This window comes from Macrotis lagotis, chromosome X (genome assembly GCF_037893015.1).
Source record: "Macrotis lagotis isolate mMagLag1 chromosome X, bilby.v1.9.chrom.fasta, whole genome shotgun sequence".
NCBI classification, from domain to species: Eukaryota; Metazoa; Chordata; class Mammalia; order Peramelemorphia; family Peramelidae; genus Macrotis; species Macrotis lagotis.
In genome coordinates, this window is record NC_133666.1 from 6,792,714 (window position 1) to 6,864,802 (window position 72,089).

General features: G+C 41.5%; 1 protein-coding gene across 1 annotated transcript; it reads right to left on the minus strand.

Annotated features, from left to right (window-relative positions):
- Nucleotides 1-19,285: 19,285 nt before the first annotated feature.
- On the minus strand, nt 19,286-47,521 carry EDA2R (ectodysplasin A2 receptor). The gene is made up of 8 exons (XM_074199433.1): nt 47,439-47,521; nt 32,800-32,915; nt 30,920-31,098; nt 29,895-29,980; nt 28,839-29,003; nt 20,396-20,521; nt 19,583-20,004; nt 19,286-19,461 (listed from the first exon to the last, which is right to left on the minus strand). Exons 2-8 carry the CDS (start codon nt 32,884-32,886, stop codon nt 19,426-19,428), a joined length of 1,101 nt encoding a protein of 366 aa, XP_074055534.1. The 5' UTR covers nt 32,887-32,915; nt 47,439-47,521; the 3' UTR covers nt 19,286-19,425.
- Between the last annotated feature and the right edge of the window lie 24,568 nt (nt 47,522-72,089).

Consider the following 72,089-nt stretch of genomic DNA (forward strand, 5'->3'; position numbering starts at 1 on the left):
GAAATGGTTTATTCACAGGCCCAAAGATGTCAGTCAGGGGTGTCAAACTCAAATAGAAATGACAGCCACTAATCCATATACTAGCATCCCTGTTGTAAAATGTAATGCTATCTGGGTGGTATTGTATTTTTTCTTTGTTTTGTGAAATACTTCACATTAACATTTTATTCTGGTTCTTATCTAAGCACAAAGTGGTACAGATGACGTGGGTCTGGGTCTGGGTCGTATGTTTGACACTTCTGATGTAATCTATATACCAGGGTCTCTGCTGTAAAATGTAATGTTATCTAGGTTGTATTGTGTTTTTTTATTTATTTTGTGAAATACTTCCCAGAGACATTTTATTCTAGTTCTGATCTAAGCAGAGAGTGGTGCAGATGACATGGGTGTGGGCGATGGGGGTGTTTGAAACCTCTAATGTAAATAACTGAGCTAGAGGCTGGGTTCTGGAATTGTAGAAACCACCTCCATTTCCTTACACATGGGGGGAGGGGAGGGCCTAAATGACTTGTCCTGAGTCACCTTGCTAATAAATGTCAGAGCTTAAATTTGAACCCAGGTCTCACCCAAGTCAACTTTCTGTTGACTGTGTAAGTCAAGCTCTTTTCAATTGGCTCAGAGGTCTTTCTTTCTACTCACACCACACTGTTCCCAATTATCCTCATTTTGCATGTAGAAAAATGAAGTTCTGGGTTTGTGATTTCCTTAGAGGGCTGTAGTGGAAGGCAGTTTCTTGGAGGAAAAGAGAGCAGTATTTGATCTTTTCGGATAATACCAAAAGGAGGAGGTTCTAACAATGCCTGCTTTGTAAAAGACTTGATGAGCTATTTGCAATAGGCCTGGGAGAGAAGTAGAACAAGCCATTTCTTCCCATTTTACAGATGCAGAAACTGAGAATTCCAGAGGCTGACTGGTCCATGACATCAGAGATGGAATCTGAGTAGACATCAACTACTGCAGCTTTGGCATTATCCATCAATTGACAGTCATTTTATTAAACAAGCCCTTGCCATGTGCCAGGGACCTTGCTGGGGGGGGGGGGGGGGGCGGCGAAGGATGGGCAGAAGTGGGGACGCATGGAGGAAGATGTGAGAATGGGCAGTACAAAGATCAAAATGCCTTCAAGGAACTAGCATCCTATCAGAGACAACAGATATAGATAGATATAGATATAGATAGATACATGTACATTCACACTTATAAACATACACATACACATATGCACATGCATATATATATGTATATGGGGGAGGGGGAGACTGGGCAACAAATGTTCCAACCATGGGCATGCTCAGATTTGCTCTTCCTTTTAGGATTATAAAGAGTACTTTCAGTTGGCTAAAGATCTGAAAAGACTAATGATTCATAGAATGCTGAACTGTATATTATTAAACTAAACTACGTAGCTGGGCAGTGTTGTGGTTAGAGCACAGGGTGCAGAGCTCAAATTTAGTCTCAGGCATTTTCTAGCTATATGAACCCAGGCAAGTCACTTCTTCACCTTTGCCTGCCTCTGTTTCTTTATCTGTAAAATAGGAATAACAGTAGTTCAAGATAATATTTGAAAAGCCTTTTACAAATCTTAAGGTGCTAAATAAATGTTAGGTATTACTCCTACTGCTATTATTATTATTACTATTATTTATCATTATGATTATAATAATGGTGACTGGGGAACATTTAGTTGCTCTAATCCCTTTGTATAAGAGGCTATAATGAAAGATTTCTGCTCCATGATATGGAATATGTGTTGCCATTCTGGAACTAGTTCTGTTCTGCTAACCACATGGTGAAAAGATGAGCCATTGACTGGCTGCAAAATAAGAATAGCATTAATAATAATAATAATAAAACTACTGTATAGAGTACTTTAAGGTTTGCAAAAGTTAAAAAATGAAGCTGACTCCTTTTATTCTTACAAAAACCTTGTGAAGTAGGTGTTATGTAATTAACCTCATTTTCTAAATGAGGCATGAATGACTTACTCAGGGTCACACTATTGATAAGTATCTGAGGTCATTTCTGACATGGCAAAAGAACTGCTCTCCTATATATTTTATAAATCAGAATGGCCTAATGGAAAGAAGTCTCCTGACTTGGGATCAGAAGACCCCTATCTTTGCTCCTTATATGTTACTTGGACAAATCCTCTCCTATAATCTTGTCTTCAGTTTATTTATCTAAAACATGCAGACGTTGGAATCCATTATCTCTAATGCCCCTCTAAGTTCTACATATGTGATCTTTTAGATCCTTGAGAGGAAACTCTGATTTCCATCAAGAAAGACTTGAATTTGAAACCTGTTACTGTTGGGTAAGTCACTTAACATTTTTTTCAGGTTCAGCTTCCTAATCTATAAAATGGGAAGGATAATAGAATCTTGCTTCCAGAATTGTGATGAAGGTCCCGAACTTTATTTAACTTAAAGATTTAAGCGAGTATTGTTAGTATGTCAAATGCTTTTGTAAAATCATGGCAAATTCTTCTCTCTAGCATTCCTCCCCAATCTTGATGAAGTTAGGTGGCTCATCGTGTCGACCATCGAAAGATGTCTCTGTGTCTTACGATTCTAATCTTGAGTTTTTCCCAGAAGAGAGGTCAAATTCCGGTCTGGAATATGCAGCCCCCATTCCTTTCCCCTTTGGGAAAATTAGGAAGATATTCCTGTGACACCTTGCTTATTTTCCACTGTCTTTCAAAGATCAATAACATCAGCTTGGCTATTCCATCTACTGAATCTTTCAATGCCTGAGAATGTCATGTACTGGGACCAGGTGATAAACTCATCAAGAATGGCCAAATTTTCTTTTCCTAGCACCTAACTCCTCTTTGATATAAACTCTCAGTTAATTCTCTTTTTTCTCCTTTTTGGTCTAAAGATCATTCTCCTTGGAAGAGAAATTTGAAGCCAAATGAAAGGTGAAGAGTTGGCTATCATTGGCCAAGCCATCCTCTGTACAGGTCCTAGTCTTTATTTCTCCAGGCAGAGCTAAAATCCCATAACTGTTGTTCAGTCATTTTTCAGTCATGTCTGACTCTTTATGACTTCATATGGGATTCTCTTGGCAGAGATATTGGAGTTGTTTGCCATTTCCTTCTTTGTCTCAATTTACAGATGAGGAAACTGAGTCAGACAGAGTTAGATGACTTGTCCATGATCATTCAGCTAGATAGTGTCTGAGATCAGATTTGAATTCACAAAGATGCATCTTTCTGACTCTAACTGCCCCTTGCCCACAAAAACAAAAGCAAAAAACCCCACCAAATAAACCAAATTCCTTTTTCTTGACCTAAGTTATTTTTCCCCAGCATAAACTCATTCTGAGTGCTAGCACTCTGAGCACACTATTATTTCAGACTTCTGTCATACTTTTGTATTCTTCTATCATTGCCTACCCTTGCTTGTATCTTCTGCAGAAATCTTCTAAAAATCAACAACTAAAGAATTCCTTGTTGCTTCCTATTAGATTTTTTCCAGATTCTGTCTGGAATATCACCCTGAGAACTTCCTCTCCCTCCTGAAAGGACATCTCCTACAGACTTTCAGGTCACAAGAGCCTATCTATTTTTTCTTTGGTCCTTTGAAATCTACCCTCCCAAAATATATGATTCACTTCAAGCAATGCCTGGCTCTCCTCTCCCCTAACACAAATTCTAAGAAGTAGTCACTTGTCTCCAAGGTTTCAGTAATTTTCACCCCAGAAGTAATTTTCTCACTGTTGGTGGCAATAAGAACAGACATTCCCCATGTTGGTGTCCAATCTTTTTAAAGGATTGAATTATGATGAAGTCAAGAAATTATGAATTGCTCAGCTTCTGGGAGAGAGAGAGAGAGAGAGAGAGAGAGAGAGAGAGAGAGAGAGAGAGAGAGAGAGAGAGAGAGAGAGAGAACTCCAAATGAGGTCTGGATAACTAAAGGTTCTATCACTACTATAGACCTCTGGTCCATGCTTGGGAACTATTTCCCAAACTCCTCATCTATGACTTTATTTTGTCTAGGTAGTCTGTAGTATACTCTAATGATAATATCACTTCTGCTTTTTGCCTCTTTTGTCCAAATGTTCTCCAACATCCCTCCCATTTCTGGTTCCTGGATTTCTTCACATGATTTCTTCATATACAGTCCTTCCCCTACCTTTTTAATCTATCCTGTTTCTTTTGAAAAAGGGACATTTTCCCCTTCCCAAGCCATGCAAGAACCTAGTCAAAATTCTGGCTTTGCCACTAACTTTCTTTGTGACCTTAAACAAGCTCCTTAGCCACTCAATCCCTTTGACTAAGGGAGTTCATTCAAATGATCTGCCATATTCCCTCTGTCTCTAACCTTTTGATCTAGGATTGCAACAAATATCAGTGACATGGATGTCTTCTTGTAATTAGGATCTCTAATTTTCACAAATATTATTAAGTGAGATAATATTTATAAAACATTTAGCCCACTCAGAGCACTTGATAAATGCTTGTATCTTTTCCAGGTCATTTGACATGCTAGCCATACTTCCTGATGATGATGGTGATGATGATGATAATGATATTTGTCCTTCGTTCTTGAAGAAGACTTTGACATCAGGGAATATTGCCATGACATGCATGTGAATTGTATTTGAATGGGGGGGTGTGTGCAAAGTCACCAGCCTCAGTTTCTCCTCCTGAGTACTCTGGGTCCAGTGGCTAGATATAAATCAAGACAACTGGACATGACCCTAGACGGGAAGCAATCAGGGTTAGGTGACTTGCTGCCTCTCAGAGGTCATGAGTTAGGCTTAGCACATGATACTATAATGCTCTTAACTTTAATTCCACTAAACTACATCCAGGACCCATGGAAAGATTGATCTTAGAGCAGAATATGGAGTGGGTTCAGGTACCTTCTCTAGCTCACTTTGGCAATATTACATTCAGGAGTAGTGGGATCTGACTTTAGCTGAGCTGGCAGTGTATGACAGTTATGGGGATTGAAGTGAAGTGGGGGGTAGGATGGGAAGGAAAAAAGGAAAGACAGCAGGTGGAGAAGAAACAGAATCTAGGGCTGAGCTCAAGTGTACTCTACCTTCCCCAGGTGCCCTCAGCCAACCCCAGCTCTTGGAATTGGACTTAAGTCTCCTGACTTTCTTAGATATGTTATTTGATCAAAGATGACTGTCAAAAAAGGAGTGATAAGGGAGTGAAAAATAAGCCTAGTTTCCTTACAGGTTAAATGTTAGTTTCTAACATCTAGCATTCTAACACGAAATCCTAGAGAATATGTAGTCTAATGTTCCCATCCCATTTTGACAGAGGGAAGAAACTAAGGTATAGAGAAGGAAAGTGAGAAATCCCTGAGAGAGCCAGAATGGAGATTTTCTAACTCCCAACTGCTCCCCCCCCCCCACCGCCCCAGCTAGTCCTTTTTCCTTTCATCAGTTGAAGGGTACAATCTTACTATTTCCTCTTTACGAAAGGAAGACTACATAAGAGGCCCAGCTGGTCACTTCTTAGCTAAAGTCTACCAACTGTGTTCAACCTTACCCCAGTGGGGGACAAATGACCCAGGGAAAATTGGGGTCCAGTTAAAGCTACTCATCAATTGTCTTAGCTCACTAGGGATTAGGTCAGAGAATGGGAGGACCAAGGACTAGTTCTGGAAAGTAACTACTTTATGCTTCTATTTATGAAGTTTTATGTGTTATTTCTGTATGTTTTCAAAGTTTTCCTGTAGCTACAATTTATTACTCCAGACCTTGTACAGAAAACAAATGGAAGAGCAGCATGCATCAGAGAACAGTTTATCGTCTAATCCTCTAAATGGAATGGTTGCTAGGGGACCATTCCCCATAGATTAGGACTAACATGAAATACAGCTTCACAAGGCAAGAAACTGAATTTAAAAGGGAAATGATTCCCTTCTGGTTGTATCAGTCTCTAGGTTCATAGGAGTTTCAGGGTGGCTATGGCCAAATATGACTGTCTCTGTCCAAGGCTGGAGAGATAAGAGATAAGAGATAGCTAGAGACAGGAGACTCAGAGAGACCTTTAAGCTTGTAGGAGTCATCTGCTCCAATCCACTTATTTTTCAGATGAGAAAACTTAACGCCAGAAATAAAAAGTGTCTTAGCCAAGGTCATAGATCTAGTTAGCAGAGTCCTAAGCAAACAGGGCTCCATTTCACAGAGTGGGGACTTGACTAATTTCTTTTTTTAAATTTATTTTTATTAAAGATATTATTTGAGTTTTACAATTTCCCCCCCAATCTTGCTTCCTCCCCCCACCCCCCCACCCCATGGAAAGCACTCTGGACTTGACTAATTTCTGACTGAACAGTTACGTTGGTGCTGCTACCCTAAAAATATCTGTCCACTCTAAGTTTCTTGCCTTGCTTTAAGCTATCTAAAAAGAGGTTCACTGTCAATTAAGTAGCTAGGGAATGTTGTATATATTTTGGTCCTCAGTCCAGTGGTTTCCTCAAAAGGTATTCAGTGCTCATGGACTAGATTTCCTCAAAGCCACAATATCCCTAGAGCACATTCACCAAGAATTGCTTGCTTACAAATTGCTTTTAGGTTTTTGCAAGGCCAATGAGGTTAAGTGACTTGCCCACATAGGCCACATAGCTAGGTCTTTATTAAGTGTCTGAGGCCAGATTTGAACTCAGGTACTCCTGACTCCAGGGCCGGTGTTCTATCCACTGCACCACCTAGCTGCCGTTGCTTACAAATTTTAATTGTATTCCCCATTCCCATCACCCCAAGCTAGTTCAATCTGTGGCACCTGGGTATTATCTTCAATTCACCAGTAATCTTGGAGCATGAAAATAGATTATCACTCTGAAATATTAAAATTGTGGAAATAGTGGCTCTACTATCACCACTCATTTGGGAAATCTCCTGATTTTCTCATTGACCAGTCTTATTCATAAGGCATAGAAGATGATCTCTTTAGAGGTCACATTCTTTTTACATAATCTCATGATTTATCAAAAACATGGTATAGGGGCTGTCATAGAGGAACAATATAAAGAAATTGTTTTGCTTCACTGTTATCTTCTTAGCTATTCCCAACTAATCTTGCCGCTCAGGAGAGGAGAGGAGAAGGAGTTATTAAATGTCTGGAACCCCTTCTTCAGATGTTGGTGCTCTAGTTCAGCTAGAAACCAGGAAATGCTGTAAGACAATTTGTTCTCTTTCATGTCACTGTGAGTACCTTCGGAAGCCTGGCTTTGCTCTTGTCCTCTAGTGCTGGCTAGACTAGTTCCTGTACCCTCCCACCCCACCCCCAGGACATGGTCTGTCTTGGCTGTTATCAAATAGCAGTAGACTGCTCAGCAGCAGGACAACAGCTGCAAGCAGCATGTGACCGTGGGGCACCTGACCCATCTAGAGGTCCCAGCCTTAGGGTCCTTTCTTTCCTGGCCATTTTCAGGGACTGGAATGGTGGGACACAAGTCGCACCCCAGGGTGCAAAGCTGCAAATTGTCAAGATGGGGAAGGGAAGAGTTGTGTATCCACATGCCGAACCTCTCATCAGCCTCTCACAGAACTCCATCCTAGTCTCAGTCTTTTACTCAAGTGGTCCTGCTATTGGCAAACTATCCAGTTTTCCTATGGTTTTCCTTGGAGCAGTTCAAATTTGCATTGGGATGAAGCAATCCTTGCTAAAATTTGAAGAACATATATCCTTGTCACTAATAACCAAAAGAAAACAGAAATCCCTTCTTGAAGGGATCACGGGGGAAAAAACCACAGAATCCTGAGAATCTTGGAGTTGGAAAACATGGTAAGGGTATTAGAGTTAGAGTGGGAAGGTTCAGGTTTGGGTTCGGGTTTCCAGCAGGAATTTCATTTTTGACATTCCTTCATCACTGAAAACCTCTCTTGATTCACCACCTTATAAGGCAGCATACTCTAATGTTGGACAGCTCTAATTCCCTTAATGCACATTGATGAAATGCCTACTGTATACAAAGTACTCTCTCTGCTGGCCATTATTTGGAATAAAAGTTGATCCCTGCTTTAATGGAGTTTCCAATCCAATTGTTTGAAAGTTCTTGGCTATACTTACTCAAATGGATATTGAGCTACATATCCTTGATAAGCAGGTTCTTTTGCTGGTGAAAATCAAATATTCCCTAAGTCTTTCCCTCCTGGATTGGTGAACTTATTTGTCTTACTAGAATAACTGCAGTGAAGGATTCCCCCAAGGGCTAGAAGAAGGTTTTACTCTGGATTTAAAAACACGCACACACATATAACACACATATGATTTTATGTACATATATGTACTCAATACACACATGCTACCTATACAAATATTTGTATATATGCATAGTCATGTATGTGTGTGTTGTTCAATCATTTAGTTGTGTTGGACTCTTGGTGACCCCATTTGGGGTTTTCTTGGCAAAGATACTAGAGTGGTTTGCCATTTCCTTCTTCAATATCTTTGTGTACATAGGTATAATATAAACATGTTTGTACATACAGGTGTACACACACACACACACACATACACATCTAGCTATCTATCTACATTGTAACACTTAAGCTGCCCAGTTTTTGCATATATATATATGTTCACAAACATACATACATATACACATATATTGTAATGTGTGTGTTTGTGTAATAGCTATGTGTGGATCAGTCTGAGTCATTGTATTAGTATTGGTAAGTCACATTAAAAAGTCATCATCATTCTTTGATTGATGGGCAAAAGAAGCTAGCCAGTCTGTATTATTCAAAGCATAGGATCATAGATTTTCATCTGGGGAGACTTTATAGGCCACTGAGGCCAGTCTTTCATTTAAAAGTTGAGGAATTTGAGGTTTAGCCCTGGTCTTTTCATTTATTTGACCAACTAGCCTTTTTGTAGTACCTACTCTATTCCAGACCCTGTGTTCATAACTAAAGGTGTATAACATAATACAAGTCTCTGCCTTCAAAGAGCTCATTATTCAATGGAGGGGGGTGGGGGAGGTCAACAAATATTTAGAAAAATAAATGCAATATACATGCAAAATCTATAGAAATAAATTTTTGGATCAAGGTTCTAAGAAGTGGAAGAATAGGGAAGTTTTCCTGTAGGAAGGAGGTAGCTTTTGAGCTGAGCTTTGAAGGAAACTGGAAAATTTGATGATGTTTGTCCTTTGTTTTTCAAAGAAGATCATGATACTGGGGAGGTAATGCCATGACAAGCAAATGAATTGGATTTGGGGGCAGTGGGGCTATACTAAGTCACCAGTTTCACTTTCTCCTCCAGAGCCATCTGGGTTCAGTGGCCAGATATGGATCAGATGACTGGAGATGGTTCTGGATGCGATTTAATCAGAGTTAAATGACTTGCCCAAAGTCACACAGCTAGTGTGCAGTGCCATTGGAAGCAGAAGTGTCTGAGGCTCAGTTAGAACCCCCATCTTCCTGAGTCTAAAACCAATGCTCTATTCACTGTGCCACCTAGCTGCCCCTAGCAAATCTATGTGGTAGTTGTAAGGCAGAAAAGCATTTGAGGAGTGAAGCAACACCTGAGCAAAGATTTGAAGATGGGAGGTGGAACATAGGGTATGGTGACTAGAAAGGCCAGTTTGGCTAGAACATAGGTGAAGTAAGCTTGGAAAGACCAACAGGAGCCAATGTGACAGGCCTGGAATGCCAACCAGAAAGGTATATATTTTATTGTAGATATAAGAGGGAAACACTAGAACTTCTTGAGCAAGGGAGTCACAGATTTGATCAGTAACTTCTCTAGAATGGACTCATACCAATGCCTAGGGAATGAGATGAAAGAACTGCATTTTGTATTCTTTCCAGAAAGTAGAGAAAAGTTCTTGCACTCTTCCCTTTAGCAGCCTAGGTGACACAGTGGGGCAGTCAGGAAGAACTAAGTTTAAATTCTTAAACTCTTCACGAACTTACTAACTGCATGACCCTGAGTGAGTTGCTTAACCTATGTCTACCTCAGTTTCCTCAAGCATAAAATAAGGATGTTTGTAGGCATCCAATGAGATCATGTTTGTAAAGTGCCTAGGACTATATCTGACGCACAGTAGACATTTAATAATGTGTGTTTCCTTGCTCCCCCCATCATGTCCAGTTAGCTTACTTCTCACTACTCAAAAGTAATGGTCTGACTCATTGGTCATTGAGTCAGAAAGAGCTTTAAGGAATCAGGTTGGCTGATTTAGATGAGGAAACTGGTTCCCAGGGCTTGACGGCTTGACCAAAGTCACACAAGTTAGTGGGACATTAGCCAATATTAGAACCCAGGGTTTCTGGTTTCAGTGAAAGAATAGAGGAGACAAAGTCTCCAGCCCCACTTGAGCCATTAAGAATCAATAGCACATGAACAACAAGTACAAGGACAAAGCAAAGATTTGGCAGAGAACAGAGAGAATGAGAAGCGTCATTGGAAACAGAAGAACAGAGGCGATTCTGTTGGTTCCACCTCCCTCTTCAAAGACTGGATTTGGAAGTTTTAAAAAATCAATTTGTTCTTTTCCCAACTTTCTCTCCCCATACCAGTCCAATACAGATATTATAATATACCATTGCTCACTTCTTATGCTCATTCTCTAACTAAGCATTTCCTGGATCCTGATGTTTGCCTCAAACATAAGGAGATCAGAGGTTGACTATAAATACATAGAATCAAACTTGTGCCTGAAATGTTGGAAACTTGCATAACAAGGGAATCCAAACTTTTGTAATTATATTAAAACGGCCTTTGTTGGTTATGTGCTTCATGATGGCTAAAAAGGAAAAATAAATTCTTTCTTACATGTGTCTGAAAATCTCTCCAGAAACAGGAGTAAAAAAGAGAGGTGACTAGAATTAGAGATTATATCCAAAAGATTATGTCCTAATCCACTCTATCTTTTCCACCACCCCTCCCATATCTATGGAGGAGTCAGAGAAAATATGAGCAAGAATTTAGCTTTGTCCCAATCTAGCAAAGGGGGCAGAAGCAAACACATTTCTGAACATTGACTGACCAACTTGGCCCCTCTCCCACAGTGACTCTAACCAGTGTTAGAAGGGTGTGCATTGCAGAACCCCGGGCCCATTAGAGCCCTCAAGACAATGCCAGCTGGGGGTGGCTAGGTGGCACAGTGGGTAGAGCACCAGCCCTGGAGTCAGGAGTACCTGAGTTCCAATCTGACCTCAGACACTTAATAATGACCTAGCTGTGTGGCCTTGGGCAAGCCTTTTAACCCCATTGCCTTGCAAAAAAAAAAAAACCAACCTAAAAAAAAGACAATGCCAGTTGAGACTATCTTTCCACCTTTTCAAGTTGGAGCAACCTGGTGAAAATTGAGGATTTATAAACAGGTCTCTCTTGAACAATCACTATGCTCATACCTTGTCAAACACCAACCTAAATTATTTCTAGTCTGCTTCATCTGTTCCTGCTGATCTGTGCTATTAAAAGGACCAGGAGACAATCTCACTTAATTGAGCTGGCTCCACTACAAATTGCTAACAACCTCACTTGGGGGGTCTTCCCTGCACAGCAGGCACATATGTTTTCTTTTCCCAAAATTTTCTTTCTGGACCGCTCAATGTAAAGACTGGTCCCAATCCTTCTCTCCTGAAACTTCCTCTCTCAAGTTTCCTGTAGAATCTGCCTCCTTCCCCTGCCACTCCTTCTCAGCTGAGGACCACATCTTATAACATAAGAACTCAGAAAATAGAGTGCATTTATCATGGGAGCATCCTGTTCTTTTATTCTTTATATCCCATACATAACCTTCCACATAGTATCTCCTCCATTAGACCATGAGCAGTACTTGAGAGCAGGAATAAGTTGACTTTTCTTTTTGTATTGCCACCATCTCTTGCACATGGCAAAGGCACGTCACCCATTCATGAATTCATTCTTTTACCACCTAATTTGCCTGCATATATGCAAGTGCCTTCACTTGATTGTGAGATTCTGAAGGGTGCAGATAGTTTAGCTTTTGTCCTCGTATACTGAGCAATATCGCGTTACACCCAACATATAATAGGCACTTTATAGTATTTGTTGATCATTTTTATGGATGACAAACTGTGTTTGAAATAATTTTGTGTCCAATTTGGGATTCCAATTTTTGAGGCAGACATTGAGATAGATTTGACAAGGAATGGGGCTAAAATAAGGAGAACAGGGTACACATTTGACATCAGGATCAAATTGAAGAGCCCATTGTGCTCAGTCTGAAGAAGTCATCTTCAGGAAGCATTTTGCTACATGGGAGAGGGGATATTTGTCCTGTTTGGTCCACAACGTCTAGTAAGAGACGGTGGTGTTGGGGAATACAAAGAAGCAAGTTTATGTTTGATGTAAAACAATTAAGAACAAGAAACATCTTCCTGATTCAAAACTGGAATGGGCTACTTTGAAAAGCAGTGAGTTCCTGTCATTGGAAGACCTTCCCAGCACATGCTGGGTGGCCTCTTGATAAGGGATATTCAGGGAGTTCCTGCTGATTGGGCTGAACAAGATGATCCCTTGAGGTCCATTTATTCTAGCTCTGAGATTTTGGATATGGAAGAAGGACCAGATAATCTGAAGAAGTATATCAAAGTATTGAAATATAAGAGATATCTTAAGAGATCCCCCTCACATTTTGTAGCTGGGGCAGAGGAGAGGTTAAATGACTTTTTGGTAGAATCTGGTTTCATACCCATTAGTAATGGCTCTGCCAGTGGGTAAGGCATGGGCAGATATTGGTCCTGAAACTAGAGTGACTTCAAATCCTGTGAACTTGGCACACAAATTAAACTCCCTGGGGCTTGTAGTTTCCTCATCTAGAAAATGACTGATATCCTTCCAGTTTCAATGCTATCAGCCTGCTACCTTCAGCCTCTCTAGATCTCAGTTTCCTCAAAGCAAAAATGAGTTTGACCTGATCTCTGGAATTTCCCTTTTCAGATCTTAGGATCCTAAAATCTTAATTAATTCCTTGGTGTCTGTTCTCATCTGTAAAATAAAGGATTGACCCACTGAACACATTCAAAATTGAGCAGTCAAAGTTTTCCTATTTTTTATTTGATGCATTTAAAAACATGGTTCTAAGGAGTGGTTCTGTAGGTTTCATGTCCAAAGGAGTATGAGAAAAAATGGTTAATAAAGGCCTTTGAACTAGGGGCTTCTAAGTTCCTCTCCCAATATATGATCTTAAAAAATGTGACCTTGGCCTCCAAACTCTCCATCTGATGTCTAGGTAGTCTTTACTTGAGGTCCCAATATGTGATCATCAGCTGTAGATAGTTCTTTATACATTACACTGCCTTGGGAGGGGGGGTCCCCTCCCCACTATTCCTGGACAAGCTGACCCCCCCACTCATGGTCATCCTATTCAGACAACCATCTCCACTGAAGACCTTTACTGGAGGTCACTGTGGGGGGCTGGATGGCTAGACCCAGGGCAAAAGATTCAGGCACAACATTGATTCCAAGGCGAGAGGTGTGTACTGAATCAGTTCAAAAATATACTAGTGATCCTGGAGCATATAAAAGGATCATTAACACACAGGCAAGAATCTCCCAAATAGAAAAATCAACTTATTCCTGCTCTCAAGTAGTGCTCACAATCTAATGGAGGAGCTACTATGTGGAAGGTTATGTATGGGATATAAAGAATAAAAGAATAGGATACCCCCATGATAAATGCTCTCTATTTTCTGAGTTATTATGTTATAAAGAGAAACTTAAATACCTCTATCCATCAGACTCAGGAGGGCTTCTGGGCTCAATCAGGAGTAGAGAGGTGGCATAGCCTGGCAGTGACGCTAAGGTAAGCCCTGCTCAACTTGTTCTAGCATCAGGGACATAAGGTCCCTTCTCTGTCAACAAACTTATCTTTCTTTCCTAATAAGATGTCCCTCTCAAGGTTTGACTTTTATTCAATTTCTTAATTCTATTCTTTCTTTCTTTCTTTCTTTCTTTCTTTCTTTCTTTCTTTCTTTCAAGTTTTTTGCAAGGCAATGGGGTTAAGTGACTTGCCCAAGGCCACACAGCTAGGTAATTATGAAGTGTCGGAGGCTGGATTTGAACTCAGGTCCTCCTGACTCCAGGGTGGGTGCTTTATCTGCTGTGCCACCTAACCACCCCACTCTTAATTTTATTCTCAATCCTACCCTTCTCTCTTCAGAATCCTAATGAACTTAAAGGAAAATAATTTTCACAATCATCATCTTAGCTCAACTTGCAGTTTCGCAGCTTTTTCCCCCACCTCACTTACCCTCTTCCTCTACAAATTCACAGTGGGAAAGAAAGAAGCAGGTTAGGGACAAAATTCATGTACCCAATTGGCAACATCAAGACCCAGAAACTCATCAAATGACCAATATTGCTTTGCTTCTTTATTTTGTGGACAAGTCAGAGGTTACTTCAGAATATGAGAAAATCAAATCTATCATATTGCAGCCAAACATGCAAGATGTCCAAAGATCTGCAAACTTCCATAAGTATTACAACATAAAATCATTTAATGTAAAATCCTCAGGCTGTACAAATAAGGGGAATAAGGGGACCCCTGCTGAAATCACTGAGCCCCTAGAGAAGGAGAATAAACTGCCCCCCAAGATGGGACAGCTTTGGGGGGAGAATCACGGGGAAGGATTTGAAACACCACCCCAAAACCTGCCTTCCCAACCCACACAGCCTCTGGTTTGAGGACAAGTCTTCAAATATCAAACTATAATAATTTCCCTGGAAATGCTGCCATATATATATATATATATATATATATATATATATATATATATGTATCAGGCATTCCATTCCCCATTGGGATTCCCTGCTTATGCCCCCTGCTTCACAAAATAATCTAAGTGGATATTTATTAGAATTTTAGAGCCATAAATTCACCTTAGAGACCTTTTATTTATTGCTAAGGAAAGTGAGGTTCAGTTCACATGCATTTGCACAGCCAGGATTTGAACCCTGATTTTTCAACTCCAAATAATCCAAAGCTGGTAGACAATGTTGCCACTAACAACAGCACCCCTCACATTTGGAGGGAAAAAAAAAATATATATATACACATATACATATATATATGTATATATATGTATGTGTGTGTGTGTGTGTGTCAGAATTTTCATACAAGACAAAAGACAGAAGACCATGGATTCCAGTGAACCTGGAGCCAGGGAGGTCCAGGGCCAGTTTCATGCTTCTGCCATCAGTGTTAGTTGCAGCAGCCAATCACTTCAATCACTTTATGTCTTTGGCCTCACTCACTGGTCTCTGAGGCATTCTTCTAGCTCCACTTAATGAAAACAATGACAAGAAAATCATAAACAAAAAAGTAACAACAAAACTCCACCTTGTTTATACTCAAGAGCTGGACTGATAGCTCATATTGACTTTAAGTAAACTGTGATATAGTATAACAAAAGGAAAGCTTATGGCTGAACTCTTGCCCCTTTGAGTTGCTTCAGTTTCACTTGGGAAGGTGAATGAAGGGTCAATGAAGAAAATGGCAATGGTTCTTGGTTATCCTTGGTTTGGGTGGTGTAGCCGGAGCCATGGAAGGTGATAGGGAGAGAGAGATAGAGAAGAAAGTCTTGGCAAATGGAGGACAGCTTCTGCCCTCCCCTTTCTCTCCTCTCTCCTGTCTCCTGCACCCATCTCCTTCTACTCTTTTCCTTCTCTCCCTTTTTCCTCTCAATTTTATTTTCTTCTCCTCTCCATCCATCCCTTCTTTCCTTCCTCTTCTCCCCCGATCTCTTTTCTCTTTCCCCTCTTCCTTCCCTCCTTTTCCCTCTTCTCATCCCCCTCCTAGTAGCTCTCCCCCTCATTTATGAACCCACTGGAGTAACCCTTTTCACAAGTGGAGAAATAACTACAACTTTGTTCAAATCCCACTTGATGGACAGTGTGGATAGCATTAGACTTTTAACCCAGTCACCAACTGCAGCCTTCTAGGGGTTGAACTCTCACGCCAAAGCTCTTCACTTGGGGATCACCAATTTAAAAAACCCTTCCAGGGGAAGCACAATATAACAACAATAATAATATACTAATCACACAACTTACACACTTCTAAGTAAAGTCCTCACAACATCCCTGTGAGGTAGGGAAGTAGTACATACATGATTGTATTAATCCCTAATTTATAGTGTCCAGCTGCTAGAACTTAGCAGTACTGGGACTCAAGACTCCTTGACCAAATATTTGTTAATAGAGCACGCACTGTGGTTACATTACTACAGCCTCCATGAGAATAATAGTTCCTATCTACAGAAATCTGGGTGCTTATCACCATTTACCAGTAGATGAAACAACAAGGTGGGGCATGGGACTGCAAAGAACAGAAAACATATCCCATTATTGTAGTAAAAGGGGATGAGGGGACATTACAGTACCTGGAACAAAAGATTGAAAAATTTAGTAAGACCTTGCTCCCAATGCCTGCAGTGGGGTTTGGCTGTACTGCCAACCCCCACCCCCAACATTGATTTTTCTTCAGGTGTGCTCCCCCCCCACCCTTGTCTTGTCCTGGACCAGTGAATCTAAGCCTTCAGGCTAGCTCTGTTTACCCCAAATGATTTAATCTGCTCCTAAAATCCTTGGTCCATGGCTACATTCTGCCTGGTAACATCATGATGGTGATCAATTACCCCAAACAACTCAGTGACTCAATTGCCTACATTCTGTATTAGCCAAGGGCTCCATAGAACCTAGCTTGGGTCCAGGACTAACAAACTCAAATAGATCCAGCAAAGGGAGGCAAGTTCTTTAATTACCAGTTGGAAAACCCTGAGTTACAATATTTACATGAAAAAGTAGATCTCCCCTCACCTAGCTCCGGCTGACCCTAAAATGGGGATGAGGGTGGAGAGTATGAGTTGAATGACCTAGCACCTTTGATGGGGAATTTGGCCCTAGCAAAGACTCCAAGGTAAGAGTCACATTTGATTGGAAATATGCTCTTCTTCCCCAAGTCCAAGAGCACCTCTGGAAATAAAACATCCAGTACAGTACAAACCCCCAGTTCCCCCTTGCTGAGAGCAGAGACTTGAGCACCTGAAGAGCTTCAGGAAGGGGGAAATAGAGCTTGCTCCTGGGGGAGGACGGATGGTGCTCAAGAAAGCACAGCAAACTACCTAGGAAGAGGAAGAGGAGGGAGAGGGGGAGCATGAGGATGAGGAGAAAAGGACTCCTTCTGCCCTGTCATCCTCAAAATGTGGCAACATAATTTGACACAATCCTCTCTGAAAACACATTTACAAATTACAAGCCTTGAAGATTCAAGAATCCTGTGGACTGAACTGCCCATTCCTCAAACCCCAAAACAATGGGAAAATTTTTTCTCCCAATAAAGTTAATCACACTATGCAAAAAAAAAGGCAGACCAAAGAAATAATCAAACTTTGGATTCAGAAGTGGAAAATGTTCACCCATACATACTCTCCCCCCCAACAAATCCCCAATTTTATCAAGAGGGGAACCTGAAGCCTCAGTGAGGAAAGGAATTTTAGTCAATCACTTCACTTCCTAAGTTAGTTCCTCTAGCATAGGAGGCCAGAAAAAGTAGGAAAAAAAAATTGATCCAAAAAAATCCCTCTAGGATTGTCTTCAATCTTCCTGAGGGTCACTGTGCTTTGTTGGCATTTCTCCAGAGCTTCTCCTCTGGGCCCCTTTGTGACCTTGCCCCCCCCCCCCCCATTGCCTTACAATGAGCTAAGCACAGAATCTGCTAGGGTTGGTAAGTCCCTGGCCCATGTTCCAGGCTGGATAGTGTTAGTGAAATTTAGCTCTATTTCTGTCCCTAAATTTACCCCCAAGCTCCATCCCAACCCCAGTATCATTCCTGTTAAAAATTCCTGAAAGTCTGGAAAAACCAGAACCTCAAAAACATTTTCAGGCCTCTCTAGAAATGAGTCTATTATTTAAAAAAAACCCCATGAAATGTCAACTCTATGGGAGGGAAAGTCAGATACACTTTATCGATTAACCCCAACAATTCTAGAAAAATGGCAATCAGGCTCCCTACAAATGTCTTCATTATAAAAACCAAAAAAGGAAATGTCTTCAACTCTATGGGGAAATACTATATTCTTCCCTATGAATTCAAAGGCTCACACATTTGTCATAACCCAAAGACTGAGAAGGGGGTAAGCCCAGGGTAAGTCTGGATTGGGAAGACTAGATATTCAGACATAAGAATCAAAATTCAGACTCCTCCCCTCCAACCCCAACACAGACACATGTCAGAAAAGATGGGAGTAATTCAAACCAGAAAGAAGGGAGCCCCCTGTGGTGTTCCCAACCTGTTAAGAGGGTGCCTGCTGGGGCAGATGGTATAGTATATGGTAACCTGTTGTACAGTCTTCCCTGGGGCTTCTGAAGCACAGCTGGGATAAAGGGAGGGGGGGGCTCCCCCTCTCCTGCTCCTCCCCCCAACTATCAGGGAAGGGCAGAACCTGAATATTCTAGGGTTTAAGCTTCTGAGCAGCTTCCTATACAAATTAAGTCCCTGCATCATTTCCATGTATCAGAATAGTCACAGAGCCTTGTAAAAGGTGGTGTTCAATAACTGGTAGACTTGTCAGAGCTGACAGGATACCCAGGGGGAAGGAGATAAAAAGAGTGCAAATCAAGTGGCTGGCCCAGCCTTTGCCAACTTCATATTCTAGAATCTTGGGGGTACAGCTGATCTTGTAACAGGTGAGGCAGAAGAGGTCTTTTAGATTCACAAAAGCACCATTAAATATGATCCCTGAGTCCCAAGTGGGATCCCCCACTTTAACCCCCACAATGTTTCTTCTGGGGTCTTCGATGTTGGCATTCCATTCTTCCAACAGCCAAAGGAAAAGCACTTGTCTTCAGCCCAAGTTGTGGCTGGGGGAATCCCAAAAGAAGGTGAGAAATAACACCAGGTGGTCCAAAAGTCAAGGTGAGGCCCACAGAATGGGCAATTCCTGAGTTGGTGAGGAATAGGCAGTGGACACCAATTGGTTCATGGAAACCATCTGACCCTGGGTTCTCAAGACCCAGTATACTTTTTCTCCAGGGCCCATCACTGTTTTGACACTCAAAGCTACCAGGGGCTTTTCAAGCGAATGTTCAAAATTCAAAAAAAATCGGATCCTTCGCCAACCTCTAAAAGCCCAGTCAGAGGGCTGGAGGGAGAGGAGGAGGTTGTAGTGAAGTCAAGTGGGACATGTGGTGAAAATCTCAATCCCTCCCTTTTACCACCCTCCCAAAGTTCCTTTGGGAAATTTAGTGTAAAAAAAGAAAAACCACAAGAAACATCCCAAGTGCTTTTGTGGCGGGCACCCACTTTCCCTTTCCCAGACACAAGAATGACCATTCAAATAGTTAAATCAGTTGTTGTTTTTGGAAAATGAAGGGAGATAAGCCTGGGGAACAGAATTCGCACCTCCCCCCAGGCTTGCAGAGAAGATTTAGAGTAAGTCATCAACTGGGGTGTGAAGTCCAGCAGGATGGCTTGAAAGTTACCAGGACATGTGGCCACCACTGGCCGAAGAGACCTAGGGAAGAGGAAGCAAAGGAGTCAGTTTAGTAACGAAGCCTTGGAATCTCTTCCCCACCTTTCTACAGGTTCTCAGCATGCCTACCCCACTTTGTAATGATGGACTTAAACACTGTTACCTTAAAGGAAGAATTGGGTGCGGGAGATTTTTCCTCTAAGTGGTATAAAGAAGGGGTGAACCCCACTCTATCTCCGGTGCCCCCTGGCATGGCCCAGATGATAGCTTCCCGGTGCCCTTCTGCACCAGTGTAAGGGCTGCAGCTCGAAAATTTGTGAAGGTCCAGTTCTGTGCATTCCACAGGGGCGTGGGCCCAGCACGACTGAGTTTCCGAGGCGCAGGAAGGAAGTGTTGGGGGTTGTCCCATCGTATCTGGTTGAGCCTCAGAAGGGGGGCAAGTGTGGATGAGAGCCTGGGCATCGTTGCAGGCCAGCTGCCTGGGGGAAGATTCCGGGTGAACATGGAGGTGACCTCGAGACCCCTCGCTTCCCTCAGTTCTGGTTGCTGCACCATCAGCCACAAACTGCACCGAATCCTCGGAGGCTGGAAACAGAAAAGACACTGATATTGAAGTCAAAGTCTTACTACCTTCCCCCAGTGAGACAAAAACACCACACCCTACTCCAACTAGGAGATTAGAATTTCTTCAGTCACACAATCTGATGGAGTACCTATGATACATATAGGAACTCATTGACTTTTCTCCTCTATAGGAGAAAAGCTGGGATTTTGAACCCCAACAAACAGAAAGTAAGGAATTCTTAGTGTTCTTAGTCTGGAGGGGAAGAGTTAAGGCCCACCTACTAAAGGTAGTATATATGGTGTCTCTCAAATGCTCAGACTCCCCTGCCCCCTTGGAGCAGAGCCTCAGCCTGACTTTTGGGAACTGCCTCCCACTGTGAAAAGAGCACTCCAGTAAGGAAGGGAGACTCACCTCCATTTTGTTCAACAACAGGACCCAAATCCTTCATGCCCAACTCTCTGCTGGGGCACGGGATTGCATAATCAGAAACCTGAGATAGTTCTCTCTGTCCTTGAAAATCTGGAGACCCAATGAAGCCTGAAAGGAAAGAAGGTAATGAATGAATGATGTAGAAGGCAGGCAAAAGAAGGCCCTCTTCTACTCCCCTCTTCCTCAACTATTATCTTTATTTCCTAATGCACTACCTGCTAATGTTCATATCAGTTCTTCAAGTCGTGCCCTTTGTTAATCTAAGTATATTACAAAAGCAAAAAGGCAGTGGGGGGCCATGGTTCTCTCAGAAATTAGGGACAAAAAGACTACCCAAGTTTTGTTACTCTCAAGCTTGGGTCACTTGATGTCAACCTCTGGGGGCATGTTAGACTCTGGGCCTAGTCCTGGACTTTGGGCCTAGTCCTGGACTCTGGGCCCGGACCTGCCCTCTGGGCCCAGGGGACAACTCTGGGGCCAGAGTTGTCCTCTGGACCCAGACCTACCCACTGAAGCTAGACCTGCTCTCAGCCAGAATTTATAGGCCCTGGTAGGTGCTGATTGGCTGAACTTTGGGTCAACATTGTAACCTCATCCTATACATTTCAGTTAGTGAGCCATTACCTCATCCATTATGACCAAAGCAAAGGTCAGCAATCTGATCAAGCCTTATATGGGTATTGACCCAATTTCCAATACAGGAGATGACCAGTGTGTTGAAAAAGTGTAGTTAATAATATATTAAGATTGAAATCAGAGGACCCAAGTTTTTGGAACCTTGGACCCTTGAGGTGCCTCATTTCCATTGGCTGCATCTTAAGTTTCCTCATTTGTAAAATTAGGTTGTCCAAGATTTTAATCCTGAACCTTTGGACCCATATTCTACTTTGGGATGCCTTTGATTACAAATCCCAAAATAGCTTGTCCCACTTTACATAGCAGGGGTACAATAGTCCATTGTCTTTCCTTTCAGAGCCATTTTTTCCATTAATACACTGATACATGAACCTGTTATTCCCGATACCACAGAATGAAAGTTCCTTGAGAGCAGGGACCATTTCCTCTGCTGTGGCATCAGGAAGATCTGAGGTCAAAGCCAACCTCAGCCCTTTACTAGTTGTGTGACTATCAGCAAGCTACTTAAGTTCTAGTTTCCTCAGTCTTTCCACCTTCAAAATGAGAATGATAACAGTACCACCTTCCTGGGAGAATCAAATGGATGGATATTCATAACAGTTCTTTAATAAATGGCTATTTTCTTCAGCCCTCCCTTCCCCCATTTATTCAGTGTGTTTCTAATCATTTTCCATATTGGTTCTCCTATCAGAATGTAAATTCTTGGAAGGCAGGTCCTGAGTCTTTGGGTTCTGTATTCCCAGATCTCAGCATACTTTTGGTGCCTAATTAATACCACTTGGGAGTTGAAGTAATTAATGAATGCCTATTGATTGACAGTGTTTTCTCACAGTGGAACTGGAAGACAGGGACATTCTGTTGTGGAGTTCTTAAGGAAAGAACCTGCTACTTAACAAAAGCTAACACTGACACAGAGTTTACTGTATGCTGGGAGTTATGCTAAGCATTTTAGAACAACCTGGAGAAGTGGGACTTAGTCCCATTTTGCAGATGAGGAAACTGAGGCAAATGGATAAGAAGTGACTGGTTCAGGCAGGATCACACAGTTAATATGTGTATGAGTCTGAATTTGACTTCAATTCCTCTCAAGGTTTTGTTTCCAGAAACGACATCTTTCAGTCTTTTGAGGGTGTCACTTAGGTACTCTGACTGATGAGAAGGAGTGACCAAGGCTCTTTAGATCATGGTCTTCTTGGTCTTTTTCACTTAGGCTGAAAATATCCAGATTTAGTGGTCTGTTCCATATGGAAGTCCTAGCAAACTCTGGGTCATTTAAATTGTCCTTCTCTGAGTGTTATTCTGATTTCATAGATGCTTTGAGAAGTTAGGGCACCCTGTTAATGGCAAAAGAGGGCAGGCCTGAGCTCTCAAGGTGAGTTTGAGTCTCAAGTGCTCAATTGCCCCATATCAGGTTCACCTTGCTGCTCCCTAAGTTTTGCTCATGCACATTGGTCAGACCCTGTCTAAAATAGGGAAGCCACTGCCCTCTATCCAGATGCCCTGGGGGACATGTCAGACCCTGTGTAGAATAGGGAAGCCACTGCCCTCTACCCACACCCCCTGGGGGCATATCAGAACCACCTAGAATAGGGAAGCCACTGCCCTCTACCCACACCCCCTGGGGGCGTGTCAGACCCTGTCTAGAATAGGGAATCCACTGCCCTCTACCCACACGCCCTGGGGGTATGTCAGACCCACCTAGAATAGGGAAGCCACTGCCCTCTATCCAGACCCCCTGGGGGCATGTCAGACCCACCCAGAATAGGGAAGCCACTGCCCTCTACCCACACCCCCTGGGGGCATGTCAGACCCACCTAGAATAGGGAATCCACTGCCCTCTATCCAGACCTCCTTTGGGGGCATTTCAGACCCACCTAGAATAGGGAAGCCACTGGTATCTATCCAGACCTCCTGGGGACATGTTAAACCCTGTCTAGAATGGGAAAGCCACTGCCCTCTATCCAGACCCTCTGGGAGCACGTCAGACTCTGTCTAGAAAAAGGAAGTTATTGCCCTCTATCCAGACCCCCTGGGAGTAACCAGTGGGTAATTTTGACTCAGTTGTCTGTCCTGTAAGAAAGGACAGTGGCTGAGCTGGAGAAAAACCACAGTCTGCCCTGTCCTTAACTCTCCTGGAGTTCTTTCTCTTGTGACTACCTTAAATTTTCATTGATGCCAATGAAACTTCTGTGACCCTTCTAGGTTCCCCAGCTATTGGCTGCCTGGCTGGACTAAGTCTCAGCCAAAGGAGGCAGATTCTGCATTGTTTTTGAAAACCCAGAAAGTGAATGAGAGGGATTGAGAACATCGCCAAAGTCAATTCGATCTAATCCTCTGGGCCCAATTTTACAGATGGAGAGACTGAGAACAAAACGGAAGTAGAGATTAGGTTAAGGCCACATAAACATCAAACAAAGTGGGTATCTGAACCCAGATCCTCTTATTCCCCAATTCAGTACTTCTTTTGTCCTCTGTGCAGTTCTGTCGATGCCACCCCTGATAAGCCTGAGACCCATCTCAACAGATCCTCTCCTGCTGGATAACCCAGGACCACTTGTACTGACTACTCTGCCACTAACTGAGGCAGATAATTGATGCAGTGAGTAGACCTAGTTGTGCGATTTTGGGCAAGTTACTCAAGCTTTGTTTGCCTTAGTTTCCTCATCTGTAAAATGGAAAATAAAACTAGTATCTACCCCCCAGAGGGCTGTTGGGAGGATCAAATGGGACATTATTTGTAAAGTGCTTACCACAGTGTCTGACACATCTACATATAGTAAATGGTCTTTATATACTAGCAGCTTTCATTATTTTATAATTTTATTGTATTATTATTATTATTATTATTATTATTATTATTATTATTATTAGGACTGGTGATATTGTGTCACTGAGGGTGCTGTGAAATCCTGGGTGGCAATGGTGAGAGATTGTTGGAATGGAGCAATCACTCAATAGGTATTGATTCAGACTTGCTAGATGCCAACCATTGTAATAGGAGCTGGGAGACATCTTAATCAATGGATTTAAGAATCTAGATCATGAAGGAATCCCAGAGGTCAGCTAGTCCAACTACCTCCTTTTACAAATGAGGAAACTGAGGTCCAGCCACAGTCATGCAAGCTAGTCAATAGCAGAGTCAGGATTTTCACTGAGGGCCTCTGACTCCTGAGTCCAAACTCACTCTGGATCCACACTATCTCTTAATCACAGTCTTGGAGCTGCAAAGGACATTGGAGACTATCTGAAACCAATATACAACTCTCGGAGTGTTCAAACTTTTAGCTCTTCTGGGTGGCATCTTGCAACAAAAATCCTCCAAGAAAGGTAGCATACAGAATTCAATGCCAAATCATGAATACAATGCACCCCACACCAACAGCACAGGCTGCTAGAATGGGCTCCAAGGCAGCTGCAGTACCATCTCTGATCATTGGGCAAACAGCCTTTATCTAAAGGATGATGGTAGGAAATCCTCATCACCTTCCAATATATCCCCTCCCACTCTGGAAGCATTTTAATTGTTAGGAATTTTTTTGGGGCGGGACCTGAGTTTGAATTTCAATGATTCTAACTTCTTAACTATGTGACCTTCAGCAAGTTACTTCTACCACATAGGAACTTTTGAGCCTCACCTCTAACATGAGGAGAGTAGATTACATGATCCCAAGGGGTCATCTGCTCTCTAGGACCCTCAGCTTTTGTGTCTAAGGCCCTGAGTTTAAGCCTCTAGGTCTTCCCCCCAAATAAATTTTGCCTTGATCTACTACCTTGCCTATAAGAATCCCCTACCCTTAATATTGAAGTTCCTTGAAGGGCAGGGCCTTGCCTTATTTCTCTTTACTTTTTCCCAGCATAGGCTAGAGTGTGTTAAAGTAGGTCCTGGAAACATGTTGAATGAATGGTGTTATGTGAAGTCCTTGTTTCCCTCAGGTCCAGCTGATTGGCAGTGAGAGTAGGGGCAAGAGAGAAGTCAGAATTTCCTATTCCTATTTTTACTGTCTAAAAACTGGGGATAGTGACAACATTGCCCACATGCTGTGATTTGGAAAGCACTTTGCCAACAGTAATTGTTTTCTGGGAGCAATGTGTGGAGAAAGAGCAGCCCCGGCAAGTGCTTAACTTGCATTTTGATGAATTTCTTGGACTGAACTGCATCCCAGAGATGATACTTACTAGGGCAACAAGAACAGCCTGATATACATGTCAACTGTCACTTCATTCACCTTCCTTGACCTCCACAACTTTGTGACAGTGGGGACCGCCTCTTACGATAGGACTCCTTCTCAGTCCTTGACCTCAAGAGATGTTATGCTCTCTCTAGTCTCGTCTCGTCTCATCTCTTCCTCTCTCCTCTCTCCTCTCTGCTCTCTCCTCTCTCCTGTCCCCCTCTCTCACCACGGGACCAAATACAAAATGCAGAATTTGCAGTTAGGAAGAGCCAAGTTCAAATTCTGCTTCTAAAACTGCCTCACTCTGATTCTAGGGAAAGTCACTTAATCTCTTTGCATCAGTTTCCACATCTGCGGAGTGGGGATAAAAATAACACCTATCTCCCAGAGTTGTGAGGATCAAAAGAGATCGTATTTGTCAAGAGCTTTGCTAGTTCCCCAGCCTTTTTTTACAAACCTCACTTCCCCATCTCTCCCCCCACATACCCAATGTCCTACTGATGATTCCCTTCCTCTAGTCCTCTCTCCCTTTCTCTTAATCTCTATCTCTCCATGTTCTTCCCAAGAAATCTGAATCACTTTCACCACTTCTACTACCACCACTTCCAGTCTCTAGTCCCATTCCTGACATGTCCTCTGAGCCTCTGTGCACCATCCAAACATCTCAACTTGGTCATCCAGCTACCACTTCAAATCGATCCAATTACACAAGTTGCTCATTCATAAGCTTTCTCCCTAAAGCTACCTTGCTAAAGAACCTATTGCTAAATGTTTAACATCTGGTTCTCTGAAAAATGCAGTCTGATTATTTCCCCCATCACTTGCTTAAGTCTAGATAGTTAACAAACCAATTGTTCAATCCCTGATTTGGAGCTTTGGCTAACTTCCGAGATGTTAATGCTCACCCAGAAAACTTAGCAATGTGCTCTGCGTGTTCTGGGTCCAGTACACCCCTGATCCTTATTTTTCTTCACTGTATTATCCCTGTGTATAATAGTGTTTTTTTCCTATTTTAAAATTATCTCTACTGATATATATTGAAAAATATATCCTTAAGCATTTTTAGAATTGTATCAGAAAAGACACAATTTAGCTAACTAAATTGGACACAACGGAAAGGAGCATCGGAATGGGACAGGGAACAAGGTAATAGGCTCTCATCATTGCTGGGCACAATTCCTATCATGAATGCGACTACTTCAGGCCAGAGACCCCCTTCCTTTGTGGTTTTCTCAAGTCCCAGTACCGAAGTGCAGCTACAAGGCAGGGCCATGGGCTCCAGAGCCTCTAATTAAAGAATACAGTCATTCTCTCATTTCCCACCAGCTACACAGCTTTGAGACTTCTCCAGAAATCTTCAAGATATCCTCAGCAGGGTACCTTCCCTAACACTCTTCAGCTTCCTTTTGTGTAACTTATCAGCTCCTGGAGGGCAGGGTTGATTCAGCACAGAGCCTGGTACATTGAGGGCTCTTAATAGATGTTTATTGACTAACTGAGTTGTGATCAGTTTTATCTTCGGAAGTACCATCTCCTAGAACAATACATCAATTCCTAAATTCGCAGTAAAACCTATTCTATGACGGTTCCACTAATCATCAATGTCCAATACAGATTGGACAAATCGATTCTATATTACATCTATTTGTTGTTCTCCTACATGGTGCAGTGGATAGAGTACTGACTTTGTAGTCAGAAGGACAGGAGTTTTTGAATCCGGCTTCAGACACCTGACACTAGCTGTGTGACCTTGGGCAAGTCACTTCACCCCGATTGCCTCACGTCCTCTTCAGTTGTCTTGATTCCTAACTGGCCATTGGATCTAGATGGCTCTGGAGGAGAAAGTGAGGCTGGTGACTTAGCACAGCCCTCCCTCACTCTAATCCAAGTCATGAGCTTGTCATGGTATCACCTCCCTGATGTTGTGGTCTTCTTCAAGAAGGAAGGAGAAACATCATTCATCCACAAAGGTTAATGGGGAGGGATAATGTGGTTAAAGGACGTCTCATACCAACTCCCTTCTACTACTTTCTACTTATTTTGTGAGGCTTTACTATTTCAATAATGTGTCCTTTAATATGAGTGCATTCTCAATTTTTGATTATAGTATTTCTCCCCTTGGCAAAATGAATAAACACTCTGTTAAAGTAGTTTTGGACTCTTTTGGCCTCTTGCTTATGGCATTGCTTTACATCTGTTATACTTCTATAGAAATGGTGATGGTCTGTGTCGTTTCTTTTTCTTTATCCATTGCTCATGTTTCAGGGTCAACAGCTCACTTGAATACCTCAGGATGGAGCTGCTATAATTGTACACAGTGTCTTCTCATGTTCATCCTTTCTTCTAATTTAGTTTGGGTTTTGACCTTTACTTTAACCAGTCAATGATCTGATTGCACAGACACCTGATGCTAAAAATGACTCCCACATGAGTAACCAGCTGTTTTCTGTTTGTCAATTTTGTTTTTCATGATGCTGTTTGGGGCTAACTACATTGAGAGTCTTCTCATACTCTTCTGAAAGTATTCATAAACAACAGGGCTGAGACCACTGAGGCCACTCTACAAGCCTTTTGACATCTTTTTCCGTCTTAATCCCAAACATATTTTCTACCACCTTCCCCAGTGCCCAACTTTACAGCAAAGTCACAGATACATGCACCAAGGTTTGTCAAGGTTTTCCCAGAATCTCTCTACCTCATCCAATTCTGGTCTAGAAGTTATGATTTTCTTCATGGTGGCCTTTCATGTCCAGTCATCATAAATATTACAAAGTGAGATGATCAAGCAACCCATGAAGTGCTATTTCTTTTCATTGCTTGTAGGCACATTACATCTACCATCAACAAACTTTTCCCCCTCATTTTGAGGGAATTCCTTCCATTTCGGTAAAAATAATACTTTACCTCTTCGAGTTTCACTGACAGCAGAAATGTCAACACAGATGATTCAGCTTCTTTGTTAAAGGGGTATGATCTTAATACATAGTATCATAGATGTTATTAGAAGGGCTTTCAGATCTAGTCTAATCCCTCACATTACAGAGGAGGAAAAGTACAGGGAAAAGACAACACTTGCTCAAAATTACACAGGTAGGAAGCAACAAAGTAAGAATTTGATTCTAGGTCCTCTAATTCTAAATCAAGTACAGAGAGCTCCTCACTCAATTATGTTCACTCATACCAATCAAGAGGTAGCAGGTGGAGGGCGGCTAGGTGGCACAGTGGATAGAGCACCGATCCCGGAGTCAGGAGTACCTGAGTTCAAATCCAGCCTCAGACACTTAATAGTTACCTAGCTGTGTGACCTTGGACAAACCACTTAACCCCATTTGCCTTGCAAAAACAAAAAAAAAAAGAAAAAAAAAGGAGGTAGCAGGTGGCATGATAAACTGAACATCAGGACATGGAGGCAGGAAGACCTGAGTTCTATGTCTGTTTCAGACATTCTCTAGCCATGTAAACATGAACAAAGTCACTTAACCTTAGTTTCCTCATCTATCGTATGAAGATAGTAATAGCACTTACATCCCATGGTGGTTGTGAGAATGGATCAAATCAGAGAATATAGGTAGAACATTTTATACATTTTACAAGGCTGCATCAGCATCAAGTCTTACCATGCCGGAATTGGCGCTTGATGAAACGTTTACAGTAGATGATGGCGAAAGATATGAGAGCCAGGGCAAAAATGATTAGCACACTGCTCGTTAGCACCATGAGAGTGGATTCCTGAGGGGGTGCTGTGGGCACCTGGAGCTTCATTGAGCTCAATCTGAAGGCACCTGTGGTACAAGATAGAAAAGAGCGTCAGAATAGGACAGGGAACAAGGTAATAGGCTCCCATCTTTGCTGGGCACAACTCCTATCGTGAGTGGGGCTACTTCAGGCCAGAGCTCCCCTTTCTTTGTGGTTCTCTCAAGTCCCAGTAGCAAAGGCCTCTCCTCATCCTGATTACTTCCAGGTTGATTGAGATCCCCTCCCCACTAGGGTAGAGTAAATGGATAGTGTGGTGTGATGGAAAGAGCAATGATTTGGAGGTAAGAGGACATGAATTCTGAACCTGGCTCTGCTTCTATTTGTTCACTCTTTGATCACAAGACCTAGTAACAAGTCATTGCCCTTAACAAAATGAGTTTCTTAGATTTGAACATCTCCAAAGTTCTTTCTAACCCTGATGTTCTATCATCAAAGGATTCTAGATCTAGAATTCAAAGTATCCTCACAGGACCTTTTCAAGGGGAAGATGGACAACCTCTTGATGGCCATGTTAAAGTAGGATTCCTTTTGGGTAGAGGTTCAATTAGATGACTGCTGAGGTTCCTTATGGCTCTCCAGTTCTATTATTTTTTTACCTGGACCAAAGCCCTTCTTTTACTTATCACTGAAGAAACTGAGGCCCAGTGACTCAACAGAGTTCTCTCAGTGCTAGGACTTTAAACCATGTCATTGGACTCCAGAGTCATGCTCTATCCACTATACAGCACTGATCTAAAATCTTCTTTTCATGATTCTGACAATTTATGGCATGAGGACCCTCTAGCTTTTCCCATTTGATGTTTCTATGTTCTCTTGTATGTCCATCCCAGGAGCCCTTATCATGCTTTCTGGGCCCCCAACTCCCTGGCCTTTTTTCTCTGTCCATCCCTAGGAGAAAGGGGGGAAACAATACATACACTGGACCTCCGACACAGGGGTTTGCTTGGTGCAAGAGATGCACTCCTGGTCCTGAAGGCCACCAATTCGAGTCTTACAGTAGAACCTGTAGGTAAGAAAATAAGAAAAAAAGGTCAAAAGCTATATGGATGTTTAGATGCTCCTTCTCTGGACCTGGTCCTTTTACCCCAGAGTCAGAGAATGTGGCTTCAAATCTGATCTCTTCCACTTAATACCTATGTGGCCTAGGGCAAGTCACTTCTCTCTCAACCTCAGTTTCCTCCTCTGCAAAGTAAGAAGATTTGGACTATTTAGCCTCTGAGGTCAACTCTAGTTCTAAATCATGGTTCCATGGGGGACATGGGTCTCTAGTTAATTGGCCTTGGAAGTTGCTTCCAGTTCCATGTCTAAGATCCTTTGCAGTTTTGTAAGATGTGGCCTCCCCTTCAGGTATTCACGGTCACACCTTGATGCTATTCTGAAGTACTGGAGACCAGCTATAGAAGAAAATCAGTCCCTACTTGGGCATAAGAAGCTGCATTGAAGGGTAAGAAAGATTTTTTCCCTGTAAGTGGGTATTGATGACCATTCAAGTGGAGGCCAGACTTGGGCCTTTTTCTCACATGGAGTGGCTACGCCAGAAAGAATTCTATGTGAAAAGGTAGAAGACATGGGTTGGAGACCGGATTCTGCCATTTACTCAATTTGACCTTAAGAAAGTCATCTCCACATAGAATTAGTCTTGAACCCAAGATCATAGGTTTATAGTTGAATGATCGATTTGAAAGGAACTTCAGACACCATTTTTCCCAAGGTTGAGAAATGTACAGATGAGAAGGTTGAGATCTGCAACAGTAAAGTGATTTGCCAATGGTGCCACTGCAATTACATGGCCATCATCTCAGGAAGTCATTATGTTATTGGTCAAGCAGGTTAAATACATGAAAGCATTTGAAAAAGCATAAAATCCTCTGAAAATGGGAGTGATTAGCTTCCTTCCCTTTGCCAACAAACTGTGGTCTGCCACCCGTGGGAATCAACTCACCTGGGGAGACAGTCTCCACAAACTCCATTGGAAGTGGCAGTGCAGTTGACTTTTTGGACTCGGTTGATGACAGCACAAGTTAGGCAGGCTTGGCAGCTGTGGTGTCCCCAACCACTCTTATATCTTCGAGGGGGACAAGGGGTACAGAATGCATCTCCTCCTTCTCCATAGCCACATTCCTGGAAGAAAATGGACCCAGGACATAGATTGCAGAACTTTATTCTCCCTAGGGACCTGGAAACTCATCTTACTTACAATTCCCTTGTAAAGATTTCAAAATGGTCACACAAATGGGAATTAGCAAGGCTTTCAATATGGAATTACTGTTTGTCTCCGAATCCATATCACCTGGATGAGCTGGACAAGTCATGCAACCAGCATACTATGCAATGTGGTATGGGATGTGATATGATCTCCTGAAAACAGTGCCTGGGGAGGCACAGGTGGAGAGGCTAGTAGGTGGTGGCAGTAGTGGGGGGGAGTGTAATACAAGGCAGAGAAGATGAGACTGGGCAAGAGTAGACATGTAAAAGATCTAGGGACTTTAGCGGAGCTATGAAATGACAGTAGAGCATGGCAAACCAAAAAGATGCTACCATCTGGGGCTGGATTCAGAAAAGGTACTCTTCCGACCCTGGGGAGCTGACAGGTCAGGGCCTCAGTATGCTGCTAGGCTCCGATCCCATATACAAATATTCCTTTTTAAGAAGGACATTGACAAGTTGAAACAGATCATGAGGGTGTCCAGGATGAAAATCAGGCCAGAATCAGACACAGTTGGAGGAAATGGGGGTGGGTAGCTAGAGTTCTTAGCTGAGGGAAGACTTAATGGAGGAGATGATCACTACTACAAAGTTAGGACTGGAAAGGAACTCAGAGGTCGAATAGCCCAGTCAGCTCATTTAACAGTTGAAGAAATTAAGGCAGGTTAAGAGAGGTTAAGTCACCCACTCAGGGTCATAATAGTTCATAAATGCATGAGGTGGCATTTTAGCCCGGGTCATCTTGACTCCAATTCCGGGTCTCTAGGCTCATAGAAATGGACAGGTAAAGCCAAGACCAATGGAGAGACAGTGCAAAGAACCAAGCTTTGACTCAATATGATCATCCTATCTGTCCCAAAGTAGAAAGGCGTGTTAAGGGAGGTTCTCCATCATTGTGCATCTCACAGTCTCCCAAAGCCCTCATCACTGGAGGTCTTCAGGACCATGTGTCAAGGAACAGATCCTAGATACCACTGCTGTGACTTTGACTAAGTCATTTACCTTGCCGAGTCTCAGTTTCCCTTTATAAAATGAGTCAGATGCCCTCATCTCCTAAGATTTCTTGCAGCTCTAAATCCCAGGATCTTACTTTCACAGAGAGGATACCTGTTAGGATAGGCAAGGAACTAGGTGACTTCTTAGATCTCTTGGAGAACTCAAGAGTTTGGCTCTGTCATTAATTACCTTTCAGAAATACTTTTCTTTTAGGAAATTCAACTTGGTTGAGAATCTCTAATCCTCTTTCCAGTTCTAAAAATTGTCTCAAGAGAAGGTTCATGGGCACGCTCATTAATCAGAGACAGATTGAACCCTCTCCAATATTTAAGGATTTGTCCCAGATCTGAGAGGACCAATTACCTTTCTAGGGGCAGGAAAGAAACAACTGGCAAGTTCTTTCTCTAGTCAACCACTATCACCAAGCTCCACAGACAGACAATTTTTAGGAGCCTCCTCCAAAAAGAGACAGTGGGAACATGTTCAATCTTCTGGTTGGGCTTGAATGATCTGGACACAGGTCAGTTCAGTACCCTTCACCTCTCTTCCCCACTTCCCTACAATCCCCCTCCTCCCACAGTTTACTGGGCAGAAAAAAAAAGATGTGCTAACCCATCTTACCTTGGAGAGCTCCTGGCCCGGGCCGCACTGTTGGCAAGTGACACAATGTCCCCACTGGTCCCGGTACTGATTCTCTTGGCACTCCATCTTGCTGGTCGAGGACACCAAGGGAAGGTCTGAGATGGGAGCAAGGAGGGACGTGGCTGCACACAGTACAGATGGAAGAACACTGGCCTGGGGGTTGAAGTCCAGGCTTACTGCTATTTAACTAGCTGAGGGGTGGCTTCCTTCTCTCTCAAATGCCACCCAGAATTAGGGACCATGCTCTTGGCAATGAGCGATGTGCAGAAATAGCCTGGTGTGCTGCCAAGAGAGCTGTTGGGGGTAATGACAGGGGAGGGAATGGGGCCATTTCAGACTCAGCCCTAGCTTATAGGGGATGGGGGCAAATCTATTAACTCACTCCCACCCCATCCTTCTCATCTGCACAAATACCTGCTCTGATCTACTGTCCTTAGAATTCAGTAAAAGGAGCCCAGATAGGAGACTCAAAATGTTTTGAGGGATTAGGAAAAAGAGAAGTAGGAATCTTTAGTCAGACTCTTCCTGAGCCTAAGAGGGTCTGAATGTGTTTGGAAATGGGGAACACAAGCACACCATGATGGCAAGAATATTGGATTTGAGATTGGATGACTTGTTGTAGGATCCTCATGCCATCACTATTGTCTCATGGTTGTAAGGAAACCATTTAAATTTCTTCAGCCTCATTTTTATTCTCTGTAAAATGGTCATTATTATATTTTAATTCCTAACTCCTACTAAAGGTATTTCCAGGAAAGCATATCTTTTAAATGGCAAATTGTTCTAGCCATTTGTCTCTCAATACAATGTGATGCAATTTAAGTAAATGATGGACTTCACATCAGAAGGTCTAGTTAACCTATGTGTCCATGGGCAAGTCCTCTCCTTCCTTTGCATCTGGGTTTGCTCATTGGTAAAATGGAGCTAATCCTATGAACACTTTCTGTCTCATAAGGCTGGCATGAGAAGAGTTTTTTGGCAAAATCGAAAGCACTAGACAAACAGAACAATTGCAATCATTTCCAAGTTTGGCCCTATAGTTAAGAGAATATAACCCCAAATAAAACCCAAGTGATAAAGCTTCCCCTAGTGGTATTCCTGGAAAGGAAAAGCCTTCTCCTCACTGCTCTCACAGACCCAAGAATTTAGAGCTGGAAGAGACCCCCTGGGGTTATCTGGTCCAAATCCCTTATTTTACAGATGAAGAAACTGAGACCTAAAGAAATGTAGCAACTCATCAAGAGTTACATAAGTAGTCAATGGTAAAGATAGTATTTAAACCCAGTTTGAACCACTGGACAGACCTTCCTTCCTTCCTCCCTCATTCCTTCCTCTCCCCATCTCACCCAAGCTGGAAGTGCAGGAACTATTCATTGGTTCAGTCTCACTCTGATCATTCACTCATCCTGTGCTGTTTCTCCTTAGCCAACATGGGCTGTTAGGTGGCACAGTGGATAGAGCATCAGTCCTGGATTTAGGTGGACCTGAGTCCAAATCTGACCTCAGAATTTGACACTTACTAGCTGTGGGACCACGAGCAAGCACTTTACTCTGCCTATCACCCAGGGCCATCTCCTGTCATCCTGATCCATATCTGGCCCCTGGACTCAGATGTTTCTGGAGTGCAAAGCTGGGACTTAGCAAAGCCTCTCTCATTCCAATCCAATTCACAGGCATGTCATGGCATCACCTTCCTGACGTCATGGTCTTCTTTGAGAATGAAGGACAAACATCATCAGGCAACATGGTGATATCTCCTGCTTCTGAAGGCTTGTCATATTTACGCCAGACTTAGTACAGATACCTGATTGCCTTAGACCATTGCAGCTCACAACTCCTAAGATAAAGAAATCCGCTAGCCTCAGTCACCCTATGAAAATGGATTCCACATATACTCTACCATACCCTATCTACATAGTACATTTTCAAGAGTCTAAAGACATCCACCTCTTACGTGAAGTTATTAACTTCTCTTAAACTCAACTGGTAGCCCTTACACTTAACCTGAGGCTCAGCAGAGCTACTACCTTCATGCCCTTCTCCCTCTGAAGTAGAAGAAGAAAGAAGATAAGACGAAAGGGAGGGGAAAAGGAAAGATGGAGGAAGAGGAAAGGAGGAGAGAGAGGCATGCTCACAAGATGTGAAAGAGGAGGAGGAGAATGAACAAGAGAGGAGAGTGTAGATAGAAGAAGAAAGAGAGAGGGGGAAAAAGAGGAGATAGGGAAGAAAGAACTTAATTGAGTATTTTGTAACCTCATTAGTGACAAATACGATTCAATGCCAGAGGCTTAGAGCCATGCTACTGGTCTGAATGTTACCCCTATATCCTTCTCTTTCTTACAGAAATGGAAAGAGGCTTCCAGAACCTGCCCACCAACAGTCTCCTTGGGGTGAGCTCTGGACAGTGGCATTTGAAATCTTAAGGATAGTGACTTCTAGTCTTTGGGAGGGGGAGAGACACTTGACCTAGATTGATTTCTTAGAGGATTGTGGTCTTGGAAGGACTCCTCAAGGATATCTACATTATAAGGTATTGGAGTTAGAAGGGTCTTTCTAATCTAACAGCCTTGTTTCATTCTTGGGGCAACTGGGAAATAGCTCCAGAAGATATTGGAAAGAGCCCTGGTCTTGCAGTTGAGTTACCTGGGTACAATCTCTCCTCTACCTCTTACTGCTTTAGGGACCCTGAACAAGTCTCTCCCCCCCCCCAGCCTCTTGTTGCCTCATCTATAAAATGAGGGGGCTAGAGAGATGACTGTTGAGGTCCCTGCTAAGCCTAAATCTATGGTACTATTTATTGACTAAAGGATTTGTAAGAACTCTTTCATCCTGAAAGCATACTATCCAAGGAGGTTCAGAGAGGACATCAAGAAGAAGGTGGAAAAATTGGAACCAGAATCCTAATCAGCTTTGTTCAATCCTTTCCCAAAATGGCACAAGCCACAGATATTGAAGCTTTTGAAGCACCATTTCACTTACTCTAGCACTGTAGGATTCATACTGCACTTTCTGATTTATGGTGGGTTTTGGTAACAGTACTGTGAGCTACCATTCCTTACTTTTTATACCAGAGGAAACTGAGACTTCAAGGTTTAACATTGTTTGTTCAGAGCCATGAAGCAAAGTCAATAGCAGAGTTCAGATTTACACTCAGGTCTTATTCCCCCCAAATCAGTCTCCTTTCCATTTTACTGCATTGCTCATGTCCTGGGGCTTTGGGGGACCATGGGCAAGTCACTTATCTTCTTGGGACTTCAGTTTACTTCTGTTGAAAATGAGGGGATTGAACTAGATGACCTCTCCTGTCCCTTCCAGCTCGAGAACTAGAGTCCTTTGAGCACTAATCATATAACATAGAGGTCTCTTGTTGCTGCTCAGTCATGCCCAAGTCCTCATGATCCTGTGGATCATAGCACATTCATACTGTCCATGAGGCTTTCTTGGCAAAGATACTAGAGTGCTTTGCTACTTCTTTCTCCAGTGGATTAGGTAAATAGAGGTGAAGTGACTTGCCTAGGGTCATACAATTAGTAAGGATCTGAGGCCAGATTTGCACTCAGCTCTTCCAGACTCCAGGCACGATGCTCTATCCACTGTAGTGCCACTTTGCTGCCTATAGATTCCTAGAGATGTACAATTAGTGGACGATTGTTTTCTGGGAGCGACCACCACCCCTTCGTGGCTAGTTTTATCATTTCCCTAAATCAATGTTTGATGAACTCTTCTTGGGAACAGGAAAAACTTCACTCAAGACTACATAACAAGAGGCAACTCAGTGACACTGTGGAAAAAGCAGCAGCCCTGGAGTCAGGAGGACCTGAGTTTGGATCCAGCCTCAATCTTTAATAATTACCTAGCTGTGTGACCTTGGGGAAGTCACTTAACCTTACCGCCTTGCAAAAACAACCCAAAAAAGACTACATAACAATCTAGACTCAAACATACAAAAAATGCAAAACAATGAAAATCAAACCTAGCAAAGTTTGCACATCAAGATGCTTAGACCTGGGGTACCAGGAAGGCAAATACCCTGGTGCTGTCCCTGCCATAATCTCCCTATTTTGCTTTCCTCCTTCCCCTTCCCAAGAATGATCCCCAAAAGTGACATCCCCCTCCAGACCAACAACTTTCTTCTTTTACCATCTCACCCAGAATTTTGACCACAGAAGCCATTTTTTTTCAGTTGTGCTCTCCTTAGTATAATTAATCACAGAAAATCAGAGCTAGAAATGACCTTGGAAATCATCAGATGGAAACAAAGACTGGAGAAGGGAAATGACTCTGCTCCAGTCGTATGACTAATTAATGGAGACCACCTGGTATAGTGGATAGAATGGTGGAATAAGGGAGATCTGGGTAGGAATTCTAACTTTGATGCATTAGCTGTGTGGTGCAGGGCAGTTCACTTAACCTCTCTGAGACTCAGTCTAAATAACATCTGCAAAACGGAGATAAGAATAGCACCTGCCTCACAAGGTTGCTGAACAGATCCAATGAGATGACATGTAAAGTTGTATATAAATGTCAGCCAGCATTATTAATGGCAAAGCCTTTGGGAGGAAGGCCAAGTCAGATGTACCTTATACCCAATCCTGGTCTACAGTAACAGTGTCCTAGGTGGGGCAGGGGTGTATAAGTCAGCTCTGATCCTGCCTGAGAACTGATTGGTAAGGAGAGCGTTTACACCTTGGAAACTGGAAAATGCTACGACTAGGGCTGGGCTGAGTGTTTCATTGATCATCTCGACTTTAAAAAGGGCAAAGGAAAACTGACAATGAACTTAAAAGTGTATTATGGATACAGTTCTCTCCCTGGAGAGCTGATTGTTAAACATTTCTAAGCAATTCACCGAATAGAACCTTGGTTTCCCCTAAAAGCATTTTAAAGTGTACCATGATACAGCAGAATGTGCAATAGGAGTCAGGCGATCTGGAAGTAAATTCCTGTTCTTGTGGAGCTGGTTGTGTGGCTGTGTGGCCTTTGGCAAGCAACCTCACCTCTCTGGGCCTCATTGTCTTTATGTGGAGTGGGCAGCATGGTCCAGTGGAAAGGAACCCTGGCTCTAGGCCACATTAGCTGTGTGACTTTGGCTAAGTCGTTACATTTTCCTAGGTCTTTTTGCTCCTTAGTAAATTAGTTTGAGGGAAGGTAGGTGATGTGATTTCAGGAGGTGACACCTTCCAGTTCTGACAGTCTATTCAATCTCTGCATAAGTTTCTTAGGAGCATTTCACAGACAAGCCAACTGTCTCCACCAAAAGAAACAAAAATCATGGAGACAATAAATTCAATGAAGTCACCAAATACAAGATTAGGTCACAAAACATCATTAATATTCTGATTTACTAGCAAGAAAAATCAAGGAAACACAAAAATGAAACCCCATTGACAACAACAAAACCCAAATATCTTGGGATTAAGTGGCCAAAAAACCCCAGAATTTTCTTTTTTTCTGGAAAACTATAAACCTAGAATGCCTAAAATGAAGTAGGACCGAAATAATTTGAAAGACATTCAACATTCACAGGTGAACTTAATTAATACAGAAAAAAGCATAATGCACCTTATTTACGTTCTTTATTGTTTAATTCAACACCAATCAAAATACCAGAGTTTCTTTATAAAATTACATGATAGAGTCTTCCTTGGAGGGACTGGATTGGTGATTTCAGTGGTATGGAGAACTGCTAGGTAGGAAAATCCCTCTGGACAAGGGACAGAGTCTAGACTCAGTCCCAGTTCCATGATTCCAAATCCAATAAGTTTTTTTTCCCACCATATGAGCTGCATGTTTCCAGATCCAGGTCCATACCATTCAACAATGATATTCTTAGAACTATTGGTGCCCGACATTGAAGCTAAAAAGGCAAAAAACGAAATAGTCCCCATCCACAAAGGGATTCATGGGGGAAAACAGAAATAACTGCAAAATATAAATGAAAAGTAGAAAATATTTTTGGAAGGGGGAGATGCCCAAAATTGGAAGCATCAACAGAGTCCTCAGATAAGGAAACTCAAGACCAGAGAGAAGTAACTCATTCAAGATCACAGAGAAATAGGACTAGAATCTGGTTTTCTGAACACAAGGTCCAAGGCTCTTTGTGACATCACAAAGTGAGTAACGTTATGATAGAGTCCTCTTTTCATGTGTCACATCTTCTAAGGACTGCAAGCTCCATGAAGACAGTGAGCTTATCTTGCTCATACTTTGCCTCTCTGAGCACCCTGGACAGTGTTCTGCACGAACTAGGTGCTTAATTGTCAATGGTAAGCACAGGGATAGTAAAAAGAGAACCTGGATTCAAAGCCTGGTTCTATCAATTACTGTGAAACCTCTGTCAAGTCACTTCCCTTCTCCAGAACTCAGTTTCCTCCTTTGTAAGATGGGGAATCTGGAATAGAGCAGGAGTTCTTAACTTCTTCCTTGGTATCCTGGACTCCTCTGGCAATCAGTCTGGTCAAGCCCCTAGACCCCTTCTGAGAAGGGGTTTTTTGATATACAAAATAAATTTGCAAAGGAAACCAATTCTATTGAAGCACAGTTATCTGTATGTGTGTGTATATATATATATATATATATATATATATGCATGTACATGTACATATATACACACAAACATGCGTGTGCATGTCTGGGTGTGCATGTATATTTATGCATATATACATAGACATAAACACACATACACATATATCCATATGAATTTAAGGATCCCAGGTTCTGAATTCTTGGACCCTACAGTTTCTAAGATCCCTCTCTCCTTGAAATCCCATGGTCTCAAGTCCAAGTTTCTTTTCACATGATATGTTCTAGTGCAGTCATTTGGGCTCCCACTCCCACCCTACCCCTACCCCTAGTCCCAACCTGTTCTCAGTTTGCAGCATGCCTAGGGAGTGAAGTATTTTGTCTATTTGAAGCAAAGGGTGGGACAACAAGTCTAAATTAAGCCCCCAAGCCTAAAGGAAGGTATTTGCTTTTCCTAAACAGTGCACTTGGTGGGGATTAAAACTGGTGAGGAAAACAACACCCAAGGTAGCAACCCTGAATCCTGTCCATCATTGCCCAATTCCTCAACCACTCTCATTCTTTCCCTCCCTCAAGCCCAAGAGTGTCTGCACCTCTTCTTGCATAACCAAAGCAGAGAGTGATTTGGGGAGAGGCAGGACCTAAGGCTCCCTCTCGGGATGTTGGTCTGCTGACGCCCCATGCCATTCATGAAGCTGGTTTTGACTCTGAGACAGTGTCCCATTCTCCTTTCCTCATTTCTCCCATTACCACTCTCCCCACAGCATGGGGACAACTAACAGCCTCTAGCAGGGTGCAAGATTGACAGCAAGGTGGAAAGAGCACTAGATTTCTTGCCAGAAGATCTGGATTTGATAAATGCTTTCCTAGATGTAGGAGAGACCAAGTCATTTGAATTCCCCGAGTCTCAAGTTTCCTCTTCGATAAAAGGAGAGAGCTTGACGGGAACAGTGTTTCCCAAACTGAGCTATTCTATGAATCAGAGAAAGAATTAAATTCTTAAGAGAAAGCAGAAAGCATTAGAGTCTGGCAAACAAGTCCCAGGCTTGAGTCTCGATCCTAGCCTTTAGGATCCCAGATTGAGATCTATGAGCAAGGAATAGCTTTGAAATCATCCGGCCCAGAACGCAGCACATTTTTCATTAAGTAACATGGGGGAAATGAAGTAACTTGGCAACCCTTCAACAACTTGCATAATGGACAGTGCATTTTCCAGGACAATGCTGGGCTCTGTATGCCTGTGGAGAAGTCACTTCACCTCTTTGAAGCTCAGCTCCCTCGAGAAAATGGGGGATAAAAATGCTTGTTTTTTTCTGTTGCTAGGGTTGCCAAGAAGAATTGCTTTGTAAATTGCAGACAATGTGTTATCCATCTACTTTAGACTGCTTTGCCCTTTGAAATCTAGAGAACAAAGAGAGAAAAGAAAATGAAGCAGTTTTTCTTTGGGGGGGGCTGCTTGTTTTCAGGGTTATAGGTTTGAAATAGGAAAGTTGGTAAAATTTTGCATCGGTTTATTGCTAAGCCTGGAGTAGATAGAGGGAAAGTGGTTTCTGATGGACTTTTCCAGGACTTCTAAGACCCTTTGAGCAATTTAGCTCCTGCCTACTTTTGCTTTCTGATGCTATTATTGCTCCATTTCACATATTTCTCTTTTAACTACATTGGGTTGGCACACAACATTTCATATCCTGAAATTGGGCCTTTGTTTAAGTGATACAATCCCAACTCTCCCTGCTCCCTGATGTCTGATGCAGACTCCCTCCTCCTCCTCCTCCTCCTCTCTGTCTCTGAAAACCACAGCTTAGGGCAGCATGGCATAAGGAAGAGTCAGATCACCCGAGTTTTTACTGCCCTGGGACTTGAGAAACAGATTTGTGTTCTGCCCCTTGCCCCTTGCCCCTTCCCCCCTACCCCCACACCCAGCAAAATGAAAACAACAGATGTGGCAGTACACTTTTCCAGTGTATGCTTGGAATGTTAAGCTAGAAACATAAGAAAAGTGCATATTTCCATGTCGCTCATGGGAAGGTCCAAAAGAAAGATAAAGAGAGAAAAGAAGGGAAGAAGAAAGGAGAGAAGAGGGTAGAGTGAAAAAGAGAAAAGGAAAGACATGACAATTATGTTTCCCAAAGGGATGGCAGAATTTTAACTGAGTGTGTATGGGAAATTGTAAGTTTAATATTCCAAGATCAATGGCCTGGCATGGCAGCTTTGAGGGATCCTCACCCAATTACCTCACCATTTTTGCCACAGTTCCTCACAGCAGCAGCCCCTTGGTGCCTGCAAGATGCTAGAGGGCTGAGGACTCTTATTCAAACCAATCAGTACAGCAGGAGCTGGCTCTCTCCACCCAGTCACAAACAGATGTTTGCCATATGGCTTAAATTCCTTACACTTTTACATTCGCACACATACACACCAAGTCGCAAAACACAAACATAACATGAGCTTATGAGGAGAGTGGGAGAAAAGGGAAAAATATAGAAATATTTGGATTAATTCTGGCAACTGCAGAGAAGGAATTCTCTTGAAATAGGAGGAAGCCAAATTTCCTAGTCTAGGACATAGGGATATCATGAGTAGATCAGCTGAAGAGCACTAAAGAAGATGGAGCTTTGAGTCCAGGTGAAGGAGGAAATCATCCCTTTAATGGCTGTTGAATTTTCAGCTCCAAAGGGAGCATAGATAGACAAAAGTAGGCTGGAAGGTCTTGGGGGCTTTCTCCTGCCCCTATTCGGTTTCATTATGATGAGACTGGACATGCTGGAGGAGAGGAGTTTATGAATGCCTGGGTTTGGACTGTTGCCTTCAGAGCTTGTAAAGTGGAAACATCAATGGTTCATTTGTAAGAGGATCTGACTTCAAATCCTGCTTCTGTTGCTTGCTCTATGTGACCTTGGACAAGTCCTTTCCCCTTCTCTGAGTGTCAGTTTCCTCATCTGTAACATGGGAGGCTCAGATTCGATAGTATTCCATTCTAGGTGGTGACCTTGGACATTACTACACTTCATTGCCCTGGGCCTCACATTTGCTCTGATTGTCCTCCAGGCTTGGATGCCCTCCCTCCTCCACTCCCAACTACTGCTCTTCCAGGATTCCTTCCAGTTTTGCCTAGAGTCCCCACTTTAGCCCAGGGCCTTCCCTGCAGTCCTGGCTTCCTATTTAAGCTGGGTAGGGTTTGTTTGTCCATATTTCTTTGCTTGTAGTGCTTCCTCCCCTCCCACAACACCCCCATCCCACTGTAAGTTGCTTGAAGACAGAACTGTCTTTTTCTTTATATCCCCACAGTTCCTGGTCCATAGCAGGCACTTAACAAATGGGTATGGAAATACGATTTCTGTGGTTCTTCTGATCTGTGATACTATTATAGTTGATGGAGATCATTAATGAGCAGTTTGTGCTGGGTTGTTTTTTTGTTTTCAATCAAATTTCTGATTTCCTCTGATTTCATCTGAGTAGGAATGAAGGTCAGTATCTTCTCTGCAGCTTAATTGCCATTCTGACCAAGTTGTCTGGGGTGATAAGGTTGGGTGACTTGCCCAGAGGCATTCAGCCAAGCTGTACCCTTAACGTGATCCATTTTTGCATCCTCACTCTAACACCCGAATAGTAAAAGGCATCAGTAGATAGTTCCCCGGGCCTGAACTCGGGAAGAAGACCTGATAGATAATAGCTGTATGAACCTGACCAAGTCACTTCACCTGTTTTCTCAACTGTAAAATGAGGACCATAAAACCACCTTCTAGACTTGTCGTCAGAATCAAAGCAGCCTATCCGGTGATCCCCAATACACACATAGACACATGCACATATAAAATCTACACTCTAAATACACATACTACCTCCTTGTGAACCTTAATGGCTACATAAATGTTAGCTATTATTGTTGATGTTTTTATTATTATTAAAAGATCCTTTCAGGGGATTGATGGAGTGGTCAGTGATGGGATACAAGTCTCATTATCTCCATTTTACAGAAATGGAAACTGAGGTTCAGAAAAGGCACCTTGCCCAAGGCCACATAGGCCAAGCTAGAACACCAACCCATGTCATCTGATTCCAAATTCAGTGCTCTTTTCTCTAAATCACATAGGGACCCCCTACTAGTGGATCTAACCAACAGTTTCCACATGTCTGTCTGAGAAAGGGAGGCAGAGAATCGGAGAGCTGTTATCCCCTCTTGGAATAGATGAGGAATCCACAACTCAGTTTCTTGCCCATAGTTCCACAGCTAGGATTTGAATTCAGTTTTGCCTCCAGGACCACAGAGCTTGTCAAAATAGCCTCAGCTCAATGAAGAAGAACACAAGAGGGGCAGCTAGGTAGTGTAGTGGATAGAGCCCTGGTCCTGGAGTCAGGAGGACCCGAGTTCAAACGTGGTCTCAAACACACCCTTAATACTTAGTTGTATGATCTACTGGCAAGCAAAAAAGGAAGAACACCACAAGAACCTTGACTATTTAGGGCAATGGAAATATTGAGTGTGGGAGATATTGGGTTTGGATTGATTAAGTGATTTTGTGACCACTAAGCAAAGCCCCCTTTTCTTTCCCCTCTGACTCTCCTAGCTCAGAGTTTGCCTGTCTACTATAAAAGTCTGGATTCAATAGTCCCAAAGATTCATTTCTATCCATCTATGATTCAATAATTTTAGGAACCCACTCAGGGTTGGGAATTGGATGGATGCTTTGGGAGTGTCTGGCCCCTGGGCTTCACATTTTCCTTTCTTTAACTTTTCGGGACAGGATGTAGGAGGGCAATCACTACCATCTTTGTCAACCAAGCTGCACCTTTGCCTTCCAGCTTGCAAACTTTACTGAGTTTGGACTTGAAGGTCCCAGGGGTTCTAGGATAAAACCACTTCTGGAATAGGGAGAGAAAACCCATGGGTTCTCATTGGAGCTCTGGATTCCAATTCAAATATCACAGGGCTCCCCCATCATAGGATTCGGAGCTAGAAAGGCCTCTCTTTTCTGGTAAATTCAAGCCTTCTACACCCCTTGGCCTAGAATATTTATTAGACTGGTCCTCCCAGGTTTCTACCTCACCAGTCCATCCTTCACAAGGCTACCCAATTAGTCTTCCTTGAGTTTCTCTGCTCATTGCTCTATTGTAGCACCCATATTGCCGGTGGGGTAAAAATGCAAACTTCTTATCCTGGTATTTAAGGCCCCCAGAATCTGGCTCCCAACTTCCTCACTAGCCTTGATTCTTCTTTATACTCTCCAGTCAAGCTGGAGTTCTTGAGAACTGAACCTATAGGCAGCTGACCAAGTGGTATGTGGAGTCCAGTTCCCTATGTATTATTTGATCTCTCTTGTCTCTCCTCTCCTTCTCTTGTCTCTCTCTCTGTCTCTCCTCTCCTTCCTTTCTCTGCCTTTCTGATTTTTCTTTGTCTCTCTTCCTTCTGTCTGTCTGTCCTCTTCTCTCTCTCTCTCTGACTGCCTCTCCTCTCCACTCTTTGCCTCTCTTTTCTCTCTTCTGTCTCTCTGTGTCTCTCTCCTCTCCTCTCTCTCTTCTGTCTCTCTGTCTCTCCTCTCCTATCTCTCTGGGTGTCTCTCCTTTCCTTCTTTGTCTCTCTTCTCGTTGTATTCGTCTGTTTCTCCTCTCCTTTCTCTCTCTGTCTGCCTCTGCTCTCTTTGTCTATCTCCATGTCTCTCCCTTCTCTCTTTCTGCTTCTTTTCTGAACCAAGGATGACAATGAGTGAACTTCCGTAGTAGATGAGAAACTAGGCATCTGGGTGCGCCTTAATCAATGGAATAACCCTTTTGTGGGAGTTTCTAGTCACTGGATGGTTTGGGGTTCCGATGACCCTCTTCAAAGTCTTCTGCTTTTTCCCCTCAAAACTTCTGCTTTTTCAAAGAGAAAACCACCCAATTTGTAGTTGTCTAATCCCAAAAGGAAGAGGAAATGAGCACAGCCCGTTGTCCCTAAAGGAGAGGAAGGCACGCTATTGATTTAGGGACCAGAGGAAGGCGCGCTATTGATTTAGGGACCAGAGGAAGGCGCGCTATTGATTTAGGGACCTGGGGAGCTAGGTTTTAGTTCGGAAGCGTAGCATTGTCCTCGACAAGGCTAAAAGTACCATGAAGTGTTGTGTGGATGAGAACAGGAAACCTCAACAGGGAAACTTTTCAATGGCAGCTTGGTAGCGAGAACGCCTTTGGCGTATGACCATCTCTCTCTAACTCTTAAGGGCTGAGTGACCTTGACAAAGTCACTCACCATCTCTGGGCCTCAGTTCTCTCCTCTGTCAGATGAGGGGGCTGAGTTAGAGGCGGGCTAAGGTTCCTGCCACCTCTAAATCCTGTTCCTAAGGTTATAGCTTGTGAGAGCTGCCACCCCTTCTTTGCCAAGCAATCCCACAATCCCACTTCAGATGACTCCATGGTCAACACCTGTCCAGGGCCAGGCAGCTCTCCTTTCCCGAGCCTGACAGCTGTCTGCGCCAGGTCAGTGTCTGAAGAGGGGGAGGGCAGCGGAGAAGGATCGAAATGTTGCCCTTGTTCAGCCTTTGCACTGAGAGACAGAGGCTGCGCTGGAGACACTCCGCCAAGAGAAAGAGGCGCAGCCAGAGAGAGGAGAGGAGAGGAGAGCCCCCGGACAGCAGCAAGCCCTGACTTGTCCGAAGGCCCACGTGGGCGGCCAGGATGCCGGGGATGCTTGGGCCAGCCCTGCCTCCCTTCAGCTGGAGCCGCCTCTGGCCGCCCCGTGTCCCCGCCCCGTCCCGCCTCCCTGCAGGCCTCCCCCTGCCTGTGATGCTTAGGGATGCGGGATGCGCCTGGACATGTTCCCCAGCCGGCTCCCTTTGCAGCCTCGGCCTCCTGGAGTCACAGAATGGCAGAAAAGCCAGGCTGACACCGAGAAAGGGGCCCTGGGGCCTGCGATGGGGGGACAGCGGAGGCCCCGGGCAGAAGGGGCCTTGGGCCTGGGATGGGGGGACACTGGGCATCACTGAGGGACAGGCAGGACCTGGGGCCTGGGATGGGAGGACACTGGGCATCACTGAGGGACAGGACCTGGGCCCTGGCATGGGGGTACACTGGGCATCACTGAGGGACAGGCAGGACCTGGGGCCTGGGATGGGAGGACACTGGGCATCACTGAGGGACAGGACCTGGGCCCTGGCATGGGAGGACACTGGGCATCACTGAGGGACAGGACCTGGGCCCTGGCATGGGGGGACAGCGGAGGCCCCAGACAGAAGGGGCCTTGGGGCCTAGAATGTTGGGACACTGGGCATCACTGAGGGACAGGCAGGACCTGGGCCCTGGGATGGGGGGACAGCGGAGGCCCCGGACAGAAGGGGCCTTGGGGCCTAGAATGTTGGGACACTGGGCATCACTGAGGGACAGACAGGACCTGGGGCCTGGGATGGGAGGACACTGGGCATCACTGAGGGACAGGACCTGGGCCCTGGCATGGGGGGACAGCGGAGGCCCCAGACAGAAGGGGCCTTGGGGCCTAGAATGTTGGGACACTGGGCATCACTGAGGGACAGACAGGACCTGGGGCCTGGGATGGGAGGACACTGGGCATCACTGAGGGACAGGACCTGGGCCCTGGCATGGGAGGACACTGGGCATCACTGAGGGACAGGACCTGGGGCCTGGGATGGGAGGACACTGGGCATCACTGAGGGACAGGCAGGACCTGGGGCCTGGGATGGGAGGACACTGGGCATCACTGAGGGACAGGACCTGGGCCCTGGCATGGGAGGACACTGGGCATCACTGAGGGACAGGCAGGACCTGGGGCCTAGGATGGGAGGACGCTGAATGTTTGTGCCTCCCGTCACACCTGGAAGGGACAGTCTTGCTCCGAATGCTGAAGCTGGAAGGAACCTTGGAAAATTCCAGCGCTCGGGGCGCTTGGAATGTAGGTGTGCACCAGAAGGCTCTTAGAGATTCTTTAATGCAAAGGAGGAGACTGAGGCCCGGAGAGGTGGGGTGACAAGGGCAGGGATGGAGCCCCCCACTCCCACACAGCCCCCCAACTCGTTGCGGTCACTGGCTGGCCCGAGGCCTCCGGGCAGGCCGGAAAAGCTGCCTCCTCCCCGCCCCCCAGCCCATCCCCCTGCCCGGCGCCCCCCTACCAGTCTAGCGGGCGGCCGCAGCAGCCCTTGAGTCGCACAGGCTCCGGTGGCACGGGCACAGGCAGGCGGCCCCTTATCCCCCCGGCTCGCGCGGTGCCCCCTTCCACACCCCACTGGCGGGGGCAGGAGGCTCAGCAGGCAAAAGTCCCATGGCCTCGTCCACGTGGAAGCCCAGCCACCGGCCCCGCCCCGGCCCAGTACAAGAGGAGCCCCCAAACCATTGGTCCTCTCGGCCCACCGAGGAGGGGCTACTCCGAACAGGGCGCCGCCTCTTCTCTGCCAGTGGGCGTGCCCCCCACATGGGCTGGGTCGACTCGGAGCCTCCAGCCGAAACTGAATGAGAGCTGGAAATGTTTGGCAAGGCATCCAAGGCCTGCATAGGTCATGGCATGGCTCAGCCCTGACCTCGATGCAGAAGCACTCTGGGAGTTTGGGGCAAAGGAGACAGGGGAAAGCCGGGCCAGAGACAGCCGGGCCAGGACGCAAAATCTATGGCCTCTGCTCAACCGTTTCCGGGCCTCTGGACCTTGGAACAGAGAATCTCGGGGCCAGGGGCTGTGTGCTGGAAAGTGCCGAGAGTGCGGATTCCCCGGGAACCGGAGGGACTCCCGGTTTACTTAGCTGCCCCCCGTGTGACTTTGGACAAAACATTCCGCTTCCCCGGGGCCCAACTTCCTCTTCCATAAAAGAGGAAGGCTGTACTGTGTAGGGGCCACACCATTCCTTCTAGCTTTAAATCTCTGACTTACAAAGCTGGAAGAAAACCGAGATCCTAGCATGTCAGTGCTGGGAGGGACCTGACTACCAGGGACAGAGGTGATTAGAGCTAGGCATCTGTGTGTATGATTCCCTTGGCTTAGGACCATGGCTACCCAAGAGCCAGCGAGACGCTGGCCATGTAGCACACACAAATGTTTGTTAAATCCAACTGAACATTTACCAGATGGTGAATTTCACGAAAGAAATTCTGTGTTAACCCCAGGTTGCCTGCTCTCCCCGCCCCCCCACATATGTGTTCACCTACAAACTAACCAAATCCAGGCCAGAGGGCTGGCTCAAGAGGATCAGTGTCTCTTTGGTATATCGCCCTGACATGAAATCATTCCAGAAAGACATAAATATAGCTTGACTCTAGATTTCCCCAAATATAGGTAACAGGCTCCCAGCTCCTGGAAACGTGCCAAGACAAGCTAGAAAGAAAATGAAAGAAAGGTGGGAAGAAGAAGGAAGGAAGGAAGGAAGGAAGGAAGGAAGGAAGGAAGGAAGGAAGGAAGGAAGGAAGGAAGGAAGGAAGAGAGCAAGGGAGGGAAGGAGGGAAGGAAGAAGGAACAAAAGCTATTTCAACAAATATGTACAGACATTCAAAGCAAATGACCTCATTGGCCATATTAAAAAATATCTCTCATTCTGAATCTTGAATCTATTTTCTCTCTCAGGAAGTACACAGTAAACTTCATAATCAAATCTCTGTAATCCTGGCTTGTCTTTACATTGATCAGAATGATTAAGACTTTCAAAATTGATCCTTCTTATAAGGTTGTTACTGTAGAACTTCTCTTGGTTTTGTTCACTTCACTGCATCAGTTCATACAAACATTTCCATTTTTCTTTGAAACCAGCCATTTCACAATTTTTAATGATACAATTTTATATATATATATATATATATATATATATATATATCATTGCATTTCTATATCATAATTTGTTCAGTCATTCCCCAAATTATGGGTATTCCCTAAATGTGCAGGGTTTTTCTTTTTGTTTTGGGGTTTTTTGGGGTCTCCTTGTTGTTGCTACCAAAAGATATGCTAAAAATATTTTGTACACATGGCTTCTGTTTTTCATTCTTTTTTCTCTTTGTAGTATAAGCATAATAGTGATATCACTGGATCAAAGGGTATATACAGTTTAGTGATTACTTGGTCCTAGATCCATATTGCTTTGTCAAAGGGCTGATAGCTATAGCAACAGTACATCGGCATACCTATTTTCCTTCAGTCTTTCCAATAATTACTATCTTCCTCTTTGTAAAAAATCATCTTTACCAATCTAATGGACTGGAAGTGAAACCTCAGAGCCCCTTCAATTTAGATTTCTCTAATTTCTGATGATTTCATACATTTTTATATGGTTTTTAATAGCTTGAATTTCTTCATATTCTTTGACTAATTTTCTATTGGGGAATGGCCTCTGTGCTTAAAAATTTGAACCAATACTTTATTTATCATAAATGTAATACTTTTCTCAGAGAAACTTGCTATAGAGAATCCTCCCATCACCTGTTTCCCTTATACTCTTCCCTACGTTTGTTTTGTTTATTCAATTATGTCTTAAATTTCATATAATCAAAACTGTCTACTTTGTCCTTCACCATTTCTCTCTTTTTTTGGTCATTCTCTGTTCTCCTAGACATTAGAATTGAGGAGTAATTTCTTTTTTGATCTTTAATTTGCTTCTGATGCCATATTTTATGTCTACGAAATGGAGTTTATTTTGGTCTATTTTCCCCCTTTTCTTCCAGGCTACTTTTCCTGCTTGCCCAGCAGTTTTTGTTAAATACTGAGTTCTTTTACCTGTTTCCCTCTTTTGTTTTCATGATTTCCTTTGAAATTCTTGACTTTATTGCTTCACGTGAATTTTATCATTTGTTTTATTTCTATAAATGATCCTGGGGAGTTTGAATTGTTTGGTGCTGAAGAAGCAAATTAATTGGATAGACTTGCTATTTTGTTATACTCACATAGCCCATTCCTAAGTAACTAACCGTTATCCAATTATTTGGGTCTACCCCTCTTTCAAGAGGATTTTGCAGGTGTTTACATACAAGTCCCATGCTTATCTTGGCAAATAGGCTTCCATATTTCTTTCATACTTCTATATTCAGTAACTATGTTGAATGGAATTTATCTTTCTATCTCTTTCTATTGAGTTTTTGGTGATATACAGAAATGCTAGGAATTTATATGGATTTCTTCTATAACCTGTAATACTGATGAATTTATTAATTGCTTCAATTAATTTTTGTTGACTCTTTAGACTTCTCTAGACAGAATGCCATATCATATGCAAAATGTAATAGCTTTCTTTCCTCTTTGCCTTGGTCTCTTCCCTCCCCTTGTTTTTCTCATCTTATTGCTACAGCTAACACTTCCAGTATTGCTATAACTAGCTACTTCCAGTAGTACTGGTGATGGGCATCCTTAACGTACTCCTGATCTTACTGGAAAGGCCTCTGACTTCTATATTGCAAATAATGTTTGTTCTTGACTTTAGATAGATACTACTTATCATATTAAAGTTCATTTATTTCTACAATTTCTAATGTGGTTTAACAGAAATGAGTGTAGGATTTCATCAAAAGCCTTTTTTCAGCATCTATTAATATAATAATAGGATTGTTATTACTTTTTTATTAACGATTTATTATGTTTGCAGTTTTCCTTATAGTGGGCAAAATTTTGCATTTCTGATAGAAATCCAAACTGTATACAGAATGTTATCTAATTGTGGCTATTATAGCCTATTTGCTAATATTGTATTTAAAATAATTGCACCAATCAGTGCATTAGGAATATTGGTCCATAGTTACAATTTTGAAAAATTTTTATGGTTAATGTAAATTGAAAAAGATAACATTTTCATTTACCCCGCAGAACACAAAAATAGAATTTTATATGAAATTATGAATTTGCATTTCACATATCCTGCTTTTAAAAAGATCATATAAGTTCATTTTTTTTTGTTCTAAGTTTAAGCACTCTAAAAGAACACAGTAAAACTTAAACCAGGGGATTCCTTGAGGAACCATTATCTCCATTTAACACTGCTTGCTTTTTTGTAAAGTATAGAAACAATTCTACATGTACTTTCAAAACTCATCTTGTCTTCTTTTTCTTCTGAACTCTGGGCCTTTTAAAAACATGTTCCAGCGGCCCCCTACTGTACCCTCACTATTACTAACTTCCCTCTTAGAGGAGCTCAAATTGGCTCCAGAAAGTAGATTGTTTGATTGCCAGTGTAAGCCTGCACACCTCAGAAATCTGTAAATGCTATAAATTAGGACTGATTTATTATTTTTCTGATCGTCTGGTCTTTAAAAAGTGATGAAGAAAATATTATTAATGCAAATTAAATTCAAATGTGTATCGTGTGCACATTTTTCCTCAGAAATCTTGTTCTTCAACATTTACCATCACACCCTTCCCTCTCCCTTTCCCCAACAGAACTAACCCCCTCCCCACAATGTCTCCCCATCATCTTCCCTGTTACCATTATTAAGCAAGAATAAGTAAAGAGGGGAAAAACTTGTAAAAAAATAAATTGGATCAAGAAAAATGAGTTCATTCAGTGACCACGTTCAAACACGTATGCCTCTTTCAGTATTTTGTGGCTATCACATCCCTGTCAGGAGACAGACAATATGATCCTTTGACGACATGATTGGTCATGTATTGATCAGAGTTCTTATATCTTTCAAAGAAGTTTGTCTCTACAATGTTGTCACTATATGAACTGGCCTCCTGGTTCTTCCTCACTTCACACTGTGGCACTTCTTACCACCTAGGGTTCTCTATAATCATCTATTTCATAATGTCTTACAATATAATAATATTCCATTATATTCACGTATAATTTGTTTAGTCTTTTCCGAATTGTCTAAGAGGTCATTAAAGTCTCTCTTCCTCTTAGGTTTTAATTCTTTTTCCCCCTTACCCCTTTTAATTCCTGCTTCAGGGTCAGAAAGGTTGTTTTGCTTGTGATTGTGCCTTCCCCAATATATAATCCTTTTGTTCTCCTTCCTGTCTCCACTTGCTTTACTATTGAGTTTGATCTATTTCTATATTAAAATGTTTATATGTATGTGTGTGTGTGTGTGTGTGCGTGTGTGTGTGTGTGTGTTCAATCTTTTTTTGTTCATTTCAGATAAGAGTGAAGTTCATTGACCGGTCACTTCCCCAGTTCTTTTACTCTGTTTGTTCATACACACACACATACACACACACACACACACACACACACACACACACACACACACACACACACATTTTTCTTTTCACACACCCCAATCGGGCATGGTAGTAAATTCTGTCCTCTTCTTCTTCCTTTTTACCCTCCCTTCTTTTTCTTCGTTTCAAACCCTCAAAACTCCCTCATTCCTCTTTGAAGACATTAAGATTCTGAAGAGACCCTTTCTCCCCTTATTAGAATGTTAGCTCTACATTATCCGACAGCTCCTTCCAATTACACACAATGCATTTCCCTTTCTAGGTTCCTCTGGACTGTTTTGTTTCTATCTCAGCTTTGGTGAGCATGGCTCCCTTGGTTGTGTCTTACTTGATTTTAATGATCAAGGGCTCATTGAAAAAGGGTCTCTCTATTGTTCATATTTTAAGGAATCATGTATGATTTTGACATGCATGGTAGAAACTTTGAAGAGAGTCTTTATGTTTTTATGTCATCAGACAATAAGAACAGGGCAAGCTGACCTTCTATTTTATAAAAAATTCAGCCCTTTGTGTAAAGATGTAGTCTGCTGTAGAATATTGTCTTGGTAATTCTGCCCATTCTCTTCATATGCCTTCATCAATGTGCATAGACTATTCTTATTTTTTCAAATAAAAGAATATATAGGAAAGAGGCATACGCCAGTACACAGTGGTTGAGTCAGTTCTTTGGAAGTTATAATACAGTCCAAGATTTTTCCCACTTTTCTGGTTTCCTACCCACTTTTAGATACATTGAGAATTGATCGCCCAACACCCTCAGAATTGTGTTGCAGCCGGCACAGACCTCCTCTATGTATACTTGGTCTATTTTAAGTGTTTGTCCCATCTTTGCTTCCTTCAATGTTATTTACACTTCCACATGCAGCCCATGTGGACCTGTGATATTAAAAGTCCAAATGTGGTGGCTCTACTGTCCTTGATGATGAAAAGAGTTTGTTATAAAAACTGTTACAGATCTTTTCCATTTTCTATCTATTTGTTGTCATCTTTCAATTTTCATCCTTAAATGCCCCTGGGAAAACTTTATTTAGTTGGGTCTCTCACCAAGTCCTCTTTAAATATGTTTTTCCTCCATGCCTTTTTGATATTTTATAAGGTGATATTGCTTATAATCTTCTATCATCCTCCTCCATAAGATGTTACAAAAGAATTTCTATTCTAAACTGCTACTGCCCTTTTTGATCTTAGTTTTAACAAGTCAGTGGTCTGCCTGTACACAGAAAGCTGGTCCAGAGATGACTCAGTAACAAGTAATTTCCTATCTGTTAAAATCTAATCGATTTCATTTTTTGCTATGTTATTTGTTGCTTACCGGGTCCACTATTGTCTGACTTTCTCTTCTCTTCTGTCTGTCTGTCTCCCTCTCTTTCTCCCTTAAATTTTATATTTTATTCAGAATCTCATATTTTGAAACCTCGTATCTCTTCTAAAAATTATTTTAAAAAATCATCATTTTCCAAAGAATAATTTCTCCTCCATCCCAAAGAATCATCTATTGAAACAAAGAACTACACAAATAAACACAATTGGTATGTCTGTCTGATTACATTTGCCTCATTCTGTACCTATATTTGGCCAGCTTTCTAATGAGAGATGGGAGGAATTCTGTATTGGCAATCCTCTGAAATTTGAAGTTTTTCAATCCAATTCTTTCCTCAAAGAAGGTATTCATGAGATATAGCCATGAGGGTTCTGCGTAGTCTAAACATTTTTCACTTTTGTTTTGTGACAAGGTTCAATAGAGAATAAGTGGCAGTGAAAGAATGGGAACTCACAGAATCATTGGATCATCGATGTGATGAATAAGAGAACTGAGAAGCCATTGAGTTCAATCTCCTCATTTTAAAGAGGATTAAACTGATTCTGAGACAAGTTAAATGACAAGTTAAGGGTAACATAGCTATGTGTCTGAGGCTGGTTTCAAATGAACATTTTCCTTCTCCAAACCTAATGTCCTGATAATTCCCATGATTATTTTGCTGAGTCACTAGTTGTAGTCTTTGATCATTTTCAAAATGATAATCATCTGTAAAATTTTCCATTCTTTTGGCATCATCTCTTCTTTGAGATATCCCCAAATGCATTTTGATATGCTTTTCTATGTGCCACCTTGAGTATGGATTTCTTCTTTAGGAAGAAGGAAGATAATCCCCAGCATGTTGAGGCAGAGCCCCTAAGGCAAACTTGGCATGGCCATGGCCAAGAAAGAGTCAAAAAGAATAAGTGGGCAGAGTTCAGTATCTCGGAGTGACCAGCCTGGTTCAGGAGAACTGTGGGATTTGTTAGGGATTTTATTCATCTGAGTGTTCTTCTTAACTTCATGTTCTCATGTGCCATTTCTGCTTTCTCATATGACATAAGGTCCTAAGGCATTAGAGTCCAAATGTTTTAGTTCTAGCACTATTGATGACGAGACAAGATCATTGCAGACTTGTTACCAAATCTGCTCCATTTTTCACTGTCATTCTTTCCAGTTCATCTACAAGTGTTCTTGGGAGTAGCTAAAGAATCTCACAGAATTACAATCAATAATTACAGTAATACTGGAATACAAAATTAATTGGCAAAAATCACTAAGGAATCCCAGGAAGAGAAAAAGAAAGATAAACTCCATTACAATCACTATAAAATGAATAACATAGCTGAGCATTAGTCAACTAAAACACTTTCAGAATTTAAATAGTTAGGACTACAAAATATTCTTTTCAGAAACTGAAGATTTAAATAATTAGAGGAGTATCCATGGCTCATAGCTGAGTCTTGCTATTATGATAAAAATGATGATTTTATTATAAATTCACTTCTAGAAATTAACACCAATGTTGAGGTATAACTTTATGGAACTATACAACATAAAAACAAAATTCACTTAGAGGAATTTAGAAAAGAGTAGGATAAGGAAAAGCTGTGGGAACAATAGGTTTCAGACACAGCGACATCCAAAAAATATATCTAAATGCAACAATCATCAAAAGTTTTTGGTACCAGGAAAGAGAATGAAAAGTAGCTGAATGAAATCAACTAGATAAACCATTGCACACAGTGACTCTATGCATGATAAACTCAATTCAATCAAGTCATTCTCCTCCTTCCCTCACATCAAGTAGATGAATAAATCAATGAACCTCATCCTTAATGACCTTAAGGCCTTTTCTGTCAAATTACATTCCAGTTTTCTTAACTATTTTTTTGGAATCCAGGGTCACTCTCCATACAATTTGTGTTCTTGAGGCTGTGTGTGAAAAGTTCTTGGAACTCTATGACATTGGACAGGAATTGTGTTTAGATAGGCTGAGGAAACTTGTTTATACCTCAGGGCTCATCATTATCAAACTAGTTTAGAAATAGAGTTATTCAAGACATTGGAACAAATGGGATGTTCTTAGCCAACCCCTCTGAGGGGAAATTTCTTGGAGGAAGAAAGGAGAGGCCTCAGCTCTAGACTTGGCCTAGGTCTTCTTTTTCATCCCCTTTGGCTAGAGGAGGAGCTTCTACATTTGAAGGGTCCAAAAGTTGTGAGGCTTCCCATTTTTCCATTAGTAGTGTCCCTGGATTAACTGGCAACGATTTCTACATTAGAAGCCAAGAGCAGCCTATACAAAGAGTCTAGAATAACCCCTGAACCAAAAGAAACTACACCATACTCCTAAAAGGAATCTTTTGAGTATTCCATAAATGGGAGAAAAGAATTTCTAGCAATCAGAATCTGTGAATTATCCCATTTGTCACATGTACCCTCCAAACTTCAGTCCATTTTCTCCTGGAATCTATATATACTTATGGGAGAGTATGTAATGCACTTGGGGAGGGGGGGGTTGTACCAATTGGTCTCATTGCATCACCATAGTAAATATCCCTTTCTAAAAGTCACTGAAAGTTGTTGATGTTGATGATGTTTCTCCATTCTTGAAGAAGACCCTGACATCAGAGGAGGTGATGCCATAACAAGCACATGAACTGGATTTGAGGGTGGGGTCACCAGACTCGCTTTCCCCTCCAGAGCCATCTGGATCCAGTGGCCAGATATGAATAAGAATGACTGGACATGACCCTGGATGTGAGGCAATCCGGGTTAAGTGACTTGCCCAAGGTCATACAGCTAATAAGTATCAAGTGTCTGAGGCTGAATTTGCACTCCTGTCCATCTGACTCCAAGGTCAGTGCTCTATCCACTGTGCCATCAAGCTACCCCTACTGAAAGTTGACTGACTAAATTGATTCACAACTAATAATCTTAGATGGAAGCACTGGTGAGGGCTTGAGCAAATGGCATTAGATTCCTCAGGGTTATTCCTAAATGCCTGAAGAGAAGATGAAGTCTTGAGATAAGGACTGTGATGTACTAGGAAATGGTTAGTAAACAGCTTTCTAGAGAAAAAACATGCATGGCACATGTTTTTTCAGGTTTTGTTTAAATACATATTTATTAGATAAATATTAGGTTGTCACATCAACTAACTACATACAGTTTTGCAAGACTAGAAATCACAATTAGTTTTCTGACCAGTTTAAAGTAGGAAATGATTGCATTGTACATCCGATGTACAAAGACAATGACCATTTCTACAGAAGTTACTTCCGATCGTACTTAGATGGATGTGCGTGCATGCATGTGCCTTTGTGTGGGTATGTCATTCACCTCTGATCATATCAAAAATTGTGCAAAGTATTGAATTTGGTTACAATCTTTTTAAATCTCCTTTATTTTCTTCATTGTTTTCTTAACACCCTAAAAATACACAGGTAAGACACTAGCACATTGAAGTTAAAGAGTGCATGTAGATAAAATAAAAGCAGAACAAAGCAAAACTTTCCACACAGGGTCGGTGTATATTACAGTGTGAATCCAATGTGTAGACCTCACAAACGCTAACAGATAGGATCTATTTTTTTTTCCACATGAGATGGAGTTCTAAGCTTTTTTTTTGTTTGTCTTTTTTGCAAAATAAAATCAAATGCACATTCCAAGGAAGATGAATGCATCTCTGTTAACAGGTATCTATTTCTCATTTACATATGCACAGACGTGTCCCTTGAGTCTCTGTTGCTGACATGGTGGTATCTGGATGGGTCGGTCCTAAATTCTATCAGTGAGCAGAAGTGTAGATCTCTGTGGGTTCATTAGAGCTTCATGGCACACTTTTAAGTTTAATTTGTAATAACATTTTCTCCATTTTCTTAAGTCTAGACAATGAACAAAATTAAGTCTTGATTTGCAGCATTTACTGATTTCTGGAGGTATAGATGCTCATACTGAAAATCAAAGAGTTTGTAATCTCCATGTGAAAAGTCATATCATTTTAAAGGGGGAGAGAATGAATGGGAGAGAGAGAGAGAGAGAGAGAGAGAGAGAGAGACAGAGAGAGACAGAGAGAGACAGAGAGAGACAGAGATAGAGAGACAGAGACAGAGAGAGGTAGAAGAAAATGATGATGATGATGATGATGATAAAGAACAAGGAAAGAGTGAGAAAAAATTAAAGAAGATATCTCTCACAACTATGATTAGAGGAGAAATTAAAATCCAACAGGGAAGATAGAGAATACAAAGAATAAAATAGACACTTTTGATTATGCAAATTGAGGGTCTTTTGCAAACAAAATCAGTGTAACTAGAATAAGAAGCTTTCAAGTGGGAAAAAGCTTTGTGACAAATACATCCAGGAAAAAGCTGATACTCAAATAATCAAATGGATCTGTTATTCAAACAATCAAATGAATCTGGAAGTTCCTATAGATGATCTAACTATGCCAGGCAACTAGAAGGCATGGTAGATAGAGCCTGAGTCCAAATTAGAAAGACCTTCATCCTTGGGTGTCCATACCCCTTCGTTGAAAGTCTTCCTCAATCTTGTGTGGCATTGTGAGGGTATCAGTGGAACATATTGGCTCTCTACCTATCATTCCTCACTCATGTCACAGGACCAGCCATCTTCTCTTTGATGACATCATTTACTTCTGTTATTCTTCAGAATTCTTTGATGGTTATATGTTGCAGCCTGCTCACACCTATCATTGTCCTCTGTGTGATACTTGTCTTTAATTCTTCAGAAGCAGTCTCATTCTCTCTGTGATAAAACAACACTAGTAGAATGTTAGCATTTAAAAGATTGGCCTTTGGTTTAGGGAGGAGGTTTGGAGTCCATAAAAGAGCTTTGCAATTTCCCAAGAGCAATCCAACCCCCTCTGATCCTCCCATCCAACTCTGGGTCTAGCTTGTTGTCCACGTGTATTACCTGAGATCCATCTAATTACATAAATTCAGCAAAATATATTCTTTATTCATTTGATCTTTCCTGGATGAGTGATCAGATCAAAATCTTTTGATGCATTAAAATACCTTCTAGGAGGTACTGAATTTTTCCAGAGCTTGATGAAATCAGCATAAATTTTTCTATAAAAATAGGAGCATCTAGGGTACCTCACAATCAATCAGGAATTTCTCTTCAACTTATCCTTGGCAGTGCCTTTCTTCCATTCCAGTGGTGAACACCTTTGGCAAGTATATATTGACCCATTTTATGCCTAGTCTTATCTTTATAATCAGAGATCCATTGACTAGGATTACTTCTGTTGTATTTTTCTTTGTTTGTAATTTATTTTAGAGGTCACACAGCTAAGTAATTATTAAGTGTCTGAGTCTGAATTGAACTCAGGTTCTCCTAACTCCAGGACCAGTGCTCTATGCACTGTGCCACCCAGCTTCCCCCATTTCTGTTGTCTTTTTGAAAAAAATCTTAAATCATTTTGATGTATGGATGAGAGACATCTTATAAAAGACTATAAGCTAATATTTTGTTCTATTAAATCAAATTTTTCATAATCAACACAATAAATACAATGGCATCTTATATTGTCTACATCTTTCAGTTACATATGAGATGGGAACGATGTGGTCCATTGTTGACTACCACTTACATAAGAAAGCTGGTTTATTCCTGATTGATATCCCTAATTCATGTATAGATGATTCTCATAAAGACTGTGTATAGTTGGGAGGAAAAGACACAAGATAGCGATGATTTCTTGCCTACCCTCCCCCCATTATTAATAAAATCCAAGATTTTTCCCCCATGTTTTTGCTAAGTTCCCCTCCTGCAGGTATCTGTTCTACTTGGCATCTAGATAGTATAGTAGATGGAAGACAAGAATTTAAATGCATTCAAGTCCTGTCTCAGACACTTTCTAGCTTTGTGCCCTTGGCTAAGTTGCTTAACTGCCCTCAACCCAAGTTTCTTCATCTGTAAGGGTATTGTTATAGTTCAACACTCACACAATTGTTTCATCTGCAATATGTCTCTACCTAGACTTGAATCTAAATGCTTTTTTTTTTTGTTTTTCTTCTCTTTATGGTCTTTTTGACCTCCTCCTTATCACTTGCAGGGCTATAATGCTAATAAGGGTTCAAGAGTGGTGGTGCCATTGTCTTTGAAGGAGAAAATGTTATTACCATAATTTGTATAAATATTTTCCATTTTTCTTTTGTTTGTTTTCTTCTTTCCATTACCATCCTCAAGTGCCTTTGGGATGACTTTACTACATTAGATATCCTGCCAAGCTATCTTTATGCTGATTTTATCCTACATTGATCTGATTCTGTTTTTTTGAGATGATACTTCTCATAATCGTTCATCATAGTTCTTAGTAAGATTTTATAAACTATTTCATATTCTAACTTGCTGTTGCTTTTGGCAGCCATCACTCTCTATTTGGCAAGTAAGTCAGATGTTTGTTGCCAAATGCACATTTTGGTTTTTTTCTTTTTCTTATTATGGCTGTGGCTTTGCATGGTTAAACTATTTAAGATGATTATAATTAGCAGTGATGTCATTCAAATTGTCCATTCCTCCTCATTTGATTTTTAATTATTTGTTTAAATAGCTCAGGTACCTTTTTCTCTTATTCTTCTTTTCTTTTCATTCATTTTGATTTTAACTCTGACAAGTCAATGGTCTGACTATACACAGACAAAAGACACAGGGCTAAGTTTCCCCAATAGCTAAGTTGACAAGGATAAAAAGATGATGAAGTATCGAAAGAAGAAATGCAAATGATCAACTCCACCAAATGCTTCCATTCCTTGGAGGCTTCACCTCAGCCCCAATTAATTGTCCAAAATGAGAAGAGGCATACATATTCAGTGTTGAAGGGGTTGTGGAAAATCAAATATTCTGCAACACAATTTCAAATTATGTGAGAAGAGGCACTAAACTATAAAAACCCCTTTGTTGCAGAGATTCAACTAGTGGTCATGTGCCCCAAGGAAGGGAAAAGAAGAAAAAAATATCTCTGATATAACAAAATACTCACCGCAGCTGATACCTATTTTTCACTGTAGTGCAAAGAATATATTTTTAAGAATGATGTACCCATCAATTGAAAAGTTATGGAACAAATTTTCCTCTATAAATGTAATGTAATGGTATTTATTATATTGTGAGAAGCAACAAATTCAGTATTTCAGGGAATTACAATAAGCTTTGTACAAATTGATATGGAGATAAGAAAGTGGATGAATATAATAATAAAATATAAGTTAAATAATAATAAAATATAAATTGAATGGTATAATTAAGATGAGTACAACAATGGAAATGAAAAACACATTCAGAAAAATAGAATTGAGATTAAATTCAATGGCCAATCTGGGTTCCAGAGAACCAACAATAAAACCCATTTTTCTCTTCTCCTTAGAAAGGTTCTAAGAGAAGGCTGCCAGATAGTTTTTCTCTGAATGTAACTTAGAACTAATTGTTTGGGGTTATATTTTGGGAACATAGCAAGGTTATTGCCCCCTACTACCCCCAGGAGTTCAGAGCACTTGCCCAGTTTGAGAGAAGAAAAATGCAAGCAGTTGTACAAGGAAAAGCCCTGGTATGACTGAGCCTACAAAACAACAGGGTTAAGGAAGTTAAATGTTTCAGGGATCCAGTCAACCTTCAAATCAAGCTCAACAACCTGACAAACAACTAGGAAATCAAAAGAAACTGGAAGGGCCACCTTTCCTCTCTGCTCCTGCTTTCCCTCCTCCTCCTCCTTTTTCCTCTTCCCACATCTCATATTGTCTGGGGAGGTGGGGAAAAGAGAGAGAAATTACAAGAGTTGGTGTGGATTGAAGGGAGTTGGCATAGGAACAGTTTTAAAGGTTTTCTTTTTCCTTTCTAAAATGATTACCATGATGCTTTTTCTGCGCCAGTCAGTGAGAAAGGAAAATAACCCTCAATCAAGTTGGAGCCAGGGAAAGAAGGAAAAACAAACTTTTCAGTATAATGGGAGTGGTGGTGGTGCAGAATGGCCACTGAGGGTCAAGTCCTTCGAGCTCAAGCAATATGCTCTGACTGCTGCCAATCTACATGCCTAATGAGGGGTCCATTCCCTCCTTGCTTCAGAACATAAGCAGATATGCTTTCACTTTTTTCCTGTTGGCTTGCTGCCTGGTGATCAAAAGTCTTCTAATTGGTTGCTGGGCCCAAACTGAGTGTTCATAAAAAGGCTTGAACAGATGAACTCTCTTGCTCTTCCCTGGTGCAATCGAGGGAAGAGTTGCTGGAAGTCTCTAGGTAGAAGAGAAAGGAATAGCAGCAGCAGCAGTCTTTCACCTACTGCAGATGGTCTCATCTCCCCCACCATGTGGACATGAATACATGGCCTCACTATTTCTTCTTTCTCTGTTGGGTTTCATTCTGTCTTGATCTTAGATCCAGAAGTGAACTTTGGCTGGGAGAATGTTTTGTGGCAATGATGTTGATAATTTGAGCGTACTCTCCCCAGAGGCTGAAATGGAAAAGAATTGTGCAAATTCAGTTTGGAAGATATTTGTACTTCATTTCTTGCTAAACCTCCCCAGTAAACATCTCTTTGTGAAAGTTAAATGATGTTAATTGGTTAAATGATTTGGAAAAGATATTAACCGGTGATTGATTTAGGGAGTGGGGAAAGAGGGGTAGGAAAGGAAACAGCACACATTAGCTGGGGATTCAAAAGTGATAGTATTAGAAAAGTACCCTAGCTTTCAAGATTAGCCCTAAATCTTGAAGGGAGATGTAACTGCCAAACTCTTATGACCTTACCTGCTAATTTGAGTGAGGCTGATAACACAAACCTCAGACTTTGTGTTACATGAGTTAAAAAAAAATTCATACTAGCTGATTAGTATTGAAGTCAGATTTGTACAACTAATTTTTCCCCCTGGCCTAGAAAGAGAGGGGAGAGGAGATTCCTTGCTTCCAAGATCTGTTGTATTGAAGGGAAAATTAAAGTTCTAGTTAAGAATTATAGAATCAGGTAAGATCCTTCAAATTATAAATTTGAATTTTTTTCTGAAATTTTGTTTTGAAAAGTGCTACATTGGATTTGACATCAGACTTCTTGGATGTGCTGTTTAGTTTTGTTGAATTTTGTCCCCCTTCTCTTCCCTTCCTTATTTTTCACTCTTGCTTTAAGATATTACTTTCTGGTAAGGGGAAGAGGGAGACATTAGGAAATGTCAGTCACATAAAATCAAAAGTTCTCAAATCAACAAAAATTTATTTTAAAAGTATGACATAAGAGTGTGTGGTACAGTAGAAAGTGTGTTAATTTGGAGCCAGAGAGCTTCAGTTTCAATCTTGTCACTGTCACTTACTAGCTGTGTGACCCTTGGTAAGCTGCTGAACCGCTCTGTTCCTCATTTGTAAAGTGAGGGGGTTAGATTGAATAACTCTTTCAATAACTTTGGCATTTAAATTTATGGTCCTCACAGATAAATGATATTTTTAAAACCTGAACTTCAAGCTTTATTCTGCTACAGGTTTTTCTGAATGTATCCTACTCACTCACTTTGGGTTGTTAAGTTGATAAAATTTTAAAGAATTTAGACCCTGATATCCAGAACAGATTTTCTTGCTACTTTTGCTGTTCTGATTTATTGCTTTGTTCAATCTTAGAATTAACCAGACTTGAAATGCATAAGAGTTTTTAAAAATTTTAATTAATTTAATATTTCTAGTATTTACCTTTTGAAAATTTTAAATTCCAATTTCTTTCCCTCCCTCTCACCTCTTCCCCATCATTGTCAAATAATATGATATCAATTATACATGTGAAGTCATGCAAAACACATTTCCATATTAGCCATCTTGTAAAAAAATACCTGAATAATTAGAGACAAGAAATACAAAGAAAATGAAAAAGTATGCTTCAATCTTTACTCAGAATTGATCAATTCTCTCCTTGAAAGTGGACAACATTTTTCTTGTGGCTCCTTTGGAATTGTCTTGTGTCATTGTTTTGATAAGAGTTAGCTAAGTCTTTCACGATTGAACTTTATTCCATTATTCCTTTTGCTCTGTCAATGTTCTCTTGGTTCTGCTCACTGCCCTTTGCATCAGTTCAAGACTTCCCACATTTCTCTGAAACTGTACTGCTCATCATTTTTTAGAATAATAATATTTCATCACAATCATATACCACAACTTGTTCAGTCAGTATACAATTGATGGATATCCCTTTGATTTCCAATTTTTGCTATCACAAAAAAAGCTGCTTTAAATATTTTTGTACATATAAGACCTTTTCTCTTCTTTGATCTTTTTGTAATACAGACCTGGTAGTGGTACTGCTAGATCAAAGGGTATGCACAGTTTTATAATTCCAAATGGTTTTCCAGAATTGTCGGACCAGTTCACAATACCACCAACACAGTGCATTAGTGTCCCAATTTGTCTACATCTCCTCCAATTTTTGTAATTTTCCTTTTCTGTCATGTGAGCCTGTCTGATATGCATGAGATGGTATCACAGTTGCTTTAATTTGCATTTCTCTAATCAATAGTAATTTAGAGCATTTTTCACATATCTATTGGCAGCTTTGGTTTGTTCTTCTGAAAACTGCCTCTTCATATCCTTTGGTTATTTAAAAATTGGGGAATAGCTCTAATGTTTACATTTTAACATTCAAAACAGAAAGTAGGTAGTCCTGAGATACAACTTAGAATCCATAGACCATGTGTAAAGGAAAATTTAAATGAAAGAGAAAGTCCTAGAATTGGGAAGTAGAATTCTTTTAATGATTAGGAACATTTAGAGCCTTGGTTTAGAGCTTTTTTTTTTCAGTCTGAGCTCATGGAAACTGCTAAATAGAAGAGTCAAAACTGAGACAAATCAAACCACAGGAATTTTCGCTCTATAAAATAGTGGTTTTGTCTATGAAAACTTGACAACAGGAAACTTCTCTCAGGCAGTTGACAACTTAACCTTGAAGTCCTCTAGTATCTAGTGAGTGAGGAAATAAAATACCTACAAAGCCGAAATTTAAATTAAAGAAGCAATAGTGTAACGGAAAGAATTGCCAGATTTGGACCTAAGAGAGTCAGTAATTAGAGGTGGGAGGGAGGAAGAGAAGTTGGAAATCAATATTTTAAAAAAAGTAAATGTTAAAAATAAAAATTAATCAGTTTTAAAAAAATATGTATTCCAATTCCATGCAAATGCAGCCCATGAGCCAAAATGACTTTTACAATTTAAAATGTACTTTATTTAAAATTATAAATGTAAATGTAAAAAAATATAAATATAAAATTATTCTCTGATCAGGGACCAAAAAAATAGGCAATGAGTGACACATAAGGGATATATAAACGACAAATATGTATAAATAAATGATATATGATAAATATATAAGTACATATTTATACATATGCATAATACATATATACATACACAAACATACATACATACATACATACATAGTGGCCATAGTTTGCCATCCTTTGTCCTTGAGTCATAGTTTCCTCATCTGTGGTTTGTAGTAAGATTGCATGACTTGTTCTATGTGAAGTGCCTTCAGTGAAATCTAAGTATTTATTGTTTACTGTGTGCCGAATACTGTGTGGGGATGACTATAAAGAATGAAGCAATCTCTTCTCACAAGGAGCAGATATTTTGTATACAAAGACAGATACAAATTAACATGATCTTATTGCTTTTCTGAATCCTTTAGGTAAAGAACTTTTTGTTCTGTAGTGGCAAGTTGCCTACCTATCCCTAACCCCCTTCCCCCACTTTAGCCCACTACCAGAGAATTGGTTAAGCTACTAATGGTTTTTAAGCTTAATTTTGCCAGGACAGAGAAAGGGAACAATCATTTATTAAGTGCTTACTGTATGCTAGGCTGTGGGTGAAGCATTTTGCATATATTATTTCATCTAATTACTTTCACTGATGCCAACATTCTTATATAGACTTAGAAAATATAGACTTACATAGACTTAGAAAAGATAGCTACATCATTTGGGCAAGAGACCTTGGGAAATCAAAAACCACAGAGGACTCATTTACTCTAAACCTGATAGCAAACTGGTTATCTAGTTGGATCCTTTACAAACTCTTGCTTTTGTTGTCAATTTTTTCCTATTGACATTTGGTTTGGTGTGTGTTATGATGAATGTGTGGATGTTTAATATGACTGACAAGTGGGGATAGAATTTTAGGAAGAGAAGGAAGTTGAAATTTTGGAGACACTATCAATCTGCATTTATTGAGGGCCTACAATATGTCAGTCAGTGGGGATAAAACAAAAAAAAAAATAGGGAGAGAAATAATTCCTGATCTTAAAGCTGTTGCTTTATTTGATTTGGAGAGACAACATGTGAGTATATAAACATATACAGAATATCGCTAATTTTGGCTAAATGCCAGGAAGACACTAGAAGTCAGGGAGACCAGGAAAGGATTTATGCAGAAGTTGTTACTTGTCTTGCAAGAGGTGAAGTATGCTATCAGGCCGAGGTGGGGAAAGAGTCCTTTAAAGGCATGCAGGGCACTAGTACAAAGAAATGGAGGCAGAAGGAGGCCAAGATGTAAACAAAAAGAAGTCTAGTTTGACTGATCTGTTAAGGGAAAGAAGGGGGATAATGAATAATAAGGCTAAAAACCGACTGGGGGCAGGTTGTGATTTGCTTTAAAAATCAAATTCGAGTTTTTATCTGACCTTAGAGGCAAAAGATAGTCTTTAACACTTTTTCCTAGGTGGGTAGCATGGTCACTTTAAGTAAATCACTTTGGCAGATGTGTGGAATGTGCAGTCTCTCTCCATTTAGTTACCTTGAGACTGTGAGCCCATGGTGTCTGTTTCTTTTTCCTTTGGTGTTTATTGTTTCTTAATCTTATGAGAATGTGTAAACAAAGACAGAACACAACAGGTTATGAACTTATGAATTTTGACAAGTCTGAGAACCATAAGAAGCTCAGCAACTGGAACTGGTAACAGGGTCTGCTGGGAACTTCAATAGTATAGATGGATCAGCAAGAGTTGTTTGACTCTGCTTGAGCACAAATGAATTGAATTGACCTGGCAGTCCTTCAAGCAATTCATCCATTGAAGATGATTTACCCAGGTGGGTACATGGTGGGAACTCCTTGAAGGAAGAAAAGTTTCCCAGGGCCACATATGTCCACTACATGGAGAAAGAAAGTGTTATCTATGTTGGAAGGAAACACTTTGTAGACACCTCCTGAAGACTGATCCATTCTCCCCAAAGACAAAGTCTTCTTGAAGAGGGGAGTATGGGTGGGGGAAGCTGATTTTGCCCCTTTTCTGAGTAAATCTTTACTTCTGAGTAAATATCTGCTTGTTGAAGTAAATTAATATCAAGTGATTAATTGATGCCAAGGAGCAGATCAAATAGGGGGTCATGAGGTTACCTCTAGAAGTCTAAGATGAGGAAAAGTCAGCTGTCTTCTGTGACCTATCTTTCCAGTTTTCTGAGTTTGGGTTGGAGGAGGAAGCCCAGACAAAAATGCTATGTAAGGATGGGGGGGGGGGGGCTTGGGAGTTTGTTGGCATTAGAGAAGGAGCCAATGGATAGGGAGCAAATAACATTGGGGGATACATGGTAAAAGAGGGCAAGGTCCTATGAGGAGACTGAAGAGGATGGGATCAATAGTACACAGAGAAGGGTTGGTTTTGTTGGAGCAAGGCAATAGATAATGGGGATCTTTAGGAGGGATTTTTGAGGTGCAAGATTGGGGGAAAGAGTTCTCTAGAGACAGATGGCCTCTACTTCATCAGTAGGGTGTTGGGTGAATATATGCTGAGAAAAAGAGAGAGCCAACAGAAAGGGAAGAATGCAAATCTCCAAATCAGGTAGTGTACATATTCCCTCCCTACTCCACCCCCCACACCATTTTTCAGATAAGGGAATTGATCATTCTAGAGGGAAAATAACTTATGTAAAGTCACACAGTGATCTAGGAGAATGATTGGGACTTGAATCCAGGCTTTTTCATTCCAAATCCAGTGTTTTTAGCAAGTGGCACAGTAGTTAGAATTCTATCCTTGGCATTAGGGAGATCTGAATTAGAAATCTATGACCCTTAGTGAGTCACTTAATCTCTTGAATGCTTCAGGTTCCTCATCTGTTTTTCCCAGCTTTGTTGTGATATTGAATGAAATATTTGTAAAGTGTTTTGCAATCATTAAAGTGATTTAGGAATGGTATAAGTATTTTTACTATACCATTATATATACATACACACACACACACACACACACACACACACACACACACACCACAGATACACACCTATAAATCTTGTCAGAGGAGCTTTTATTTGTCAACACATAGTAGATGATAAGCAAAGTCAAATATTGATGAAATCATGAAGATTGCCTAAGGGTTGTCTTCCTTCTGTTTTCACTGATTTCTTTCTTTCTTTATCCACTTTTATCCTTGGCAGTTACTCATCCTACCACTTCAGTCTCATATTTTATGAACCCCCAGACTGAGTTTAGTCTTTGCCATAAATGCTACTGTCACTATTCCTCTGTTCTTTTTCAGGCCCCTGAAAGCACTAACTTTCAAGTTTAATGCCTAGACATGCTTTGCAAAATCCCAACCTGGGTTACCATCCTGTCCCCTAACCACTTCTTTCACTTCTATGAATGGAGTTGAAGGAATTTGTGAAATCATCTTGACTGGGGCCTCTAAAAATTGGCCCCTCAACTGGGCCCTCAATGAAACAAGGAATATTCTACTACTTCCTAATTGTTTCATTATTCCATGGTGTATCAGGTACTTCAAACCTTCTCTCTTCTAGAGCCTCTCACAGCACCCTCTCACCCAAGGACTTCACTTTGTACTTCATTGAGAAAATTGAGGTTGTACAATGAAGACTCCTTGTCATCTCACATTTAAACATCTTCCCCCACTAATTCCTTCACTTTTTGCCAAGGTCAAGTTCATTAATTGTCTCCCATCTCCTTCGCCAGATGACCCCCACCATCATCTTCACTTTCTGTAATCTTCAGTCTTCTTCTCTTTATGGGCTTCCTCCTCATTGGCTAAAAATCTGCCAATGACTGGCTCAGTCTCCTCCCCCTAAAACAAACCCCACTTCAATCCCCCAAGTCCTGTTAACTAGTGTTCTACTTCTTCCCTTATATTACTGGCCATATTCTGAGAGGAAGCTCTCTGTACTAGGCATCCCCAACTCCCCTCCTCTCTCTCTCTTTTCTAATCCTCTACAATCTGGCTTCTGACCTACATCATTCAACTAAGACTGATCTCGCCAAGGTTACTAATGCTCTCTTTCTGGTTCTCATCCTTCTTTCGCTCTCCGCAACATTGAACACCATTGATCACATTTTCCTCTCAGGTACTCCCTTCTTTCTAGGTTATCACGATACTCATTGACTATGGTTCTCTTTGTCTCCTGGTCTTCCTTGTTCTCTTCCTCTCTGTCTGACCACTCCACAGTCTCCTTAGCTGGCTCTTCATCCAAGTTATGCCTGTTATCTATGGGTGCCCTGTAAGGCTTTACCCTAGGCTTTCTTTTCTCTTCCTTCAATTCTTTGTTACTCAATGATCTAATAGACTTCCATGGATTCAATTGTCGCTTCTATGATCGTGATCACCATATATGTGTATGTGCGTATATATACATACATATAAACATATATGATATATGTGTATATACCCCATGATAGATATAGATATAGATATAGATATAGATATAGATATAGATATAGATATAGATATAGATATAGATATGGATATAGATATAGATATAGATATAGATATAGATATAGATATAGATATAGATATAGATATAGATATAGATATAGATATAGATATATAGATATAGGTAATTAACCAGTCTCTATCTCAAGTTCCTATCTCACATCAGTAAGCTCCAAATGGATGTCTTGTATCTCAGAGTCAACATATGGAAACATTTTATTATCTTTTATTCCCCACCCCAAACTCTCTCATTTTCTGAAATTCTCTATTACTGTCAAGGATACTACCAAATTCCCAGAGAGTCAGTCTCACAACCTCAGTGTCATTCATGACTCATTCTCTCTCATCCCACATACCCAGTCTTTTACCAAATCTTGATATTTATTCCTTCACAACATTTCTATCATATATCCTCTTTTCTTCACGCTTATAGCCTCTATCCTTCTTCTCGTTTGCATCACCTCTTGCAAGGACTATCACAGCATCTTTCTACCTCCAGTCTTTTCCTTTTTCAATCCTTCTTCAACTCAACTTCCAAAGTCATTTTTCTAAAGGGTCCCCCAGGGTTGTGATGGATGGAGTCTGTTGTAACTGGTCTGCTACAGTCAGTGACCAAATGTTCAAGTTTCAATGTGTGTGTGTGTGTGTGTGTGTGTGTGTGTGTGTGTTTACACCTTAGAAATCAGCATTGATTGAATAACAGTTAATAATAGTAAACATGTATATATATATAAGATGTTCTACATGACTGGCACTATCATTACAAGTACAGTCTCATTTGATACTTTCAATAACCCTGTGAGATAGGTGCTGTTATTAGATTTTCTTTCTTTTGTCTTCAATATTAACTGACTCAGTGATCTAATCTGCTCCCATGGATTCAAGTATCATTTCAACCATATTACAATTGAGGAAACAGAAGCAGATAAATGTTAAGTGACTTGCTCAGATTCATCTAACTATAAGTGTCTGAGGCCAGATTTGAAGTCAGGTTTATCCTATCTCCAGACCCAATGTTCTATCCACCAAATTATCTAGCGCCTCATTGTTTAGACTATATAAAATGATGGGGAACATGTGAATAATGAAGATTAAATGGAAAAGTGTGTCCTATGGATATTCCTCCTCCCACCAAGACTTGGTTGTTAAATTTTTAATACCACATCACTGTTCAATGAGCTCCAGGGGCTGTTGTTTTTGTTATTCTTCCTTTGTTCTCAAAGAGGACTTCAGGAAGGTGATGTCTTAACTTGCAAATGAATTGAATTTGAGTGAGGTACCATTGGGCAAAGTCACCAATTTTCCTCTCTCCTCTAGAGCCATCAGAGTCCAATGACAAGGTGTAGGTCAAGATGATTGTTGGTAGCCTGAAATGCAGTGAGAGATCTAGTTGCCTCATTGTTCAGATTTTATAAAGGGATGGAGTGAATGTGAATAATGCAGATCAAACATAAAAATGTATTCTCCCACCAAGAGCTGATTGTTAAAAATTTACCAGCATGCCACTATTCAGTGAACTACAGAGGCTACCTCTAGAATTAAATATACCTATTTTGGCCATTGAAATCCCTTCACAACCTTTCCAGTTTCCTTACACTTAATTTCCTTCCACAAGGTCTACTGGAATTTCCAGGTTCTTTAGCCTTCTTGGCATTCCTCAACCATGACAGCCCATCTCCTATCCGGGTTCCTTTAGCACTGGCTGCCCCTCCAAATCATGCCTTCAACAGGAGGATGTTTGCTAGTCCTCCTTGTTGCTAGTGGGAACCTATCTCAGATCACTTTCCATAAACTTTCTATATTTTATACATACCTAATCATGTTTCCCTCCCATTCAGTGACTTGTGCCTAATCCTATAGCTAGAAAGGATTGGGGGGCTGGATTCCAGATTTTCTAGACTTAAAGGCAGGTAGCTTTTTCATTGCTTCTTCAGATGAATTAGGCTGATAATTTTTCAGGCATTTATTTGATCAGAGGCAGTGTGGTATAATGGATAGAAATTCAGCCCAAGACCTTGGATCAACCCCCACTTCTGGCACAGACAATCTGTTTTGTGATCCTGGGGAAAGCAAATTAATAAGGCAGTTGATTGGGGTCTAGGCACTTCTCATTCAGGCATCCTCCACCAAACAAATCTTGAAAATTGTTTGCAGAGAGAGGTGTCTACCTCTATTGGCAGAGAGAATTTACTCATTGAGGAATTTCCTCTATCAAAGCACCTAGTTATGAGTTTGACCTTTCCTATGAGTTTGACCTTTCCTATGAGTTTGACCAGCAGGTGATAATGCCAGCTGCTAATTGGTCCTTGTTTTGGGGGAAGGATCTCTAAGCTTCCTGTGGTCCTTTGAAAGGTCTCTGCAGTTTTCAGAAAGTGGGTGATTATCTAACCATCAGCTCTATCTCTCTGGGGAGCTGGGGAACCCTCTTTGCAGCAGGGATCTGCCTCAAAGGAGATGCCTTAGTTTGTCTTTATAAAGGGATTCCCTTCTGAATTCAAAAGAGAATTAGATTATCAATCTTCCTATCAATGTCTGAAAGCAGGGCTGTCAAACTGAAATGAAAATGGGGACCACTAAACCATATATAAGTATCCCTGTGGGCCGGATATGAGCTTCTAAAACCACATAGTCACACTATCCAGGT

Coding starts and splice junctions, on each gene's coding strand:
- EDA2R (XM_074199433.1), bottom strand. CDS start 32,886: ATGGAGTGCCAAGAGAATCAGTACCGGGACCAGTGGGGACATTGTGTC. Junction 29,981..30,919: donor TGTGGAGACTGTCTCCCCAG/GTGAGTTGATTC, acceptor TCTTACCTACAG/GTTCTACTGTAAGACTCGAA. Junction 19,462..19,582: donor CACCCAATTCTTCCTTTAAG/GTAACAGTGTTT, acceptor CCTCTTCCCTAG/GTCTCTTCGGCCAGTGGTGG.